Source organism: Solenopsis invicta, chromosome 9 (genome assembly GCF_016802725.1).
Source record: "Solenopsis invicta isolate M01_SB chromosome 9, UNIL_Sinv_3.0, whole genome shotgun sequence".
Classification (NCBI taxonomy): Eukaryota; Metazoa; Arthropoda; class Insecta; order Hymenoptera; family Formicidae; genus Solenopsis; species Solenopsis invicta.
The window spans coordinates 14,190,313-14,260,122 of record NC_052672.1 but is presented as its reverse complement, the minus strand read 5'-3'; the positions used below and the strand labels follow the sequence as shown (position 1 = coordinate 14,260,122).

Here is a 69,810-nt window from a genome sequence, read left to right as displayed (position 1 = left end):
TTCTGATAGCCCACAGAAGAGTTGTAACTTTTATAACGATGTATCGAATTGTTGAAGTGAAAAAGGGAAGACTTATATCAGTCAAATTTCGAAATTTTTGAGTAAAATTTTTTTTGCGAATTTCTTTAATATCTCTGTGTTCTGGTAGCCCCGAGAAGAGTTCTGACTTTTATCATAATCGATCGAATCGCTAAAGTGAAAAACGAAAAAGTTATATCAATCAAAGTCCGAAATTTTTGAGTAAAATTGGTTTTTTTCCGAATTTTTCCAATATCTCTGTGTTCTGATAGCCCACAGAAGAGTAGTAACTTTTATCACGATGTATCGAATTGTTGAAGTGAAAAAGGGAAGTTATATCAGTCAAATTTCGAAATTTTTGAGTAAAATTTTTTTTTTGAATTTCTTTAATATCTCTGTGTTCTGGTAGCCCCGAGAAGAGTTCTAACTTTTATCATAATCGATCGAATCGCTAAAGTGAAAAACGAAAAAGTTATATCAATCAAAGTCCGAAATATTTAAGTAAAACTTTTTTGCGAATTTCTCAAATATCTCTGTGATTTTATAGTCCACAGAAGAGTTCTAACTTTTATCATAATAGATCGAATTGCTAAAGTGCAAGACGAAAGAGTTATATCAGTCAAAGTCCGAAATTTTTGAGTAAAATTGGTTTTTTTCCGAATTTCTCCAATATCTCTGTGTTCTGATAGCCCACAGAAGAGTTGTAACTTTTATCACGATGTATCGAATTGTTGAAGTGAAAAAGGGAAGACTTATATCTGTCAAATTTCGAAATTTTTGAGTAAAATTTTTTTTGCGAATTTCTTTAATATTGCTGTTTTCTGATAGCCCCGAGAAGAGTTCTAACTTTTATCATAATTGATCGAATCGCTAAAGTGCCAGACGAAAGTGTTATATCAGTCAAAGTTCGAAATTTTTGAGTAAAATTGGTTTTTTTCCGAATTTCTCCAATATCTCTGTGTTCTGATAGCCCACAGAAGAGTTGTAACTTTTATCACGATGTATCGAATTGTTGAAGTGAAAAAGGGAAGACTTATATCAGTCAAATTTCGAAATTTTTGAGTAAAATTTTTTTTGCGAATTTCTTTAATATCTCTGTGTTCTGGTAGCCCAGAGAAGAGTTTTAACTTTTATCATAATCGATCGAATCGCTAAAGTGAAAAACGAAAAAGTTATATCAATCAAAGTCCGAAATATTTAAGTAAAACTTTTTTGCGAATTTCTCAAATATCTCTGTGATTTTATAGTCCACAGAAGAGTTCTAACTTTTATCATAATAGATCGAATTGCTAAAGTGCAAGACGAAAGAGTTATATCAGTCAAAGTCCGAAATTTTTGAGTAAAATTGGTTTTTTTCCGAATTTCTCCAATATCTCTGTGTTCTGATAGCCCACAGAAGAGTTGTAACTTTTATCACGATGTATCGAATTGTTGAAGTGAAAAAGGGAAGACTTATATCTGTCAAATTTCGAAATTTTTGAGTAAAATTTTTTTTGCGAATTTCTTTAATATCTCTGTGTTCTGGTAGCCCCGAGAAGAGTTCTGACTTTTATCATAATCGATCGAATCGCTAAAGTGAAAAACGAAAAAGTTATATCAATCAAAGTCCGAAATTTTTGAGTAAAATTGGTTTTTTTCCGAATTTTTCCAATATCTCTGTGTTCTGATAGCCCACAGAAGAGTAGTAAATTTTATCACGATGTATCGAATTGTTGAAGTGAAAAAGGGAAGACTTATATCAGTCAAATTTCGAAATTTTTGAGTAAAATTTTTTTTTTGAATTTCTTTAATATCTCTGTGTTCTGGTAGCCCCGAGAAGAGTTCTAACTTTTATCATAATAGATCGAATCGCTAAAGTGCAAGACGAAAGAGTTATATCAGTCAAAGTCCGAAATTTTTGAGTAAAATTGGTTTTTTTCCGAATTTCTCCAATATCTCTGTGTTCTGATAGACCACAGAAGAGTTGTAACTTTTATCACGATGTATCGAATTGTTGAAGTGAAAAAGGGAAGACTTATATCAGTCAAATTCGAAATTTTTGAGTAAAATTTTTTTTGCGAATTTCTTTAATATCGCTGTCTTCTGATAGCCCCGAGAAGAGTTCTAACTTTTATCATAATTGATCGAATCGCTAAAGTGCCAGACGAAAGTGTTATATCAGTCAAAGTTCGAAATTTTTGAGTAAAATTGGTTTTTTTCCGAATTTCTCCAATATCTCTGTGTTCTGATAGCCCACAGAAGAGTTGTAACTTTTATCACGATGTATCGAATTGTTGAAGTGAAAAAGGGAAGACTTATATCAGTCAAATTTCGAAATTTTTGAGAAAAATTTTTTTTGCGATTTTCTTTAATATCTCTGTTTTCTGATAGACCCGAGAAGAGTTCTAGTTTTTATCATAATAGATCGAATCGCTAAAGTGCAAGACGAAAGAGTTATATCAGTCAAAGTTCGAAATTTTTGAGTAAAATTGGTTTTTTTCCGAATTTTTCCAATATCTCTGTGTTCTGATAGCCCACAGAAGAGTAGTAACTTTTATCACGATGTATCGAATTGTTGAAGTGAAAAAGGGAAGACTTATATCAGTCAATTTTCGAAATTTTTGAGTAAAATTTTTTTTGCGAATTTCTTTAATATCTCTGTGTTCTGGTAGCCCCGAGAAGAGTTCTGACTTTTATCATAATCGATCGAATCGCTAAAGTGAAAAACGAAAAAGTTATATCAATCAAAGTCCGAAATTTTTGAGTAAAATTGGTTTTTTTCCGAATTTTTCCAATATCTCTGTGTTCTGATAGCGCACAGAAGAGTAGTAACTTTTATCACGATGTATCGAATTGTTGAAGTGAAAAAGGGAAGACTTATATCAGTCAAATTTCGAAATTTTTGAGTAAAATTTTTTTTTGAATTTCTTTAATATCTCTGTGTTCTGGTATCCCCGAGAAGAGTTCTAACTTTTATCATAATCGATCGAATCGCTAAAGTGAAAAACGAAAAAGTTATATCAATCAAAGTCCGAAATATTTAAGTAAAACTTTTTTGCGAATTTCTCAAATATCTCTGTGATTTTATAGTCCACAGAAGAGTTCTAACTTTTATCATAATAGATCGAATTGCGAAAGTGCAAGACGAAAGAGTTATATCAGTCAAAGTCCGAAATTTTTGAGTAAAATTGGTTTTTTTCCGAATTTCTCCAATATCTCTGTGTTCTGATAGCCCACAGAAGAGTTGTAACTTTTATCACGATGTATCGAATTGTTGAAGTGAAAAAGGGAAGACTTAAATCTGTAAAATTTCGAAATTTTTGAGTAAAATTTTTTTTGCGAATTTCTTTAATATTGCTGTTTTCTAATAGCCCCGAGAAGAGTTCTAACTTTTATCATAATTGATCGAATCGCTAAAGTGCCAGACGAAAGTGTTATATCAGTCAAAGTTCGTAATTTTTGAGTAAAATTGGTTTTTTTCCGAATTTCTCCAATATCTCTGTGTTCTGATAGCCCACAGAAGAGTTGTAACTTTTATCACGATGTATCGAATTGTTGAAGTGAAAAAGGGAAGACTTATATCAGTCAAATTTCGAAATTTTTGAGTAAAATTTTTTTTGCGAATTTCTTTAATATCTCTGTGTTCTGGTAGCCCCGAGAAGAGTTCTGACTTTTATCATAATCGATCGAATCGCTAAAGTGAAAAACGAAAAAGTTATATCAATCAAAGTCCGAAATTTTTGAGTAAAATTGGTTTTTTTCCGAATTTTTTCAATATCTCTGTGTTCTGATAGCCCACAGAAGAGTAGTAACTTTTATCACGATGTATCGAATTGTTGAAGTGAAAAAGGGAAGACTTATATCAGTCAAATTTCGAAATTTTTGAGTTAAATTTTTTTTTTGAATTTCTTTAATATCTCTGTGTTCTGGTAGCCCCGAGAAGAGTTCTAACTTTTATCATAATCGATCGAATCGCTAAAGTGAAAAACGAAAAAGTTATATCAATCAAAGTCCGAAATATTTAAGTAAAACTTTTTTGCGAATTTCTCAAATATCTCTGTGATTTCATAGTCCACAGAAGATTTCTAACTTTTATCATAATAGATCGAATCGCTAAAGTGCAAGACGAAAGAGTTATATCAGTCAAAGTCCGAAATTTTTGAGTAAAATTGGTTTTTTTCCGAATTTCTCCAATATCTCTGTGTTCTGATAGACCACAGAAGAGTTGTAACTTTTATCACGATGTATCGAATTGTTGAAGTGAAAAAGGGAAGACTTATATCAGTCAAATTCGAAATTTTTGAGTAAAATTTTTTTTGCGAATTTCTTTAATATCGCTGTCTTCTGATAGCCCCGAGAAGAGTTCTAACTTTTATCATAATTGATCGAATCGCTAAAGTGCCAGACGAAAGTGTTATATCAGTCAAAGTTCGAAATTTTTGAGTAAAATTGGTTTTTTTCCGAATTTCTCCAATATCTCTGTGTTCTGATAGCCCACAGAAGAGTTGTAACTTTTATAACGATGTATCGAATTGTTGAAGTGAAAAAGGGAAGACTTATATCAGTCAAATTTCGAAATTTTTGAGAAAAATTTTTTTTGCGATTTTCTTTAATATCTCTGTTTTCTGATAGACCCGAGAAGAGTTCTAATTTTTATCATAATAGATCGAATCGCTAAAGTGCAAGACGAAAGAGTTATATCAGTCAAAGTTCGAAATTTTTGAGTAAAATTGGTTTTTTTCCGAATTTTTCCAATATCTCTGTGTTCTGATAGCCCACAGAAGAGTAGTAACTTTTATCACGATGTATCGAATTGTTGAAGTGAAAAAGGGAAGACTTATATCAGTCAATTTTCGAAATTTTTGAGTAAAATTTTTTTTGCGAATTTCTTTAATATCTCTGTGTTCTGGTAGCCCCGAGAAGAGTTCTGACTTTTATCATAATCGATCGAATCGCTAAAGTGAAAAACGAAAAAGTTATATCAATCAAAGTCCGAAATTTTTGAGTAAAATTGGTTTTTTTCCGAATTTTTCCAATATCTCTGTGTTCTGATAGCCCACAGAAGAGTAGTAACTTTTATCACGATGTATCGAATTGTTGAAGTGAAAAAGGGAAGACTTATATCAGTCAAATTTCGAAATTTTTGAGTAAAATTTTTTTTTTGAATTTCTTTAATGTCTCTGTGTTCTGGTAGCCCCGAGAAGAGTTCTAACTTTTATCATAATCGATCGAATCGCTAAAGTGAAAAACGAAAAAGTTATATCAATCAAAGTCCGAAATATTTAAGTAAAACTTTTTTGCGAATTTCTCAAATATCTCTGTGATTTTATAGTCCACAGAAGAGTTCTAACTTTTATCATAATAGATCGAATTGCTAAAGTGCAAGACGAAAGAGTTATATCAGTCAAAGTCCGAAATTTTTGAGTAAAATTGGTTTTTTTCCGAATTTCTCCAATATCTCTGTGTTCTGATAGCCCACAGAAGAGTTGTAACTTTTATCACGATGTATCGAATTGTTGAAGTGAAAAAGGGAAGACTTATATCTGTCAAATTTCGAAATTTTTGAGTAAAATTTTTTTTGCGAATTTCTTTAATATTGCTGTTTTCTGATAGCCCCGAGAAGAGTTCTAACTTTTATCATAATTGATCGAATCGCTAAAGTGCCAGACGAAAGTGTTATATCAGTCAAAGTTCGAAATTTTTGAGTAAAATTGGTTTTTTTCCGAATTTCTCCAATATCTCTGTGTTCTGATAGCCCACAGAAGAGTTGTAACTTTTATAACGATGTATCGAATTGTTGAAGTGAAAAAGGGAAGACTTATATCAGTCAAATTTCGAAATTTTTGAGTAAAATTTTTTTTGCGAATTTCTTTAATATCTCTGTGTTCTGGTAGCCCCGAGAAGAGTTCTGACTTTTATCATAATCGATCGAATCGCTAAAGTGAAAAACGAAAAAGTTATATCAATCAAAGTCCGAAATTTTTGAGTAAAATTGGTTTTTTTCCGAATTTTTCCAATATCTCTGTGTTCTGATAGCCCACAGAAGAGTAGTAACTTTTATCACGATGTATCGAATTGTTGAAGTGAAAAAGGGAAGACTTATATCAGTCAAATTTCGAAATTTTTGAGTAAAATTTTTTTTTTGAATTTCTTTAATATCTCTGTGTTCTGGTAGCCCCGAGAAGAGTTCTAACTTTTATCATAATCGATCGAATCGCTAAAGTGAAAAACGAAAAAGTTATATCAATCAAAGTCCGAAATATTTAAGTAAAACTTTTTTGCGAATTTCTCAAATATCTCTGTGATTTTATAGTCCACAGAAGAGTTCTAACTTTTATCATAATAGATCGAATTGCTAAAGTGCAAGACGAAAGAGTTATATCAGTCAAAGTCCGAAATTTTTGAGTAAAATTGGTTTTTTTCCGAATTTCTCCAATATCTCTGTGTTCTGATAGCCCACAGAAGAGTTGTAACTTTTATCACGATGTATCGAATTGTTGAAGTGAAAAAGGGAAGACTTATATCTGTCAAATTTCGAAATTTTTGAGTAAAATTTTTTTTGCGAATTTCTTTAATATTGCTGTTTTCTGATAGCCCCGAGAAGAGTTCTAACTTTTATCATAATTGATCGAATCGCTAAAGTGCCAGACGAAAGTGTTATATCAGTCAAAGTTCGAAATTTTTGAGTAAAATTGGTTTTTTTCCGAATTTCTCCAATATCTCTGTGTTCTGATAGCCCACAGAAGAGTTGTAACTTTTATCACGATGTATCGAATTGTTGAAGTGAAAAAGGGAAGACTTATATCAGTCAAATTTCGAAATTTTTGAGTAAAATTTTTTTTGCGAATTTCTTTAATATCTCTGTGTTCTGGTAGCCCAGAGAAGAGTTTTAACTTTTATCATAATCGATCGAATCGCTAAAGTGAAAAACGAAAAAGTTATATCAATCAAAGTCCGAAATATTTAAGTAAAACTTTTTTGCGAATTTCTCAAATATCTCTGTGATTTTATAGTCCACAGAAGAGTTCTAACTTTTATCATAATAGATCGAATTGCTAAAGTGCAAGACGAAAGAGTTATATCAGTCAAAGTCCGAAATTTTTGAGTAAAATTGGTTTTTTTCCGAATTTCTCCAATATCTCTGTGTTCTGATAGCCCACAGAAGAGTTGTAACTTTTATCACGATGTATCGAATTGTTGAAGTGAAAAAGGGAAGACTTATATCTGTCAAATTTCGAAATTTTTGAGTAAAATTTTTTTTGCGAATTTCTTTAATATCTCTGTGTTCTGGTAGCCCCGAGAAGAGTTCTGACTTTTATCATAATCGATCGAATCGCTAAAGTGAAAAACGAAAAAGTTATATCAATCAAAGTCCGAAATTTTTGAGTAAAATTGGTTCTTTTCCGAATTTTTCCAATATCTCTGTGTTCTGATAGCCCACAGAAGAGTAGTAAATTTTATCACGATGTATCGAATTGTTGAAGTGAAAAAGGGAAGACTTATATCAGTCAAATTTCGAAATTTTTGAGTAAAATTTTTTTTTTGAATTTCTTTAATATCTCTGTGTTCTGGTAGCCCCGAGAAGAGTTCTAACTTTTATCATAATAGATCGAATCGCTAAAGTGCAAGACGAAAGAGTTATATCAGTCAAAGTCCGAAATTTTTGAGTAAAATTGGTTTTTTTCCGAATTTCTCCAATATCTCTGTGTTCTGATAGACCACAGAAGAGTTGTAACTTTTATCACGATGTATCGAATTGTTGAAGTGAAAAAGGGAAGACTTATATCAGTCAAATTCGAAATTTTTGAGTAAAATTTTTTTTGCGAATTTCTTTAATATCGCTGTCTTCTGATAGCCCCGAGAAGAGTTCTAACTTTTATCATAATTGATCGAATCGCTAAAGTGCCAGACGAAAGTGTTATATCAGTCAAAGTTCGAAATTTTTGAGTAAAATTGGTTTTTTTCCGAATTTCTCCAATATCTCTGTGTTCTGATAGCCCACAGAAGAGTTGTAACTTTTATCACGATGTATCGAATTGTTGAAGTGAAAAAGGGAAGACTTATATCAGTCAAATTTCGAAATTTTTGAGAAAAATTTTTTTTGCGATTTTCTTTAATATCTCTGTTTTCTGATAGACCCGAGAAGAGTTCTAGTTTTTATCATAATAGATCGAATCGCTAAAGTGCAAGACGAAAGAGTTATATCAGTCAAAGTTCGAAATTTTTGAGTAAAATTGGTTTTTTTCCGAATTTTTCCAATATCTCTGTGTTCTGATAGCCCACAGAAGAGTAGTAACTTTTATCACGATGTATCGAATTGTTGAAGTGAAAAAGGGAAGACTTATATCAGTCAATTTTCGAAATTTTTGAGTAAAATTTTTTTTGCGAATTTCTTTAATATCTCTGTGTTCTGGTAGCCCCGAGAAGAGTTCTGACTTTTATCATAATCGATCGAATCGCTAAAGTGAAAAACGAAAAAGTTATATCAATCAAAGTCCGAAATTTTTGAGTAAAATTGGTTTTTTTCCGAATTTTTCCAATATCTCTGTGTTCTGATAGCGCACAGAAGAGTAGTAACTTTTATCACGATGTATCGAATTGTTGAAGTGAAAAAGGGAAGACTTATATCAGTCAAATTTCGAAATTTTTGAATAAAATTTTTTTTTTGAATTTCTTTAATATCTCTGTGTTCTGGTAGCCCCGAGAAGAGTTCTAACTTTTATCATAATCGATCGAATCGCTAAAGTGAAAAACAAAAAAGTTATATCAATCAAAGTCCGAAATATTTAAGTAAAACTTTTTTGCGAATTTCTCAAATATCTCTGTGATTTTATAGTCCACAGAAGAGTTCTAACTTTTATCATAATAGATCGAATTGCTATAGTGCAAGACGAAAGAGTTATATCAGTCAAAGTCCGAAATTTTTGAGTAAAATTGGTTTTTTTCCGAATTTCTCCAATATCTCTGTGTTCTGATAGCCCACAGAAGAGTTGTAACTTTTATCACGATGTATCGAATTGTTGAAGTGAAAAAGGGAAGACTTAAATCTGTAAAATTTCGAAATTTTTGAGTAAAATTTTTTTTGCGAATTTCTTTAATATTGCTGTTTTCTGATAGCCCCGAGAAGAGTTCTAACTTTTATCATAATTGATCGAATCGCTAAAGTGCCAGACGAAAGTGTTATATCAGTCAAAGTTCGTAATTTTTGAGTAAAATTGGTTTTTTTCCGAATTTCTCCAATATCTCTGTGTTCTGATAGCCCACAGAAGAGTTGTAACTTTTATCACGATGTATCGAATTGTTGAAGTGAAAAAGGGAAGACTTATATCAGTCAAATTTCGAAATTTTTGAGTAAAATTTTTTTTGCGAATTTCTTTAATATCTCTGTGTTCTGGTAGCCCGGAGAAGAGTTCTGACTTTTATCATAATCGATCGAATCGCTAAAGTGAAAAACGAAAAAGTTATATCAATCAAAGTCCGAAATTTTTGAGTAAAATTGGTTTTTTTCCGAATTTTTCCAATATCTCTGTGTTCTGATAGCCCACAGAAGAGTAGTAACTTTTATCACGATGTATCGAATTGTTGAAGTGAAAAAGGGAAGACTTATATCAGTCAAATTTCGAAATATTTGAGTAAAATTTTTTTTTTGAATTTCTTTAATATCTCTGTGTTCTGGTATCCCCGAGAAGAGTTCTAACTTTTATCATAATCGATCGAATCGCTAAAGTGAAAAACGAAAAAGTTGTATCAATCAAAGTCCGAAATATTTAAGTAAAACTTTTTTGCGAATTTCTCAAATATCTCTGTGATTTCATAGTCCACAGAAGATTTCTAACTTTTATCATAATAGATCGAATCGCTAAAGTGCAAGACGAAAGAGTTATATCAGTCAAAGTCCGAAATTTTTGAGTAAAATTTGTTTTTTTCCGAATTTCTCCAATATCTCTGTGTTCTGATAGCCCACAGAAGAGTTGTAACTTTTATCACGATGTATCGAATTGTTGAAGTGAAAAAGGGAAGACTTATATCTGTCAAATTTCGAAATTTTTGAGTAAAATTTTTTTTGCGAATTTCTTTAATATTGCTGTTTTCTGATAGCCCCGAGAAGAGTTCTAACTTTTATCATAATTGATCGAATCGCTAAAGTGCCAGACGAAAGTGTTATATCAGTCAAAGTTCGAAATTTTTGAGTAAAATTGGTTCTTTTCCGAATTTTTCCAATATCTCTGTGTTCTGATAGCCCACAGAAGAGTAGTAACTTTTATCACGATGTATCGAATTGTTGAAGTGAAAAAGGGAAGACTTATATCAGTCAAATTTCGAAACTTTGAGTAAATTTTTTTTGCGAATTTCTTTAATATCTCTGTGTTCTGATAGCCCCGCGAAGAGTTCTAACTTTTATCATTATGGATCAAATCGTTAAAGTGAAAAACGAAAGAGTTATATTAATTAAAGTACTAAATTTTTGTGTAAAACTTTTTTTGCGAATTTCTCAAATATCTCTGTGTTTTTATAACCCCCAGAAGAGTTCTAACTTTTATCATAATAGATCGAATCGCTAAAGTGCCAGACGAAAGAGTTATATCAGTCAAAGTCCGAAATTTTTGAGTAAAATTGGTTTTTGTCCGAATTTCTCCAATATCTCTGTGTTCTGATAGCCCACAGAAGAGTTGTAACTTTTATCACGATGTATCGAATTGTTGAAGTGAAAAAGGGAAGACTTATATCAGTCAAATTTCAAAATTTTTGACAAAAATTTTTATGCGTATTTCTTTAATATCGCTGTTTTCTGATAGCCCCGAGAAGAGTTCTAACTTTTATAATAATTGATCGAATCTCTAAAGTGCCAGACGAAAGTGTTATATCAGTCAAAGTTCGAACTTTTTGAGTAAAATTGGTTTTTTTCCGAATTTCTCCAATATCTCTGTGTTCTGATAGCCCACAGAAGAGTAGTAACTTTTATCACGATGTATCGAATTGTTGAAGTGAAAAAGGGAAGACTTATATCAGTCAAATTTCGAAATATTTGAGTAAAATTTTTTTTTTGAATTTCTTTAATATCTCTGTGTTCTGGTAGCCCCGAGAAGAGTTCTAACTTTTATCATAATCGATCGAATCGCTAAAGTGAAAAACGAAAAAGTTGTATCAATCAAAGTCCGAAATATTTAAGTAAAACTTTTTTGCGAATTTCTCAAATATCTCTGTGATTTCATAGTCCACAGAAGATTTCTAACTTTTATCATAATAGATCGAATCGCTAAAGTGCAAGACGAAAGAGTTATATCAGTCAAAGTCCGAAATTTTTGAGTAAAATTTGTTTTTTTCCGAATTTCTCCAATATCTCTGTGTTCTGATAGCCCACAGAAGAGTTGTAACTTTTATCACGATGTATCGAATTGTTGAAGTGAAAAAGGGAAGACTTATATCTGTCAAATTTCGAAATTTTTGAGTAAAATTTTTTTTGCGAATTTCTTTAATATTGCTGTTTTCTGATAGCCCCGAGAAGAGTTCTAACTTTTATCATAATTGATCGAATCGCTAAAGTGCCAGACGAAAGTGTTATATCAGTCAAAGTTCGAAATTTTTGAGTAAAATTGGTTCTTTTCCGAATTTTTCCAATATCTCTGTGTTCTGATAGCCCACAGAAGAGTAGTAACTTTTATCACGATGTATCGAATTGTTGAAGTGAAAAAGGGAAGACTTATATCAGTCAAATTTCGAAATTTTTGAGTAAATTTTTTTTGCGAATTTCTTTAATATCTCTGTGTTCTGATAGCCCCGCGAAGAGTTCTAACTTTTATCATTATGGATCAAATCGTTAAAGTGAAAAACGAAAGAGTTATATTAATCAAAGTACTAAATTTTTGTGTAAAACTTTTTTTGCGAATTTCTCAAATATCTCTGTGTTTTTATAACCCCCAGAAGAGTTCTAACTTTTATCATAATAGATCGAATCGCTAAAGTGCCAGACGAAAGAGTTATATCAGTCAAAGTCCGAAATTTTTGAGTAAAATTGGTTTTTGTCCGAATTTCTCCAATATCTCTGTGTTCTGATAGCCCACAGAAGAGTTGTAACTTTTATCACGATGTATCGAATTGTTGAAGTGAAAAAGGGAAGACTTATATCAGTCAAATTTCAAAATTTTTGACAAAAATTTTTTGTGCGAATTTCTTTAATATCGCTGTTTTCTGATAGCCCCGAGAAGAGTTCTAACTTTTATAATAATTGATCGAATCTCTAAAGTGCCAGACAAAAGTGTTATATCAGTCAAAGTTCGAACTTTTTGAGTAAAATTGGTTTTTTTCCGAATTTCTCCAATATCTCTGTGTTCTGATAGCCCACAGAAGAGTTGTAACTTTTATCACGATGTATCGAATTGTTGAAGTGAAAAAGGGAAGACTTATATCAGTCAAATTTCGAAATTTTTGAGTAAAATTTTTTTTGCGAATTTCTTTAATATCTCTGTGTTCTGGTAGCCCCGAGAAGAGTTCTGACTGTTATCATAATCGATCGAATCGCTAAAGTCAAAAACGAAAAAGTTATATCAATCAAAGTCCGAAATTTTTGAGTAAAATTGGTTTTTTTCCGAATTTTTCCAATATCTCTGTGTTCTGATAGCTCACAGAAGAGTAGTAACTTTTATCACGATGTATCGAATTGTTGAAGTGAAAAAGGGAAGACTTATATCAGTCAAATTTCGAAATTTTGAGTAAAATTTTTTTTGCGAATTTCTTTAATATATCTGTGTTCTGGTAGCCCCGAGAAGAGTTCTAACTTTTATCATAATCGATCGAATCGCTAAAGTGAAAAACGAAAAAGTTATATCAATCAAAGTCCGAAATATTTAAGTAAAACTTTTTTGCGAATTTCTCAAATATCTCTGTGATTTTATAGTCCACAGAAGAGTTATAACTTTTATCATAATAGATCGAATCGCTAAAGTGCAAGACGTAAGAGTTATATCAGTCAAAGTTCGAAATTTTTTAGTAAAATTGGTTTTTTTCCGAATTTCTCCAATATCTCTGTGTTCTGATAGCCCACAGAAGAGTTGTAACTTTTATCACGATGTATCGAATTGTTGAAGTGAAAAAGGGTAGACTTATATCAGTCAAATTTCGAAATTTTTGAGTAAAATTTTTTTTGCGAATTTCTTTAATATCGCTCTCTTCTGATAGCCCCGAGAAGAGTTCTAACTTTTATCATAATTGATCGAATCGCTAAAGTGCCAGACGAAAGTGTTATATCAGTCAAAGTTCGAAATTTTTGAATAAAATTGGTTTTTTTCCGAATTTCTCCAATATCTCTGTGTTCTGATAGCCCACAGAAGAGTAGTAACTTTTATCACGATGTATCGAATTGTTGAAGTGAAAAAGGGAAGACTTATATCAGTCAAATTTCGAAATTTTTGAGAAAAATTTTTTTTGCGATTTTCTTTAATATCTCCGTTTTCTGATAGACCCGAGAAGAGTTCTAACTTTTATCATAATAGATCGAATCGATAAAGTGCAAGACGAAAGAGTTATATCAGTCAAAGTTCGAAATTTTTGAGTAAAATTGGTTTTTTTCCGAATTTTTCCAATATCTCTGTGTTCTGATAGCCCACAGAAGAGTAGTAACTTTTATCACGATGTATCGAAATGTTGAAGTGAAAAAGGGAAGACTTATATCAGTCAAATTTCGAAATTTTTGAGTAAAATTTTTTTTGCGAATTTCTTTAATATCGCTGTTTTCTGATAGCCCCGAAAAGAGTTCTAACTTTTATCATAATCGATCGAATCGCTAAAGTGAAAAACGAAAAAGTTATATCAATCAAAGTCCGAAATTTTTGAGTAAAATTGGTTTTTTTCCGAATTTTTCCAATATCTCTGTGTTCTGATAGCCCACAGAAGAGTAGTAACTTTTATCACGATGTATCGAATTGTTGAAGTGAAAAAGGGAAGACTTATATCAGTCAAATTTCGATATTTTTGAGTAAAATTTTTTTTGCGAATTTCTTTAATATCTCTGTGTTCTGATAGCCCCGAGAAGAGTTCTAACTTTTATCATTATGGATCAAATCGTTAAAGTGAAAAACGAAGGAGTTATATTAATCAAAGTACGAAATTTTTGTGTAAAACTTTTTTTGCGAATTTCTCAAATATCTCTGTGTTTTTATAACCCCCAGAAGAGTTCTAACTTTTATCATAATCGATCGAATTGCTAAAGTGAAAAACGAAAAGTTATATCAATCAAAGTACGAAATATTTAAGTAAAACTTTTTTGCGAATTTCTTTAATATCGCTGTTTTCTGATAGCCCCGAGAAGAGTTCTAACTTTTATCATAATAGATCGAATCGCTAAAGTGCCAGACGAAAGTGTTATATCAGTCAAAGTTCGTAATTTTTGAGTAAAATTGGTTTTTCCCGAATTTCTCCAATATCTCTGTGTTCTGATAGCCCACAGAAGAGTTGTAACTTTTATCACGATGTATCGAATTGTTGAAGTGAAAAAGGGAAGACTTGTATCAGTCAAATTTCGAAATTTTTGAGTAAAATTTTTTTTGCGAATTTCTTTAATATCTCTGTGTTCTGATAGCCCCGAAAAGAGTTCTAACTTTTATCATTATGGATCAAATCGTTAAAGTGAAAAACGAAGGAGTTATATCAATCAAAGTCCGAAATATTTAAGTAAAACTTTTTTCCGAATTTCTCAAATATCTCTGTGATTTTATAGTCCACAGAAGAGTTCTAACTTCTATCATAATAGATCGAATCGCTAAAGTGCAAGACGAAAGAGTTATGTCAGTCAAAGTCCGAAATTTTTGAGTAAAATTGGTTTTTTTCCGAATTTCTCCAATATCTCTGTGTTCTGATAGTCCACAGAAGAGTTGTAACTTTTATCACGATGTATCGAATTGTTGAAGTGAAAAAGGGAAGACTTATATCAGTCAAATTTCGAAATTTTTGAGTAAAATTTTTTTTGCGAATGTCTTTAATGTCGCTGTTTTCTGATAGCCCCGAGAAGAGTTCTAACTTTTATCATAATTGATCGAATCGCTAAAGTGCCAGACGAAAGTGTTATATCAGTCAAAGTTCGAAATTTTTGAGTAAAATTGGTTTTTTTCCGAATTTCTCCAATATCTCTGTGTTCTGATAGCCCACAGAAGAGTTGTAACTTTTATCACGATGTATCGAATTGTTGAAGTGAAAAAGGGAAGACTTATATCAGTCAAATTTCGAAATTTTTGAGTAAAATTTTTTTTGCGAATTTCTTTAATATCTCTGTGTTCTGGTAGCCCAGAGAAGAGTTTTAACTTTTATCATAATCGATCGAATCGCTAAAGTGAAAAACGAAAAAGTTATATCAATCAAAGTCCGAAATATTTAAGTAAAACTTTTTTGCGAATTTCTCAAATATCTCTGTGATTTTATAGTCCACAGAAGAGTTATAACTTTTATCATAATAGATCGAATCGCTAAAGTGCAAGACGAAAGAGTTATATCAGTCAAAGTTCGAAATTTTTTAGTAAAATTGGTTTTTTTCCGAATTTCTCCAATATCTCTTTGTTCTGATAGCCCACAGAAGAGTTGTAACTTTTATCACGATGTATCGAATTGTTGAAGTGAAAAAGGGAAGACTTATAACAGTCAAATTTCGAAATTTTTGAGAAAAATTTTTTTTGCGATTTTCTTTAATATCTCTGTTTTCTGATAGACCCGAGAAGAGTTCTAACTTTTATCATAATAGATCGAATCGCTAAAGTGCAAGACGAAAGAGTTATATTCATCAAAGTACGAAATTTTTGTGTAAAACTTTTTTTGCGAATTTCTCAAATATCTCTGTGTTTTTATAACCCCCAGAAGAATTCTAACTTTTATCATAATAGATCGAATCGCTAAAGTGCCAGACGAAAGAATTATATCAGTCAAAGTCCGAAATTTTTGAGTAAAATTTTTTTTGCGAATTTCTTTAATTTCTCTGTGTTCTGATAGCCCCGATAAGAGTTCTAACTTTTATCATTATGGATCAAATCGTTAAAGTGAAAAACGAAAGAGTTATATTAATCAAAGTACGAAATTTTTGAGTAAAATTTTTTTGCGAATTTCTCCAACATCTCTGTGTTCTGATAGCCCCGAGAAGAGTTCTAACTTTTATCATTATGGATCAAATCGTTAAAGTGAAAAACGAAAGAGTTATATTAATCAAGGTACGAAATTTTTGAGTAAAACTTTTTTGCGAATTTCTCCAACATCTCTGTGTTCTGATAGCCCCGAGAAGAGTTCTAACTTTTATCATAATCGTTCGAATCGCTAAAGTGAAAGACGAAAAGTTATATCAGTCAAAGTTCGAAATTTTTGATTAAAATTGGTTTCTTTCCGAATTTCTCCAATATCTTTGTGTTCTGATAGCCCACATAAGAGTTCTAACTTTTATCACGATGTATCGAATTGTTGAAGTGAAAAAGGGAAGACTTATATCAGTCAAATTTCGAAATTTTTGAGAAAAATTTATTGCGAATTTCTTTAATATCTCTGTTTTCTGATAGCCCCGAGAAGAGTTCTAACTTTTATCATTATGGATCAAATCGTTAAAGTGAAAAACGAAAGTGTTATATCAATCAAAGTACGAAATTTTTTAGTAAAACTTTTTTGCGAATTTCTCAAATATCTCTGTGTTTTTATAGCCCCCAGAAGAGTTCTAACTTTTATCATAATCGTTCAAATCGCTAAAGTGAAAGACGAAAAAGTTATATCAGTCAAAGTACGAAATTTTTGAGTAAAACTTTTTTGCGAATTTCTCTAACATCTCTATGTTCTGATAGCCCCGAGAAGAGTTCTAACCTTTATCATAATTGATCGAATCGCTAAAGTGCCAGACGAAAGTGTTATATCAGTCAAAGTTCGAAATTTTTGAGTAAAATTGGTTTCTTTCCGAATTTCCCCAATATCTCTGTGTTCTGATAGCCCACAGAAGAGTTGTAACTTTTATCACGATGTATCGAATTGTTGAAGTGAAAAAGGGAAGACTTATATCAGTCAAATTTCGAAATTTTTGAGTATAATTTTTTTTGCCATATTCTCCAATATTTCTGTGTTCTAATAGCCACCAGAAGAATTCTAACTTTTATCATAATGGATCGAATCGCTAAAGTGAAAAACAAAAGACTTATATCAGTCAAAGTTCGAAATTTTTGAGTAAAATTTTTTTTGCCATATTTTCCAATATTTCTGTGTTCTGATAGCCCCCAGAGAAGTTTTAACTTTTATCACGGTTGATCGAATCGCTAAAGTGAAAAACGAAAGACTTATATCAATCAAAGTTCGAAATTTTTGAGTAAAATTTTTTGTGAATTTCTCCATTATTTCTGTGTTCTGATAGCCCCCAGAAAAGTTTTAACTTTTATCACGGTTGATCGAATCGCTAAAGTGAAAAACGAAAGACTTATATCAGTCAAAGTTCGAAATTTTTGAGTAAAACTTTTTTTGTGAATTTCTCTAATATTTCAGCTTTCTGATAGCCCCCAGAAAAGTTCTAACTTTTATCATGATGGATCGAATCGCTAAAGTGAAAAACGAAAGACTTATATCAGTCAAAGTTCGAAATTTTTGAGTAAAATTTTTTTTGCCATATTCTCCAATATTTCTGTGTTCTGATAGCCGCCAGAAGAATTCTAACTTTTATCATGATGGATCGAATTGCTAAAGTGAAAAACAAAAGTCTTATATCAGTCAAAATTCGAAATTTTTGAGTAAAATTTTTTTTGCCATACTCTCCAATATTTCTGTGTTCTGATAGCCCCCAGAAGAGTTCTAACTTTTATCACGATTTATCGAATCGCTAAAGTGAAATCGAAAGATTTATATCAGTCGAAGTTCCAAATTTTTGAGTAAGTGATTTTTTGCGACTTTCTCCAATATCTCTGTGTTTTGATATCCCCCAGAATAGTTCTAACTTTTATCATAATGGATCGAATCGCAAAAGTGAAAAACGATAGTGTTATATCAAAGTTCCAAATTTTTGAGTAAAATTTTTTTTGTGGATTTCTCCTATATTTCTGTGTACTGATAGCCCCCGAAGAGTTCTAACTTTTATGATAATGGACCGAATCGCTAAAGTGAAAAACAAAAGACTTATATCAGTCAAAGTTCGAAATCTTTGATTAAAACTTTTTTTGTGAATTTCTACAATATCCCTGCGTTCTGATAGCCACCCGAAGAGTTCTAACTTTTATGATAATGGATCGAATCGCTAAATTGAAAAACGAAAGACTTATATCAGTCAAAGTTTGACATATTTGAGTAAAATTTTTTTTGCAATATTTTCCAATATTTCTGTGTTCTGATAGCCCCCAGAAAAGTTTTAACTTTTATCACGGTTGATCGAATCGCTGAATTGAAAAACGAAAGACTTATATCAGTCAAAGTTCGAAATTTTTGAGTAAAACTTTTTTTGTGAATTTCTCCAATATTTCTGCGTTCTGATAGCCCCCAGAAGAGTTCTAACTTTTATCATGATGGATCGAATCGCTAAAGTGAAAAACAAAAGACTTATATCAGTCAAAGTTCGAAATTATTGAATAAAATTTTTTTTGTGAATTTCTCCAATATTTCTACGTTCTGATAGCCCCCAGAAGAGTTCTAACTTTTATGATAATGGATCGAATCGCTAAAGTGAAAAACGAAAGTGTTATATCAGTCAAAGTACGAAATTTTTGAGTAAAACTATTTTTGCGAATTTCTCTAATATCTTGTAACGGTTCGACTTTTCTCGCGATCACGGATTAGCTCGCCGGTGCCAGGGTCGAGAAAAGAAGGAACTCCGATTTGAAAAGAAATTAACAAAATATTTATTTAAATCAATTTCTCCTCACACTCCGTGATACAAAAAAAATAAGATTTATTAGGAAGAGAGGAAGTTAACACCTTCGGAACTCGTGTTCCCCGGAACGTTTGATCACACACGGAAAGAACCTAAAACTAATTATAACGTACTCGCATAGAGAACACATAGAAAACTTAAAACTAAATTAAGCGCTCGCGGCGTCGATTGAGACGCGGATCTTACAAACTAACGCTCGGAAAATATTACAAGTAACGCGACTTAATGCTAACGCAACTTAATAGCTATCGCTCGCCTGAGGAAGGGGTCATGATACGCTCGCTTTGTTAGGAGAGCGCTTGTTCGGACGGAACGTTCGGGACAGATGATACCCAAGGAAAAAATCTGGCGAGGAAGTTGTAACTCCGGGTAAACGCGTCGTCGCCGACCGAGTGAAATTATTCTAAATCTGCTCTGAAAATAAAACAAAAATTAAAAATCGAAATTATAGGACAGGTAACAGGTAAAGAAACGGGTAACCAAGTAAGCCCGGTATCAGGAGGCCGTAAACGGCCTGTGTCAGGAAGCCGAGAACGCCCGGCACAGGAGTACGGATAACCGAGAACGCCCGGTGTCAGGAAGGCCGTAACCGGCCTATGTCAGGAAGCCGAGAACGCCCGGCACAGGTGTGCGGATAACCGAGAACGCCCGGTGTCAGGGGTTTTCAGGAAACCGAGTACACCCGGTATAAGGAAGCCAAGGAGCTCCGAGTATACCCGGAGTGTCGGTACCGGTGATTTGGAACCGACTGGTTCCTCCTTCCTGGTGTGGCTCCGTATTTATACCCTCCAGCCGCCCACGCAGTCGGAACCACGTGTTTACCCCACTTTTCGGCGTGTACCTACGCGCACGTGCCCGCGCGATGCTACGTGTGACTTCATGCGACCGGGCGCAAGAGCGAGCGAGATGGAAGACGGAACCGACGTCACGTGGCCGCGCGTGCGAGTGAGCGAGACGGAGAGTTCTGACGTCACGTGATCGTGTGTGCGAGTAAAAAGGACGGAACGATATATTATAATCCGGCGTGCGAGCGAGAAAGAGATATAACTTACCTTCGTAACGATGCTATCGTTACAATCTCTGTTCTGATAGCCCACCGAAGAGTTCTAACTTTTATCATAATGGATCTGTTGGGTTTAAGTGTTTGTAGAAGGCGATGATAAGTAGTTCTTTGTTAGTTCGTGAGACTATCTAGCGTACTGTTTTGTCTCTATGCACTATGTGTACGGTCGTTCTTCTTCTTCTTCTTTGTCTAATCGTAATCGTGAAAAATCAAAATTTTATACGTGCAAGTCCATAGCAGGTAATATTCTTTTCATTACTAAGTTGCAATATTTTTAGTTTAGTTTGCGAGAAATGAATTACTTGTATTCTTGTTGCAGGCTCTAGCCCATTGAGTGTACATTGAGTATAATTTTAATAAAAGTTCAAGTTGCATTTCTATCTCAATTGGTCCGATTCAAGATTCCCTGATTTTTGCACGGTTCCCTGCACATCAATTGTATCTCACTATAACGACAGATGGCGATGATGGCGATGATGGTGATGATGGCGATGATGGCGATGATGGAGATGACGGCGATTATGGCGATTATGGCGATGATGGCGATGATGATGGCGATGATTGCGATGATGGAGATGATGGCGATTATGGCGATTGTGGCGATGATGGCGATTATGGCGATGTTGGCGATGATGGCGATGATGGCGATGATGATCGGGCAATCGTATTGTCACTATTATGCCGGCAATGGCAATGATAGAAATGGTAACAATAGTGGGAATGATGGCAACTGTGGCGTTAGTGATAGTCCACCGAATTTCTGCAAAATTAAAAAGAACTTGAAAAAAGATTCACTTCTGACATCTATTCTTGTCAAAAAATTGACCAAGTTGGACTATCTTTCACCGTTTTTCCGCTGAAGATTATTCATGTCATTATAGTGACAAAATATCGGTCACGACGTATGCAAGACTTACGAGTACGAGCGTTGAATGGGTATCGGAAAATCTCGAGCAAGCCTACCAAAAACAAGTTATGTATTATAATCAGCGTCGGCGTGGTACAGTTTTTGTAGTGGGAGCTCGTTTTGAAGAAATACCACGTCCTATCAAAGTATTACGGCAAAATTGTTACCGAAATTTTATGGACCATTCCGCGTTTTAATAGTCCTTTCGCTTGTCGTATACGAAATGTCAGAAGTTAATTTTTTCCAAGTTTTTTTTTAATTTTGAAAAAATTCATCATTTTTCGTCAAGTTTTTGTCAAAAAATCGACTAAAAGTCTCTGGTCGATTTTCTCACCATTTGTCCGCACTTACTGTTCCGCTTAATCCCAAGCAGAACAGTAAGTGAAAATGACATCAAATCTTAATTGATCGAAAAGTAACTTTTAATGATCATTTTGATATTATTTTGATGTAGTGGTGACTCCCTGTTCTGCTTGGAATAGGAGTGAGATTGTCTCTCATTCACAGCATTCCCATTATTGCCATCATTACCACTATTGCCATCATTTTCATCATTGCCATCATAACATTCATTCCATTATTTCCATCCCATTTCCGTCATTTCTACAATTGCCATCATTCTCATTATTGCCATCATTGACATCTTTGCCATCGTCGCCATCCCATTGCCATCATTGCATTCATTTCAACATTGCCATCCCATTGCCATCATTGCATTCATTTCAACATTTCAACAATGCACATGATTGACATCAGTGCCATTAGTCAGCTTATAGCCTGACAATCTTAGGGCAATGTTCTCGATAATTTTAATGATGACAATGAAATGGCAATATGGAAATGGAATGGCACATTATGGAATAAATGCTTGGTAACGTTATATAGTAAAAAAGATGACAATGATAGCAGTAGCAGAAATGGTGGCATTTGTGACAATGATAGCAATGATGGCAATTGTGATAATGACGGCAATCGTGGCAATGATGGCATTGATGGCAATGGCTTAGTTTAGACCGGTTGTTTGATACGCGTACTAAGTACAATATACGTACTAAATTAATTTAATTCGATGGTGTAAACGATGACGTATAGTCTGGTACGATACAAATCAAATAGACGTATCGTATCAAAATAGTACGCATTTTCAGCACACATGTAACGGTGTAAACATTTCCGTATTATGTAATAGGCGATTTAGGTTTCTCAAGTTTTCTTCAGTTAATAGTTAATAATGTCTTCGTCTTGTGAGAATAAATCTGCGATAATTAATATAATGTGTAAAAAAAGACAAAATGGGAAGAAGAGGAGACGCGTGTTTTTTTAGAATTATGCACGGAAAAACAAATATTATCAATAATGGATGGAAAAAGACATAAACATGTTGAAATTTTCCGGCTACTTGTTTCAGAAATGGAACAAAGAGGTTACAATAAAACTGCAGAGCAGATAAAGCTAAAATTAAAAAATTTAAAACTTGCATACTTTAAATGCTAAAGAGATAATAATGTTAGTGGAGCTGCAACTAAACGTTGTCCATTCTATGATGAAATGGAAATATTATATGGCTGCAGACCAAATACAGCAGCAAGTTCATGTCATTCAGGAATCGATAATTGCATTCCATAATTGCATTCTTTCCATCATTGCCATCCAATGGGATGGCCTACTTTTCATCTTTTCCATCATTGTCATTATTGCCATCGTTGCCATCATTGTCATCCCATTTTCATCATTGCCATTATTATTACGCCATTGCCGCCACTGCCGACATTGCCACCATTTTTATTATTGCCATCATTGCCATTTTTTTGATAACATTTCCATCATTGCATTCATTTCATTATATGCGATTCTATTTCCAGATTGCCATTCCATTGCCATCATTAACATCGAGAACATTGTCATAATTGCCATCATTTCCACCATTGCCGTCATTGCCGTCAGGCTATATATGTATATTGTCATTGTCATCATTTCCATTATTGCCATTCCATTAACATCGTTGCATTTATTCCATTATTTCCATCCCATTGCCATCCCATTTCCATCATTTCCACAATTGCCATCGATTAATATCGAGAAGAATTTGATTAAAATCCATTACTTTACTGATTAACACTTTAATACCTTATGTCGTATATTATTATATAATTCTTTATTAATTTTTTTTTGTAAAGTTTTGATTAATCTTTACGTGATATTTCGTAAAAACTGTTGAAAGGTTGTATTAAAATCAGATCAATAATCTTCACGTTTGTAAGTTAGAGAATAAAAATAATACTCAAGTATCCATATATTTCATTGATTTTTATTACATTATTATTATTATTATTATTATTATTATTATTATGATTATTTGTTGTGCCATATTAATCGCGCGTATTGTCATTTGTAAATCATGTAAAAGAGTGGGCGCTTTCTAGTCTCTCTACGTCCCTGCGCAGAAATCGTTCGAAATCCTCTTTCTGAATTTTACGGCCTAAACGTAGCACGGAAAACGTGAAGGGTCGAAAGGGGAGTGAAGAGGAGGGTATCCATAGAGATAACATCGCCGCTTGCTCCATGTCTATCACCGCGATGCTTTCTCTCTCTAACTGAAGGCCTAAACAATTAAAGGACAATCACGTTAAAAGAGAAAGAGAGAAAGAGTGAGAGAGAGAGAGAGAGAGTTGCGTCAAGATTTAAAAAAATTAAAAAAGCTAATTTTTTCAAAAGCATAATTTGAAGACATTTAAATAATAAAGAATTATGTAAAAATAAAAAGATGGTATATTTATTCGTGGAAAGACATTTATTTCTTCTTCATCATATGATGCGATATTAATTACAATTATTTTTTAAGTACTGCGTAAAATGAATGTTTCTTTATTAAAGAACAAATTCTCTCTGTTACTATTAAACATCTTTTTTAAGTAAAAATATGATTGTGCAAAATATGGGCATAAACGTATTGATATGTATTAATATTAATGTTAATGTAAATAATTCAGACTATAATAAATAAAAAATTACGCGAAAATAGACGTAATTAATCATTTATGCACATTCTCGACCCCTGTCCTGGATGCAACACACGCGATACGCGTCAGATTTTATTTACAGCAAAATGGATGTTAGCACGGACAACCCTACATCCATTTCTCGAGAGATGGATGTAGGTTGTTGTCTGTGCTAATATCCACACTGTTTTTAACGGCGGGTTGCAAAATGGATGTGACACGTAGTTCCCATTCTGACCAGAATAGATGTGCGTCACTAGTGTACGGGAGTTTCGAAGCGTTATAGGAAAAAGGCCACCGTGGCCGCTCTCAGGTTCCTCTCTGCCTATGCTATGATTGCATATGGCCGCATGAGAGGAGATTCCTCTGTTCCTCTGTAACGAAAACAAATTGTGACAACTGTAAACCTGGTGCGTGATGATGTGATCACTTGATTCGAGGAACAGCAATAATTTGTTAGAGATATGCGCGCTAGGAAGAACACAAGGAAAGCATGCCTGTAGAGAATAACCGATCAGCTAAGTAATCATTTCTGATCGTTCTCTCGATGATGTAGCTGCCGTTATCTAGGCGTACAACACAACGGATAGCGTTTTCGTTAAACTTTTTGTTAAATATGGCGCAAATCCAGACGTCGACTATGGACGGGCTGCCGAAGCACTTTGTTAACGCAATGCGCACGCTGTTCGATATAATGGACGATCAAAACACCGGCTTCGTGAAGTTCGTCGATATCGAGGGTCGGTGGCAGGATGATGGAACGCAGGGCTTACCCAAGGGTGTACTGGACAGCCTGAAAAAAGTCACGCCGCCGAACGGGCTATTGTCGTTCGAGAGATTCTGTGCCGGCCTGAAGATCTGTCTGCTGCAAATACAGGCGGAGGTAGACGCGAAGAAACACGACGGCCAACCCAACAGGCCGCCGTCCGCGCCGATACTCATCCCTGACAATCAGAATAAGGCGGCTTGGACTTCGCCCAACACCGCTGCTATAAGACCGAACAACGCCATATCCCAGCAACGCACCCTCAGTATGCCGCAGTTGCTGGCTAATCGTAAAGACATGAATGCACAGTTGGAACTGATGGATGGGAGAAACATTGGAGAACCGAAGATCACCAAGGTATATGGTCCACCGAAACCACCTCGGACTGGTGCTGCCCTGGAAGGCAGAACGATGGGTCTGGAGCGTAACTTTGACAAGTCCGAGATCAGAACTGCATTGCAAAATTGGCAGATGGGTCTCATGATGAGCGATGAAAAAGAGAAGCGTCATTTGCAGGCTGTAAATTACAGACCAGACGCCAGGACATTGTTGAGACCGGCCAGAGTTCTGGGCGACGGTAAAGCGGTCGATATACAGAGCAATCAACTCGGGCTTCAATCCAAGAAACCATTGAATCGTCGCAGAGAACCCAGGCGGCACACGTTGCAGAATGGTATTGATTACAATATGGTAAAGATGTTCTTCTCTAGGACTCCCGACTAACCTTTGGTGATTGGTTCTGGGTATGCACTAACTGAATTTTAATAGCGATACATATCTCTTAAGCATGAAAGACATGTATCCTACAATTATTTTTTAATTGATATAAACCTTAATTGTATAATAAAACTCAGTATTTTTTGACATTTCAAAATGTTTTTAAAACATGTAATACTTTCAGATGAAACGGATGAAGCAGATTGAGCAGGAGAAGGATGTCTTGCTACAAGGTTTAGCTGCTGTTGATAAAGCTAGAGAATGGTACTTGAAACAAGTATCAGCCACTCAAGAGAAGATTAAACACCTTGGACGAATGGGTTCCCATGTGGTATAGAAAAGATACTTTTTATCTTATGTCACATATACTGTGAACAAAATATGCACAGCTGTATTTTACATAGGAACAATGGACTGAAGCCCAACAAGAGCGCTTAGAGCTGCAACGCGCGCGTGTTTTGGAAGTAAATCGACATCTAGCTGCTTTGATAAGCAGCTGGGAACGTGGAGGACTTCCACTTCATATGAATCTTGCATTCCTGAGTACTCCAACCTCTGCTCAGCTTCAGCAGGATATGCTCTCGAGGCTTAAACAACAAAATCACAAATTAACTGAGGTAATATATAATAATAAAAATGTATAAGAAACGGCGAATTAATTTAATCTAAATTCTTATGTGACATCTAAACAGGAAGTTAGCAAAAAGAGCCAACGAATAGCGTTACTTGAGCAAGAAAAAGACAGTTTGGTTAGAGAATTGTACAATAGACAATCTGGTCTGGTTCAATCCCGAAGAGCAACAATGATCCACGAACAACATGATCAAACATTCATGTAAGGTACTAACACTTTAAATTAAGTATTATCAACTTGATTAAAATTAATAACCTTTGATTTTATTTGAAAATATTTTTTTCAGAATATGAGAATTCCAGGCTTTAGAAAATGTGCCACATAGTGATATAATTGAGTTAAATTTTAAATAGCATAAAAAGAATAAAGAAATTGATATACGGAAAGGTGATGATCTATTAATATCGCCATTGTTGTACAAATCGATAAATAATGCCGGACATTTCAACTGGAATATTATACAGCAATAAGTGAAAATCGTGTTTTGAATGTTCCAGAATGCCATGATGCCATATAGAAAATATTTAACATATTTTAAAAGTATGAAATATTTGATATGGTGTTAAAATAATTGTCACTGCCTCAATAATTTGATATTTTACATTAAGGATGTAAAAAATATTCAATGAAGTATATGCAAAAATATACAATGAAGTATATGCAATTAGGTACAATTTAGACATAGTAATGGATAAATAAAATGTCTTAACGTCTCTACAATTTATCTAAAAGAACGAAACCTGTTTTAATAAATTATTTTAATTATGTAATAAACGTAATAAATTTATTTCCTTTTATATGCATTCTATTAAACTCTCTGCAGACATCGTGATAATTTGAAGACTCAGATGATTTTTTGATTTTGATTTATTCTGTAGATAGTAAATAAAAAGGATCGGCTTTCCTCTTTACAAAAAGTTAATAAAGAATTATCAGGATGTCAACTTTCGTCAGATTATATTTTGTACGAAAACAGATCTTCAAATTTTTACAAGTATTTTAATTCGTCAATTGATCAATTGCATTATAAATACGTAAATGTAGCTTTTAATGTTTCCATTTCCTCGATCTCTGCGGAAGGTTAATATTACAATCTCAAGTTGGCTAAAATTATAATCTCATATATAATGCAGTATTATTTTTATGCAGTGATGATGCACTATTGACATATCGATCTTGAGCTCATGGAAATTTTATTAAATCTTGCTTTGTCAAGAGTGGTAAGTTTTAGCGGGTGTCTTCATGACACACATTCCATTAATTTCCGGACTTGGAGCTGCCAGTGTCAAATGTTATCGAATTCTGAGAGACGATAGCACTTTACGATACGTCTTTAAATTCGTTAGTTTAGATCTTGTGCGAGCTAATCACTTATTAGCATAAAATTTCATGTATACGACTCGAAAACAAAAATTAATTTCATAAATGATTACTACTAATTATTCGATTATTTTGTCAATTAGTGATCGACAAATAATAATATCCATCAGTTTTCGTTTAAAATTGAAATAAAATAGAATTACCTCATATGTTCGATGTTGTCTTTGTTCTTTGTGTTTATGTAACATGTGCGTCTGTGTTAAAAAGAAACAAAGGATTGAACAAATCGTTGCCCGTTTATTAGAATTTATGAAGAAAATTAATTAAATGTAAGAAATTATTTAATGTTTTTCGAAAGTGTGTATAAAAATTGATTTTTTATTTCTTTGAATCAAAATAAATAAAACGCGATTTATTATATATATTTTTATTATTTCTGTGCCAAAGAATAATGGCATATTCAACTGTTGCCCATTAAATTATCAATTTAACAAATATCGGCGAAAAATTCTTCGTATCACGACAGCTACCTTTTGTTTCGAGGCTAAAGAGACGCAGTCTTTTTTCATGACAAAAATAGATACACTGTGTTGCAAAGGCTGATAATTTCGTGGCATATATACAGTCGCACAGTGATAGCAGACAAAAGCTGAATTCGTGAAATTGTATCAAAAAATAAGAAAATACATATATAATTTTAAATCGCGAGAAATCATTATACGAATAACAATACATTTATCTGATATTTTTAAAAATTTTACACTTTAATTATGATTTATTATAATCATTATAATTTATAATCATACAAGAAATAAATTTTATTACACATTCTTTAAATAGCTAAAAAATTCTGTATAATCTAAAAAATAAAAAATAAAAAAAAACAAGAATAAATCTAAAGTTTACAAGAAAAGTTTAACGAATTATTAATAACTCGTCTTTTCTTATATAATCTTCAATTGTACTAGCGCGTATAAGGCAAATAGATAGTTTCATAATTGTTAATAAACTGTATTTGATTAATGTTGCATAAAAATTAAAGAAATGCATGATTCGTGTCTCCATCGTTACTGCGGATGTCGGCGAACACCGAGATGCACCCCACGCATAGTTCTTCAGCGATTGGACGGCTTCCGCACGATCGTAACTAGTTTAGCGGTTCACGACAGTTAGCTGCCACGAGTCGGAGGGTTCGGTCGACTCGACCGCTGCATCGTCCCCGAACGGCACGGCGAGCGCTTCTCCCGTTGCAGCGTCGACGAGAGAACGCGCGTGCGAAGACAGACAGCACTGATCCCGTGTCCCCCGTGTCGACCTTTGACACTGGGTCGGCGACAAAAGCTTACAAAGAAAACGTTGAGCGGTCGACGATCTCCCTTTCGACGAGCTCCTCTCTTGGATTATCAACATCCACGATATCCTTCGCGGGGTTTTTTGACGTCTCTTGTCTCAACTCATCCGGGAACATCATGCTACCGAGATTGACTCTGGCGGTTGCTCTACTCCTTTTAATAATGGGTACGTTATTATTATAATATAACGAGTTCAAACAATGAATTATAGATTTCGCATAGATAAACAGACACTATCATTAAGCGTTTAATCAAAGTATAAGTAACGTTGCAAAAATTTTTAGAAACAACTAATTAGTACATAAACGTCAGATTATAGTTAACAATATATATGATCAATGAAAAACTAATATTCATTAGATTCTAAACACATCAAAGACATTTTCTGATTTAAAATTCAATTTCATCTGGTCTGTCTCACTCAATCTATAATTTTCCTTTCTTGTTACTGTGTTCTATTCTCTGCAATATAAAACGTGTGATTTTTTCGTGTTATTTAATCTTTTTCTTTTAGACAATAAATTCTAAACACTAATTCTAAATTAGTTTGTGATGTTTTAGAATAAATAAATTTATATTACTAAAAGCAGATTTTTAATATTTAAAAGACTTAAATATTTTTTGGAATTATCACCGTCTTCTCAGCAAATCTAATCTCCCATAGAATAAATAGCAGCAATATACGTATGAAACGCTTTCAATTTATTTTCTGAGTAATCAAATGATAAACCCATCTCATACCGATAATGAACGGCACTCTTAATGATGAGCATCCCACACACGCCTCTTCTACTGATTACACCGCTACAACGAGCCGTATAATCAGTAATTAATAATTACCCTTGAATGAATCAAATAAAGACGTATGTGAACGCAACGTTTGTTAAAGCAATTATAAATTACTGGATGTCATTGCAACACCCATTGTGAATGTCACGCATTAGGTCGAGAGTAAATGAATCTAAAAATCGATTAACCCACGCATGGTTATCCTCTATCTCGTGAAACGCTTATCAATTTAGACAAGTGGGAAGTGCAGCCGGCCACATCCGGTCGCAAACATTTGCCTTCATTAGAGCGCTACTATCTCTCTCCTCGGGGTAAATAAACCGTAGATATTTCCACTACATCTGTGGTACATTTACCTAAAAATAATGTAGATATTTAATAAATATAGAACCCAATTAAGACCCACATCTATCAATTCTGATAATATGCATTAAAATAGATATGCGTGGTAACATGTAGTAAAAAAATATTTCACAAGACATTATTCATTATTATTTCTTTATAGTTCTCCACTATTATTTCGGGACTAAATTTTTTTTATGCAGTTTCTTGAATTAATATATTAGATGATTTTAGTGGAGAGGGAGAAAATGTCTTTTTATTATTTATCGCATCCTTTTTGTATCATATTTAAAATTATATTTTTGTACATTACTAAATTTGAAGTTAAAATTTGGCAAAATTAATTTATAAAATTGGAAAAAAATTTTTCTCATATAGCTTAATTTATTAATAATTCCTTATCTTTATGCGTTAAATGAAAATTATGTGTTTGATACTTTTATTTATACAAAGAAAAATTGATTTCAGTTAAACAAAAATATCTATTTGTTAGAAAAGTATCAAAAGTATTTTGTACAAATTATGATTTTTGCTTAAACAACTCTACAGCGTTGTGCTTGTTCAACGCTATTGAATTTAATTAACGCCAAACTTTTTTTACTAGGAGTTATATCGTCGAAGGGATGCGAGTTGGATCAGATGCGATATGGATGCCGCATCTATAATGCGCAATGCAGTTGCGGTTACGGCTGTAAATCCGAATACAGATACGATAACAATGACGATTGCAAATTAGCGCTGAAAGGTAATAACAAATGATATATGTGCTCTTACTTGATCTGTTAAATCCATAGAATAACAGACACATTGACGTATTTTAAACGCTCCTTGAAAATTTTAACATATCTCATTGCAGGAAGACGTAGCGATATATGCTCTCGATCGAAACCGTGCCTGAATGAAGGTTCATGCTCCCAAATATCATCGGATCCTGGATTTAAATGTCGTTGTGAAGGCACTGGATTCTACGGCACTTATTGCGAAACACGTTAGTACCTTTAATGACAGCAGATAATTCGACTTAATTTTTAACATTATGACTTTTTATACACTAAGTTTTCGCAGATTTAAAAAATCAGCTTAGTAGAATAGTTAGATTGAATAGAATTAAAAAGCAAAGGATATTTTGGTAGAAGAAAGAATGGTATATTGTTAAATATCAAAAAGTTTTCGCATTTCTCGAATTTTTTTTCAACATAGAAAATATATTACGATAATGCCAAATGAGATAAAATTAATATAAATAATTGTATGTTACAGCTTGTCCACGACCAAACAATACATCTTTCCGAGGACAATTCCCTTACGAGTGTGTCGTGATCTAACTCGAATTTTTTCTCTTACTTTCATCTGAAATTCAAACTTGTAATAATATGATACATACATACAAGAAAAGAAACGCATTTCATAAAACATAATATTTACACATCTTTGTACATACATAATAAATATTAAAACAGACGATACGCCGTATTATTTCTCATTTTGCATTTCCATTCATAATACTCTTGGGACATTTTGTAATCGCGATTTCTTGAAAATAACTCGATAAGTATTGAAGTTACATCACAACATAATTCGCGGTTTTGAAACAGTTTTGACGTTTTATAGAAAGTAGATATATTTCGATGCTTCCATTGTTTATTCATCAATAATTTTACAATATGTATGCACATGATGTGTTGGATCCATGAGTTTCGGGACAAGCGCTTGGTTTGTATCGTGCTTGTGTTATGTACTTTTCCTTATTTTATGTTATTTTTTTTCATATTTCTACAATAATGCCACATGTATCTCGCTTACCGTTTCAGATGGCAAAACTTATAAAACGTGACTTCTTACTCTTTACATAGGTATTTTTTTTTGTAATTTCCATTGTATGTCCACAGAATTAGTAATACTAATTTGATTTTACAACACTGCATTAGAGGAACTTAACGACATATATATATATATTTATGTATATATATAATATCTAAGATAAACAGTCGGCCAGTCATAACTCTTCCTTTTCCTTTTTACAAATTTATAGACATCTTGTTAACAGAGTGACTCAATATCATAATTTATTACAACAAAACACACACACTGTTCGTAATAAAATTATTCAGCAAATTCTGATAAAGAATCTGTAGTGTGGGATGTTTTTCGTCAAACTTTTTTGTATCAATATTATGTAAACGTCTATTTGCGTGCAATTCTTTTTCCTTTCCTTTTACCCATTGTACATTTATATCACACATGATGTACATGATAGGTAAAGCAACTTTCGAAATAAATCATATAAAAAGATAATAAAGATTGTATATCAACATATATAAGAATATTTTTTATAAAGACGGATATATCTCAGATACAAACAAGTAGCTAGCAGCCCTGTAAGTATTCTGGGACGTCTTTTGGTATTTTACTTCCAAGTAATGAAATGATATATTTACCGAACTTTCACAAAAATAGAAACGTACTAATAAAAAATTTCGCCAAATCTTATGAACTATATTCATTACGTTCATAAAAGTAACCTCGAATAGATAGCTTAGCAATAAATTCATGAAGATGTGGGAAATTAACTAAAGAGAGAAAACAATTACGTATTACAGTAAATTCTAACATTATCTGAATGCAAGATAAATCGCCTTCTTTTTTTTATTTTCTTTCCTCCCGTTTTTTTTCTTTTATGAGGTGATAAAATGAGTCGTTGTTTATTTTTTTTTCTTTTTTACTTTTATATTATTTTCGGCCCTTGGTCACTATCCATTTTTTCAAATTATTATCATTATAATTATTGTTGTCACATTAGTCTGAATTTGGCAAACGTTTATGACCATGCTTACAATAGTAATCTCTGTATCGAAGTATATGGACTAAAAACAAATTGTAGATTACAATTTGGATAATTAATAGCCCAGTTTCATTAGCTGCCCAGAAGCATTATTCTTCTATGGCACCAGGAATACGCTGACATCTTTCCTGGTTAAACCCGCGCGTGCCATCGGGCCCTCTTGGTTGTCTGACCACAGTCAATTTTGGGCCCGTATCTTCCAAAGATATAGTACGTAATCGGCTTATTAATCGCTCGGGTCGTTGCTGGACTGCATCGCTGTGAGCAATAAAAGTTTACAAGTTAAATTACAATGTTCCAATTCATGTAAAAACAAAAATTAAAAAATTAATTTACCTTAATCGAGTTACGCTGCACGCTGATGATTTGCCAGTACGTTGATTAGTAACCAAAACAAATTCCACTTGATCTCCTGGCTGCAGCATAACGTGATCTTGAACTTCACTTGCGTGAAAGAATAATTTTTTGCCCTCATCAACTTCGTAAGCAAGAAAACCGAAAGGGCCCTTCATCGCGTCCACGGTCGCCCTCCTTTTTTTCCTGACGGCTACGATGTTACAAGCGTGACCGGCTGAATCGACCTGTAATTGCACAGGATCGCCAGCCTGTAATAGCTCCCGTTTGTTAGAAAGTCCCATGATTCCAAATTCATATTCCGGCGTTTCCTCATTCTCATTAGTTGGATTAATCTTGATCAAACCAGCATACTCTGCTTGCTCGGGGTTTGCACTTCTTAATGGTCGTATTACAGTGCCCTCGAGTACTTCACTGACAGCTGTTGGCCTAGGAATACTTCCACGAGGCACCAGCTTAACATGATCGGCTGCTACACAACCTCCAGAACCTCTGCCATTACTCATATTACTAATTGTACATTCGATATCAGCTCCTAATTCCAATGTACTAGCGTCTCCTTCAAAATTACTGTGAATAAAATGTTATATGTACATATGTATACGCATCGTTCATTGTAAAAATTAAAATACATCTCTCTCTCTCTCACCTGTAGTGAAAAAATATTTCTCTATCATGATTTACTGTCTCAATAAAGCCAAACCCATCTTTAAGGGCGGCAATAAAACCTTGACACACTTGTCCATTTGATTTTTTGTTAACATTTTGAATTTTTTCACCAGCGGCATTTACTAAAAATATGTCTTCAGCAACAAGTTCTTTATTTCGTTTCACTTGAACAACATTGAACATTACCTATAAAATCAAAAATATTTATAGCAAAATATAAAGCATGTTCTCTAAAAAGTAGAATATGGATCAATCTTCCTATATAATAATTTACCTTATCACCCAATTTTGGAATATGTTTAGGATCGCAATCTTTGGAGAAGAAAATAATGCTTTTCTGCTGGCCATAATTAATAAGGCCAGGTTCCATCAAATTTGTGTCCTGTGCTACAGTACCTAATATATCCTTCTCTATAATAGTTTGAAATGTTACGGTACCCGTTGGTAAATGTTTCAGTCTAATAGCACTTTGTCGAGTATTAGAGAATGATGATGACGGGTCCTTATGAAAAAAAAAAAAGAATAAAATTAAAAATATAATTAAGATAAAAGAATAAACTGTAATAACAAAACTTTTTTTTTAAACACTGAAATATGTTATCACGTTAATATATACTCACTTGAACAACTGTAAATTCAACTTCATCCCCTACACTAATTTCTCTATCAACATCAAGAACTTCGTTAAAATGAAAGAAAAGTCTAGGTTCTCTTTCTACACAACGAATAAAGCCAAATCCATCCTTGAGAGACTGTATTACACCTTGCTCTCGCTTTTCCCCAGATACAGTGAAAGATTCTGGCAATAACATTATTTGTGTAGCTCTTTTCAGTTGATCTCTAGTATCTGTTGCAATACGAAATTGGACCCAGTCCCCATGCCTATTAAAGCAATCAAATTACAATATATTACATCTATGTATATAAACATTATAAAAAATGCGTTATTGCATTTAAGTAACAAATGCATAGTAATTTATATACACAAAAATAAAATTAAAAAAATACATTTATTAATTCGCACAGATTACCTAAGAGTGAAATCTCCCTTTTGATCTTTATCACCAAAAGGTGCTTCAAGAGGTTCAGAATTACTGTCTCTATATCGAATACGACCATTTAACGGATCATTTTGATGACGAGCAGCATTGCCTCTCTCCAACGGTTTTAACACTTGTCCTTTCACTACTTCATTGCTTACTTCCTCAAATACAATTGAGCCAGGTGGTAACTTTGTAATGTTGCAAGCTACTTCTTTCCCCTGCAACCGCGTTAAATTTTAGAGATTAATTGTTATTTATGTAGATCTTTCTTCGAGAAACGCTTACAGTTTTTATCTTACATTGCGCGTTTGTATTATAAACTCCACATCATCTCCTAGCCTAAGTTCTTCTTTCATAGATTTAGCCTCGCTAAAGTGGAAGAATATCTCTTTGACTACATCAGCACGCTCGATAAAACCAAAATTTTCTTTCATTGAGCATACCACTCCACGATAACGAACTGGATGTGCTGGATTTTCCAGCCTTACATTACATGCACCCAGGTTTCCTCTGTAATGTTTACATGTATGTAAAAAAAAATTACTACTTACTAAAGGTTTTTCTATTTATTAACAAACACTACGTATTGTACCGTTGATTAGTAGCAATTTGAAATGACACTTTATCACCAGCACGTAAGGTGACATTTCCTTCGACATCATCTTTGGTATATGGCAGAAAAAAACATTCTCCACGGTTTTCGTAACTGATACGACCCTGTGAATCGCCACTCGCTTGTAACTCTGTTGTTACATTACCGATGCATCGTTGATCTCCTAATGCCTAAAAGAAATTATATTCACACATTTATTTCTTGCAAATCCTTTTTTGTTATACATCACTTCTCTTATCATTATTATTATTGTTATTGTTTTACTAACCACTGGGGCGATTTTGCTAACGGTACTTGCAATGGGCTTGCCTGTTCGTCGATCGTAGGTCATTTCAAACTCTACAGGATCTCCAATCTTCAAATGTTCAATATTACCACTAAATTGGCTAAAATGAAAAAACAATCTCGCCTGTCTTTCACAGCATTGTATGAATCCGTAAGAATGCTGTTGAGTAGAAACCAAGTATAAATTAGTCATTTAGATATTTATAAATAATTAAGTTTATTATAAATAATCAAGTTTCATAGCACCTTCCTAGTACTCACCAATAACTTCTCAATTATACCAGTTTCCCGTGTTCCTTGATTTGCAGATTGATCCTGATAGGTAGAATTATTAGTGGCAGATTCGTTCGTATAACTAGCATTTGTTTCCATACCCGGGAATTCTAACGGAAATCTTGCACCATTGCGTGGTGACGATTGCGTGCCGGGATAACTTCCGTAGTTAATAGAATTTTTACCACAATCGGGATGTGAACCCATGTAATGATCACCGCTATAATTGGTACCATTTCGATAGTTGTTTGACGTCGGTTGATGAGATCCCGTTATGGCTTTAGGAGTTGGTACAGCCATAGACTTATAATCAAGTATTGCTGGGTCAGAGTTCATGATTGGCGGCTGGAACGATTTCCACTGAGGATTGTTGATGACGTTGTCTGACATTGTCTTCTGAATTTGCGCAGTGTTATGTGTAATATTACGTATAATTTAGCTCTTCTTCTTTTGAAACAATTACTTAATTTCTTTTATGTTTACACTTCTGTTCCACCCCACAATATATATATATATATACTTATATTTAGAAATTTTTAGTCTTTTTCAATTATTTAAGTGTTTAACATAGATATCACAGAACGGTTCTTGGTACCTTATATCTTTGTTCACTATTATAATGTTACAAGAACTTAATGAAGAGGAAGAGTGGCTCCTTGAAATGCTGCAGAAATGCAGGCTTCTTCGTGTGACCAGAAAGTGGAAGTAAGGTCTCTTCAAAATTATTTTAACGCGTTTATCGTGAATTATTTATCAGAGAGTACCACGGTGGCTCGACACGAACTTGGCACTCCTTAAACGCAGATAAAGATGTTCTAGCAACCAAGCGGAGCAGCACAATCTCAGCCGCAATCACAATCACGGTTACTGTATTGGCTTACCTATCTCTTGCTCACAAGGCTTGTTGTGTATATAATATACAAATGAACGATGCAGTTAATGCTGATTTATGACTTAATACAAGTACAAAATCTTAGCACACCATACACTGTCAATACTTTCCATACTATGTTTGAATATTATAACAATTGCTTGATAAATACTCAATTTAGCGTGCACTAGAATAACTGTGTTTTCTTTTAAACATCAGTCATCCCTTTACAAAAGGAGTAAATCAAAAACATAGGAGATTTTAAAAGATAAATGTTGACTTGAAAATCCTCAGATGTCTTCAATGCGTGCTGAGTCTGATTGTGTTCTTCCAATATTTCTATAGTAACGTTTCCTTTCTTCAGCTTTTAAATGTGAAATTTACAGTGAACCTTAGTTTCAGAAGTGTCCTAAACTAACAATGACACAAGCTGTAAAAAAAAAAAATTACAAAAGTTAAGAAATACCACTTGATAATATAATAATATAGATAAGCGTAAGATATATTCAGTATATTATCATTTAAAAATTGCGAGCTCTGTATCCAAATATCAAAATATATATATGACATTGATTTTTATTTTTTTATTATATTAGTAATTAATTTTTATCTATAAACGTGTATCTTGTCACAAATTAAATTAAGTCTATATAAAATACTTTATAAAAATCTCAAAACTTTAGTACATAAAATAGAGGCAAATAATATTCAAATAATACAAGTATACAAATAATATTCTTCAAAATAAAACAAAAAATACAGAAAAATTAATCATATACAGTATTACCAAAAATTATCAATGGCAGAAAATACCAAGAATTTTATATTCTGCCACAGCTCTAGATGTATATTTAAAACAAAAATCAATTTAAAAAATCATCGAAGATACACACGCAAAAATTCGATACACGCGCGAATTTTCGACTTTTCAACGCGTTTCAAGCGCACGTGATCGGGCCTACATACGTAGGTTGCTACATCCCTGTGGAGGTATAAAAGAACTTTCCGAAATCGAGAGAAAACGACCGAGGCAAACTAACAATGCATTTATTTATGGCGCTGCCGCGGGAAGACAAGCACGATCCTGTCCAATTATTTGATAATTTGACATTGACCACGGAGAAGATACCCAAAACCCAGTGTGTTCGTTACGCGGCCTGGTAAAATTGCGTCTGACGCGAAGGCGTCGCACGATGCGAGATGTTCCGCGCTGGTGCATGAGTCATGACCCTCGGACCCGCGCTACCATCTCCACCTCGAGCCTCATCTCGCTCGCGCTATCGCTGCTGACCACATATTACTGGATGCGATTATGCGTCCTGAAACGTTCGCGTAAAATTCGAAAGGGATGGCGATCGCAGGGTGATGAGCGTGACCCTCCTTAAGAATTGTGGATGCGCGTCAATCCTTACGCGTGTGCTCGCAACCGCACTTTCGTGAATGGTTCCTAGCTGCAGCGCGACGGACAGTGGTCAAGACGTTATCATGTGCGTTTGTCGCAGTTTTATGAGGTTGATTTTTTTATGAGGTCGCGGAGCGCTTTATCTCGCCGCAGCGGTCGCCGCGAGGCCGCGGTGTGCCCCGGTCGGCCCATTCCAGCTGCCAAATCGATCGGCGATCGTCACCGGGAATCGCGCTGACCCGGACAACACGCCTTTTCGCACAAAGCTCGCAATTAAAGGGCGTCAAGAGGATTTACAAGACTCACCACGACACAGCACAGCACTGACGACATGCCGCCATGTTGAATGTCAACATTCGGCGTTCACATACATACTCAGCGGCAGCGACCACGAGTTTCCTGTGTGCGCTCGCACGCACGCGCGCTCCGATTTCCGCATGACCGCGATAGAAACGGGCCTTCACGAATTCTTTCGATTTTTCTCGCAGTATCGCATGCTTTTAGACGAAATGTTTTCATATATTCGAGAATTTTACAAAATTGACATTTGACGAAGAAACCACGTTATAAATTTTTTTCAACTTTTTTTTGTTTTAATTGCTTCCATCAATGACATTTCTAGTTGCCACTATATAAAGAACGAATTTTTGTATTGAATATTTTTTTAAGAAAAAAAAAATACAATTAAATTTCAATTAATTTAATAATTAAGGACCGATCTTACCCTCTCCGATTAGCTTGATCAAATTAAATTTAATAATAGCCAATTTAAAATTGATCGTATTGTTTTATTTCTCTTGTTCATTTTTTACGAATTTATTAAAATAAATTATATTTTAAATTAATAAAATGTAGCACTTCAAATTTTCTAATTAAAATAATTAAAAAATTAGATTAAGGATAATCAGTTTTAAATTTTGCAACTGGTAATTCATGAATTTAATTGACCGATTAAGTTAATTGACACCAGCCTTTGACAGAATTACTAAAAATAAAATTTTTAATCAGATAATCCATCATTCTAAATTTAATCTTCATGTTAATAAAAAATTTAATAATCTTATGTTGCAAAAATCATACAGACATTACTTAATAAATTAATCATCAATCAACTTTGTGATTTCAAACACATCGGAGTTTGATTACAAATACTATGATGCTCATTTTACCAATGTAGATTAACTTTTATCTCAATTGAACTTATTTTTTATCCTTTTCTAGTCTTAAAGTTAGCTCAATAGGTGAAATGTTAGCAGATTGATAAAAATGCAGCAGATTTGGTCAGAACATATCAGATCATGTCCATATTCAGTTGTATTCTAATATACACTACTAGTGTAACATGAACTTAGATAAATCAGTGTAATATACACAGCCTTTGTGATACAACCAGAAGAGCCTAGAAGAGAACTCAGGCCATTATTGACTATGTTCAGCAGACTCAACATGTTGAGATATTCTTCTAGATCATTAAATCAGACCTTCAGATCTAGAAGAATACACCAATAATAGCGAGAGCTCACTCAACAGTTGTTGAGTTTGTTGAAAATGCCCATTGGTAGAAACCGAGCAGAATCTGCACACGCGAATCATAACATCTAATGGAAAACTAACAGCAAAGACCAACCTGTAATCTTTTCATTATTTAAAAAATGTGCATAATACATCCTTGAAGTTGATCTACATTAGTGGAAATGGACATAATGGACCGATCTAAGAAATGTCAATTTCTTCTCATAAAGTCTATATATAATGAAAGAGATGTCGCTATATGTTCAATATTAAATTGATTCTTTTTCAAATATATTTTATAATGTATTTTAAATATATTATATGTATATATATATATATATATATATATATATATATATATATATATATAAATTGTCACATACACACATAATATACATATTCAAATCTGAATTGGTCAGCAACGGCAGATTTCTTGCTCAAACGTTTTTATTCCGAGAACGATTAGTATAACAAAGTTGAGAGGGAGAACGAGAAGTCACCAAGAGCTCCACTCGGTCTCGAGGAATCGAAAATGTATCTCAATCTTGTTTGACATAAGGTGCCTCCCCTACCATTGCAGTTCTCTTATCATTAGTATACAAAGTGACATATCTTCTCGAGCTCAACTACTCGTATAATTTACAGTAAAACGGTCAGTTTAGTAATAGATAATAATTTGTGCAGAGTTCGCGCTTATTGTTAAGTGTTCAGCTTTGCGGGAGCTTCACTGCTGGACGTCCTCGTGTAGATGTTGAAGTGATTTAGTCTACGCCAGCGTAAATCTTCAGGATCGGGTGTCGGTGGGGCAGTGACACATTCGAGACTCAGCTGCAAGGCTCGTCTCAACTCATCATCTTCATCCGTCGCATCGTTCGCTGAGTCTGTTAAATGCGTCTTTATACCATCATCAGTATGAAGATCTAATCTCAACTTTAGTGTTTTGTCTACGTCGTCTTCGTCGTTTTGCAAACTCATTTGTAAAGCTCTAGCTAATTGCACATTTTCATCCTCCTCTTCATCACTCTTCTCTTCCCTGCCCTCGACTCTTATGGGAATTATCCTTTCACGAGGTTCATCCGTGGATAATCCAGGTTTGTGCAAGAGCGAGGATACGTCTCTGGTTGCACTTGAAGATTGTGGGACCTTTACCTCTCCCATCGCGAGCGCAGTTTTCAAGATTTCGTCTTCCAACTTGGTGCCTAAGCGATTGCCTTTGGATGTGGTCTTTGATTCCAAGTTTGAATTGCTTTTCATCGCAACTATTGGATTTTTTAGAAGAACATCTTCGGCGGGACATTGCGGAAGGGTACCAATAACGATAAAAATTGAATAACCTATAAAAAAAACATTGGAGATTGACATACCTCTCAATCGGCATGTTTTTTGTTATCATCTCGCTATATGTGCTTACCTTCTTGTAACAATTGAGCTAGGTACATTGTGAGGTATGTGTCTGATATAAGCTGGGGTCCGCTAAGCATTGAATTTAAATTAAACCACTGGCTTCCGAGTTTTCTTATCGTAAACCAATGTCCCTTATAATTACAAATATATGCTCTCATCCGCCTGAAAATTACATCGCCACTTCACGCATTATTTTATAAAATTATTATAAATAAAATTACTCATTTTATCGTCTTTGAAGAGCATGAGAGTATAAGTAATACAAATGTATAGTACAAATAAATGTAAGTAGAAATTAATTAGCCAACCTAATGTGAAATAATTGAGAAAGCTGGATAAAAAAAGTTATATTTCATTATATGAAAAATATTTTAGATTAAAATTATTTTATATTTTTAAACTTTATATAATCATGTGTTATTTCTAAAATCTTAATGAGACATAATTCTTTGATACATTAGCTACAATACAAAAATATAAAATATAACTGTACATATAAAACTGATTAAACTTGTGAAGAAAGAGTGCTTCATAAGAAGGTCAGATAATCATGTTCTACTATACATATATAAATATTACTTAATTCATATGTAATTGGTATGTGTGATTTACTGTAATTGTTCTAACAATGAAATTTATGGAAACAGTGCTTTTCTACAAGCACAATAGAACAAAAGGTCTCAAGACAACAATGCAAAGATGGGTCCGGACAAATTATCAATAACCTACGAAGGATCATTCTGTGCCAGTAATGCTGTCGGTTCCGTGCTGTTATATGGAATCAGTTCTAAACCCCAAACTTTCAAAGCACTGCTAATAACTTGAACTGAAAAGTATCCACTGTCGTCCATGTTTCCTGATGGTTGCTAAACATAAGCAATTTGTTGTTGTTACACACAGTATTTATTTTCAGTGCTCTTGGCAGTAATAATAGCAATGTCAAGCGTTCATTAAGGGAATTTTTATTTTCAAAGGAGATAAAATGTCTTTCTGTAATCTGATGTGGTGCCTTTAACGTTGAAAGCGTTTTGCAAATTATAATACGCCGAGCTGCTCCGACGTCGTGTTTACCTCAAGGAACAGTTTGTAGTCCTCGCTGTCAACGCCTGACTCGGCCATCCGAATTCTCTCCTCCTCGTCCATCTGGTGGCCGAAGTTCGCCAGGTCGACGGCGTTGAAGTACGGGCCTTGTAATAACGCGTTTAGGCAGTGCTGAGCGCACAGGTATCCTTCTTGCTGCGGAAAAAAAACATGAGATGCGCGGTGATCTGTCTAAACGGAGGCGGATGACGAGTTAATTGTCACGCGCGACGACGACAAGTCATTTACCTTTTCGTGAAATATGCTCTCCATTGCACAAATTCACCCGGCGATACCGAGGATAACGCGAACCCTGTGCCCGTGTCAGACGCGTAATAATAACCGTAAATGTAACGTTGCTCCGCCAATCTCGGGCGCGCGAGAGAACGTCATCCGCAAAAATATTTTCAGGCTACGGGCTACGGCCATGAACAAGCGATTACCATTGCGTCGCGTCGTTGATTTAGGTTGCCGGAAGTACCGAATCCGAAGGTTTCGTGCGTGAAAACTCGCCTATACTCGTAATGGCCAATGTGAAGGCGTTCCTCCAAAATGTGTCCAATGCGGGATGCGCATGCGAGGCTGCGCGGCTCGACATCCGGTCAGCCGTTTCCGGATCGAGCGCGCGCACGTTTTTAAAGAGCGGATCATGCGTTTGCACTTTGACGTCTACGAGGCATCGATTCCTCGTTCTCAGTCATTGCAGCGAACTGTAAATTATTGAAGGAGTCTCTACAGCGTGTCGATATCGCGCGCTGCGCCCCATTGACTTTCGAGGCGAGCCGAAGATTCGCGCAGATTCCGCACGTATCACGCGATCCTCATTCTCTTCACTGCCGCGCGTTCTCCTGGTCCTTCACCTTCTCGTGGACGTCCTGTCATCGGACAGATCACACAGATTCCGTCGTCGACGGCCAATCGTGGCAAATTCGCTCGCCCGGTTACAGCTCTCTGTTCTTCACACATCCTTGTAAAAGTACCGTTGCGCGTACGTGCACTCCGTCAGTGTGTGTACGTGTGACGACGATCGTGCGCTCTGTGCTTCGCAACAACTCGGCCGTGTCGCGCGAATGCAGCAGTCGCCGATGACGCTGCGGGAGCCCTGAACGAGACTGCCACCGTCCGTTTTCCCCACAATCGTCCTCCCTCGTTGCACCGACTGTTCCGCGTAAGAATGCGAGACCGCGGGCGAACGTGAGACATCGAGAGACGCTGCTCCACTGAGGAAGTACGGCGACAGAGAGGACGAGTGCCCGCTCCCGCGAACAGGCCGCGGTTATGTTTCTCGATGGAGAGCGCTTTACCGACAATGGCAGCAACGTCCCCATCGAAGGTACGTCAGTTTCCATTTTTTTTTCTGCGATCTACTCGCGCGCGCGTGATCCCGGGGACACGAGCGAAACAACGATTGCTAGCAACCCGCGTAATCTGGGAAGAAATCGAAAAACTGAAGGAAAGAAAGAGAGAAGTGGGGGGAGGGGGGTATTTCCTCGATTCCCGACTTGCAACAAAACTGAACGATCGAGCGTGATTCTGACGGACATTGCGAGACAAAATGGAAAATGTACGAACTCTGTGACAACCTGTTTACGCTTGCTGATCGTCAACGGGTTGCGATCGGCAGTAACGAACAATATTGTTAAGCGTATCCGTTATTGATGTAGTCGGTCCCGATTTAAGGACTAATTATTCAGTGAAGAATTTTACAAATGCAATTATATTTATCCTTAAACAACGCATGTCATTTAACGATTTTTTAAATTTTGCTACTGTTTATCACAAGTGCACGCCTCGTGAATGTTTCATTTTTTGTTTTTTTTCCATCCTCTATATAATTTATATTGTTTAAAGTTTGTTGAATAGAAATCTTCTATAAAGATCTATAAAAAAACTAAGCCATTCAATGAGATATATATATTATGAATAATATACATAATGCTGTTTTTATAGATAATATGTTAATATCTGTATTAAAAGTTGATAATTTTATTCTTTACATACGTATATACCATATATATAACATGTGTTAAATAGGGATCTTCCATAAAGATAAGATAGTTTCTCCATTAATATTTTTATATTTAGCATGAACAAACTGAAGAAATTATCTACTGATATTAACATCTGCAAAAACTGATATGTTTCACAATACTTCATTGAACAAAATAGTTTCTTTTATAATTTGATAACAATGAAAAAATGGTACATTAAATAAATTTATTTCCATAGAGGAGACTGCAGAAGGAGTTGATGTCTTTAATACGCGAGCCTCCACCAGGTGTGCACGTAGATGGAGAACTGGCTGGGCAGAATTTGACACAGTGGATCATCCACATGGAAGGTGCTAAAGGCACCCTATACGAAGGGGAACAATTTCAGCTCCAATTTAAGTTCAGTTCTAAATATCCGTTTGACTCACCAGAAGTGACTTTCATTGGTGGAAATATACCTATACATCCACATGTCTACAGCAATGGTCATATTTGTTTATCCATATTAACAGAGGATTGGTCTCCTGCTTTGAGTGTGCAAAGCATCTGCCTGAGTATCATTTCCATGCTAAGCAGCTGTAAAGAGAAGGTGTGAGATACAGCCATTAGATGTATGAACATATCAGAATCTTAATCCATAAATAATGCAAAAATTTTCTCTGTAGAAGAGACCACCTGACAATACATTTTATGTGAAAACTTGCAACAAGAATCCAAAAAAGACAAAATGGTGGTATCATGGTAAGAAGCTTTATATATAAATTGTGTAACTTTCAGGATCTCTCCCTGTTTTTCATATTTTATTAAGTTTTGTTGGATAACATTTGTAATTCACTATATTCTAATTTAGATGTGTGTGTATATATATTAAAAAAAAAAAAATATATATATATATATAGAAAGGTAATTTTTTACAATGAGTAAATTGTTTTTTTTAGATGACAGTGTCTAATATTGAAGATGGTGCAAAAATCTTTGTCAGCTTGTCAACATTGGATTGTTGGACCAAGTGGGATAACATCCAAATGGAACCTGATGCATTAAATCAATAGAATTTTACAATATTATATAGTCAATATAACAAGAAATTAGACACTTTTAAAAAAAGACACAAGGCTACAATTTACTTATTATAATTATAGAATTAATGTAAACTGTACGAGTTGTTTAATCATAAATTATTGCAATGTTGCTGATAGTAAAGCGTATTTATAGTTACATTGAATTATTATCAGATCAGTAAATCAATACTAAAACGAGAGGTATTATTTATTAATATAGATAAAGTTTTCTCTCTTGTTACTCCAAATTTAAGGAGATTGCTGATGTATGTTAATAAAATCATTGAATAAATTTAGAAATCATAAAATTATATGGTAAATATCTGCATATATTATATAATTGCTATATTCTAACGATTTAGTTTCTGCTGTTTTTACCAAAAATCAAATATTAATTTATAATGAGCGAATAAATTGTATAAAAACAAATTTTACTTAAAATTCAGTGATAAAGACTACTTTATTATGCATTAACTTCCTTTTACAATAATGTGATTAAAAATAACATAGTTTTGCTTTTTAAATAAGCTTTTTTTTATTAAACTGTTGTTTTTAATACATTCCCATTGCATTTATTTGTTTCTTTTAGGCTTCTTGAGGCTATATCACTTAGATTATATCAAAACTGTGTATTTAATAAAGTACATATATTTAAACAATTACAGTGAGAATTGATATATAATAACTCATATATATTAAACTTTTTATCGATAGCACTTACAAAAAATAAAGTTGATTTTTATTTAAATACATATGAAGAAACATTTATTGTCATAATACGTAAAATCCTTCAAAAAATTTGGAAGCTCTGTAAAAGTTCAATATATATACAAACAAAATTCGTTAGCTATTATTCAACATAAAATAGGATGTTATTCAAAGTAATATATAATATGTGAGATTAATTAATGGCATTGCAATATTATTAATAAAATTGGCATACAGTCTAATGTTTCTAAATTTTTGTGTCACATAATCTCTCATTACTTATATTAGGTGGTAAAACTTTGTACATTTAAAAATGTAAATGTTAAACGTGATATTAAATTTCTTAATAACATTTGGACGTGATAACAATTTCTTATAATCTTTCTCCAGTCATTAATTTATTGCGTTTTATGCATTAATATTTGGCGTTTACTACCTACATGTATGTACGAAACAAATTTAAGATGACAAAAGTTTTAAAATATAATTGTGCGTATGTATATGTAGTATCAAATTAAAATTAAAGCATAATAATGACAATAATTTATTAGAAAAATATTTCATACAATTAATGCTTTATATTATAAATATTATATTACAAATATTAATAGCGATATTTTTTATTGAAATACCATTATAATTTATTTTCTAAAAATTGCTGATTAGTTAAAAATAACTTAAGAAATCTATTTTTGTATATTACTTTTGAATATGTAATCTTCTATGATGAATTATTTTTAATATAAATATTCCTTAATAATCGAGTAATTAAAAAAACACAAAAGAATTAAAAGATAAAAGCTTAATTTGTGATTAATTAAAAAGAAATATTCAATTCTATTCTTATCTTAATTTTAAGCTTGCAATTTGTATCATACAGGGTGTCTAAAAAAAGGGTCACATATTTTGATAGCAGGTAGTATTGATCAAAACAAAAAGAAAAGGTCTAATTAACATGGGTCCTAAAACTAATATCTTCAAAGATACAAGCTATTTTGTTATTCGAGCCCTTTGTCATTTTCTTATTAGTCGTGTCATCTTTAGAATGTCTCCTGATTTACATTTGCAATAGATATTACAAGTCAAACGACATTGCGTAGGCCTTGACGAATGTGAGGAGCCCTAGTAAACAAAAGACTACTGTTTACTACTGTTGCTATACGAGAGTTCGTCAGTACGAGATTAATCGTCTCAGTCAGCATTAAAATTTTTTGTTTTTGTAAAAAAAAAGGAGTTTTTATTTTGTTATCATATGTACATACATTTAGTTTCTTTATTTCAGTTTTTTTAATAGAAGATTAATGATTACATTTCATATTAAAATAAAAATTATTTCTTTATCTCTTTTTGTTTATTTTTTAAGGCACCTAGAAAAAAGATATCCCCATTGTACCCCACTCTTCCCTACTCCTTTGTTCATTACATTCTAAAGAGTACCCGACTAATAAGAAAATGACAAAGAGCTCAAATAATAAAATAGCTTGTATCTTTGAAGATATTAGTTTCAGGACCCATGTTAATTAGACCTTTTCTTTTTGTTTTGATTAATACTACTTGCTATCAAAATATGTGACCCCTTTTTTTAGACACCCTGTATAATTACAAATTAATATTGATATTATCAATTCAGATTTAATAGATTACATTTGTATTGTAATATATTAAATATGACAAAGAAGAAAATGACAGATTATCATTATTTTTCGAGTAATTTCTTATTAATGTTAAAGAGAAGATTGATGTTAAATATTTTAATTAACACAATTAGTTTCATACGCTTTCTTGTACATTTTTGAACTTCTTTTTACAATTTTATTATAAACTATTGTAAATTTTTAGTTTTATCGAGTCTTCGGTAAATGTCGAAATTAATACAACTACTCCCGAGATCTACGTTCTAAGAAATTACTTTTCCTGTGCTCTCCAATTACTTTCGCAATTAACTATTCTCAGAAGCCATTCTGTGCGGGAGGTAAATCCTAGTTGTATTTGTATATCCATATGTAACAATCTTCAATTTAAATTAATAAAATAATTTAATAAAATATCTATAGATATGAATAGCATTTATCAATAAAGGTGCACGAATATAGTGCTTTTAAGCAATCCATGATAAAAAAAACCCGATAGAAAACGATAGAAAGTGTCAGAAACCTGATTCAAAACGATAGAATTCTATTGTTTTGAATCAGGTTTCTGATACTTTCTATCGTTTTCTATCGGTCTTTTTAATCAGGGATGGTTACGTGTATGTGTGAAATACATACGATATCAAAGTATAAATAAGTTTTAATCGCGACTCCACAGTTTCCAGACCGAAATCACCATAAGCCTTGCAATCATTATACAAATAACTATTTTATAACCAAGTAGAATGAACACATGTTATTTATTTATGATTTCAAAATTTTTCTCAGTTTTTAAAATCAATTTTTCCTTCCAAAAAGAAGGAGTTTAATCTACACTTTCGATTTCCTTGCTGATCATATTATAATTTTGTCGCATCTTTATGCATGTAATTTTGTACAATTGAATTTTTGCGACAACGCGTTTGAACTCTATGCTCATATCACCAGTTATTATATAAATTAAGTTTCTTATTAAGTGTAATAGCATTAAGGAAGACATTCTGATTAAAGAATTATCATCTTATATAGATCTGCATTCGCGTATTTATCATATACGTATACATTCTTATTAGTGTTGCAAAATCGTTATCATTTCGTTTGTAATACTTTCATTTATTTTGTCGATTCGCCACACTCATGTTGATTATTCATGTAGTCAGTATTTTATTGTATATAAATAAATAAATTCTTGTAGAATCAATATTATTTTATATTATTATTGAATATGTATAATACTTTTCGTAAAATATATTGAATTAATACATATCGACATCTGAATATGTTAAATGCGTTCAATTCGCAATCTCGCTTTATTCAGAGTTGATTTTAGTACATTATCTGATTCATATGCTGCTGAAATTTTTCAGACATTGAAAGATAGTTTCTCAAAATGTTTTTCTAAATTTGTTTAAAGTATTAAAATACATAATGATGTATAATTAAATATAAGTTTGTTTTTAGATAGAAAGATTTTTTGTACTCTTATTACATCTCCAAATTAAAAAAAAATACATCGGCTTCTAATTTAAGACAATTGTGTATAATATATTATATGCTCTTCATATAATTAGCACAAAATGTTAATTTTTTTAAAATTGTATTTTTGTATTTCTAATTGCAAAAAAATTATACAATACAATTAATGTAGATGCTTTGATGGGCTATTAATGTTAGAAATCACCAGTCATCGAAATAAAGTTGCAAGTCTATATCCGACTTCAAGAAAAAGACTAAAAATTGTGTAAAGCGTTATCGCATATACATGCTGCATACCGCAGCTGCATCGTTAACAGTTGTGGTAGAGAGAAAGAGGGAAAGAGTGGGGCCAACGATTTCTGAACGCATCCGACAACGTGACAACAGTCTCTTCTATGTTAGATTGAACAGTGATAACACCGCCATTACGAGTATTTAATTTGATTCCATCGGCAGTTTGTCAGTGAGTGTTTGCAAATTGCAAATCGTTTTTTTGCAATAGAAACTATAAGTGACGTGTATATTAAAAAAAAAATATATATATAATATATATATATTTCCTTGGATTGTGTTGCATTTACTGTGGCTTTGTAATTAATACGCAGTACGATCTGCAGCAGTGACGTAGATTGAATGAGGCACATGATGACCGCGATGTCATCCACGTATCAGCACAGGAATCAGAGGCGTTACCATCTAAATTAGACAAGAGAATATTTGTGCGAAAGGTGCGAAAAGAAATATCGGTGTACGCAATTTTCGTTTCCTGTTTTTCCTTTTTTTTTCTTCTATTAGTTTGATTCGTCTCTCGTCACGAGCAAGAAACGAGAGAGCTTTCCACCTCCAAAACGCGTTGTCCTTCAGCAGTTACGTGGCGTCATCGCTGAAGTCAGTATCTGTCTGACAGTGTCGTAGGATCAACGGAGATAACTGATAGTAGATCGTTCTTGTTCGGATTATACTTTGTTTCGGTACAACATTCTCCAACAGCAGGTGGAGTCAACAACGTGTCGAGGGCTAGCTCGAATGAAGTTTTCCTTTCCGTGAAGCATCTTCCACGGTAACGGCACTATGTCATAGATTGATGGTTGACAAAGTGTTGGCAAAGTGACCGTCGCCAGCACGAACAATGATTTATACAAGGTAATCTTTAGTATGAGTCAATCGATCCTTAATTTAGCGACTAATGAGGATTGTTGCCGACCAGTTGCAAAGATTTAGGATACTGACAAGTGACGTTTCCTGATTGAGCTCACTGATTGTTCTTTACTTATAAATCCTTGGTTTTATCTACAAGTTCCTGATTTAAATAAAACGTATAAAACGTTTGTATTTTTAATCACGATGATTAGTCTTACAATTGACGTGTAATTTACTATAATAAGACACGAAAACAGATGAAGCATCTGCGATTGAAGATATAAATACTTTTACTTTTGAACAAGAATCGCCATACCCAATTAGAAATTTGCTACTGTGATTATAGATAAGCAGGATGCGATTGATCAACTAGATTAGATGCAACTTATTTCGCAATAAAACAATTTCGATGGAAGATACGATACTGTGACGTCCACGCTCCTTCAGTGATTAGTATAATCGATGTCCATAATTTGTTTACGAAAAAATCAATTCGTTGTAGATGATGTTTCGTATGCTTCTTACAGAAGATACTTATCGTTTTTCTTTTGCACATATTATATACTTTATCTGAAATATATTCCATTGTGATTGGCGCGTGAATCTCTAGAAACAGAATTTAAAAGTAATATTATTAACTTTACTGAAACATTTATTAAAACATGCATTAATCGTGACGTTTATTTTTAAAATAATGATGTACAGTAAAAAGTTCCAGACGAAAAGAACCCATTATATTAACAGCACCCAATATATTAACGGTGTCCAGCGTGTTTGCCTTCAGAGGAATACCCATGACTCATCGAAATTGTATGACTCTTAGATATAAAGAATTTGTTTACTGAACTAAAGAATTTGTTTACTAAACTAAAGAATTTGTCAACAATACTGGACATCTTTAATATATACATCTAACTTTTCGATTCACGATAATTAAAGTATAAATATTTGTAATATATAAAATGCATAAGTGCGATCTCTATCTTGCATGCAGTATAATGTTGGAATTTTGAATAAATTTGTTAGTTGTATTAGAGAGTATTTATCAAATTTTACTTTTAATCTGCTTATTTACGCTTCTTATTTTATTGCTGTTTATATCGCCGAAATTACTTCCCGATCTGCAATGATTTGATCTGATTTTCTTGATTCTCTACACAATTACGTTGTCGTTTTGTCAACATAATTTTTCTGATTGAAGCATCCTATATTGTTGTAAAACAAGGTTCCAACAGTGGCACATCCGGCAACGTCGATTAGAAACAAGTTTATATTCCTCAATAATTTAATAATACTAAAATGCCCGGTTTCACTAACATTAGACAATTTTAAACACAATTCAATTTATTCTTTTTCAAATCTTACAACGAGAACTAAAAAATTTTATTTTTCTTAAATAAATTTTTAAACCTAAAGAAATCTGGCAAAAAATTTTGTTTGAATATCCTTTGAATGACGGAATTTATGAAAAATTTATTTTTAAGATAAAAACCATACCTTTTCGTAAACTTTTAAATTCATCCTACATTAACGAAAAATAATTGCATTTCCAAATGTGATTCTTATCTAAAGACAGAAAGAAAAGACAAAATTACATCGCACACACATTTATATTTTAATGAAAGTGAAAGGATCGTACGAATGACCTTACGAATTTATTTAAAAATCCCGTAGTTGTTTCTCGACAAGTACATTCTGCTGCATGCAGCTTACTGCATTTTAAAACATATCCGATGCAAAGATGATTTTTTCGTATAGCACATGGGTATGGTGACACTGGTACAACAGCAGCAGCAAACGCTCAATAGTAATCACCAGTGTCCGAAGGAGCCGGATCGCAACAGCAATAACGGTGTTGTTGTGACTACCGAGAATCACGCCGTCGAAGAGTTTCACGGCGAAGCTGCGTGTTCAGCGAAGGAGACCAGAGTCGTTGTTCCAAGTAATGGTAGCATTGGAAATTCCTCTACGCAGTGCAGTGACATAGACGATGACGATGAGGAAGAGGAAACGGACGTCGAGGAAGGAGGCGGTGGCGGCTGGATCACTAATCTGCCGGAATCGTCGACCATCGTTCAGCAGCATCAAGCAATCGCTACCACAAACGGTGGTATCGTCCTTCCTAATGCCGACCCGTCGAATTTCGGCGACATCTGCGTGAAGAACTCGACGAACGTGCATCTGGGTAACAAGACCTTCTACAAGGGTCCAGTTACCATAAAGCAGTTCGTTTGCACGAATCCCGCTCTGGTCCAGGATGTGGATAAACTCGACGCCAGCAAAACCTCCGACATCAATGTCTTGGACTTGTCGACGAGTAAGGACGATGGAGCCTCCAACAGACCCATTTTTTCGCAAAATACTGATTTAGATAAAGGTAATGATCAATCATGCTGTGCAATAGATTGTTTAGGCATCTATTGTTCTTGTTCCACTTGTCGTTTTTAAACACAGATATGTTCAAGTACAAAACGTCAGGTAGCTAAAAAGAACAGATCTTTCAGTAAGTTTCTGGTTTTAGAATGGAGGATACAGATTTTATACAAGATATTATCAGGGTTGAGTAATTAATATATTTTTTTACCGAGTTAAAATTGGCTTATAAAAATATGTTACGTTAAAAGTTGCATTAAGATTAAATTAAATTAAAAGTTAATTTTGAAAAATATTATATTTATATTAAATTGAATGTTGTAATTTTTAAAAATTATATTACTTAAAATAACAAAAATTACAATGTGGATCATCAAATAAATTTAATATATTTTATTTGTAAGTTTATATGATATAACAAAGAAATGTACAAAGAAATATTATCTTTTATGAAAATGTATTTTTTTTTTACATAAATTTTTAACTTAGCAACAATTTAATAAGTTAAAATTTATGTGTTTTAAAAATAATTAGTCAAAGTTAAAAATGAATTCATTTAAAATTAATAATAAATTAAAAGTTATTAACTTTTTAATTATTATTACTCAATCGTGAAAATTATAAATCGTGATTCAGTATAAATATACTTTAAATAAATTTATTAATATTATCATTACTCTAATATCTTACTTTCATATGAATACTTTCAAGCTTATAATTTGAAGCAAATGTTATGAGTATCTAAATAATATTAAATCGGAAAAATTAATATATATTCAAATGTTGAATTTATCAGTAGAACGTACGATTATTTACATTTTATTTGATTTTAATAGTAACCTGAACACATAATCGACAATTTCATCTGATAAATTCGAAAACGTCACTGAATCCAATTCTCTTCATTTTATATATAAGCATTTAATACTCTGTAATATCACTTAAATGATAATGTTGAGATAATGGAAAAGTAGCAAGTATAAAAATAATATATGTTTTAATTGGCCATTACTAGATAAATTCGATAAAAATAATATATGATCTTACTGTTTAAAATATGTGACATATTATATATTGATTGAATATGATCTCTCTTGTGGCTTTGATAATTTCTCCAGAGCAAAAGATATAACAATGTTATCAAATCCACCCAGGCTGCAACAATTTTTTAAAATCATTTCATTAATAAAAAAATTAAATATCACCAGTTCTTTTGACTAATAATCTTGACATAACTATGCCAGAATATAAAGCGATTTATAATGTAAATTGCAAATTGTAATTGTAAATTTGATCAATATTTCAGATTTAAATTCATTTTTACACTTTTAATTGCACCTCTCAAGATTTAAAGTTACTCACATAATAAAACGTTACAGCAAAATTATATAAATTTGTGATTACTTATGATGCTGGCAATTTGTTGTATATTTGTCTTCAAATGATTTCAAATTGAATTAAGCAACACACAAGCAATAATGTATGCATGTATTGCTAGCGATTTTAATGGCAAGATAGCAGTGTCATATATTGTATGGTCTCATAGTTATTTTGGAAACAACATTAACAGTACAAATTTTGATGATAATTTCAAAATTATAGACAAGTTGCTACCCAAAGTTGTCATATCGTAATGGCATCAATTTGCTAATAAATGTGATTTAGTTGTTGCAATTTTGTGGTAGCAATACATGATACAAGCAATATGATACTAGCAACTATACAAAAACGTTGCTATCTATGTAAATATATATACAAAAGCTATTTTTACTTCATAGCATATATACATATAGGGTACTATTTTGGCAAATTGGCGAGGTATTGCATGTCGCAAATTGTTTATTAGACTGTGAATAAAATAACGGAAAAGTAGTGTAATCGAACAAGAATTAAAACGTTAAACACGACCTGCTTAATGCAATTATATACCTGTCGTTATGCATAGGCGCTTTCCGATGTAAAAATCGCGCATCAAACGCTATTACGTAGTTTGTAAATCAGAATTAATCATTCTAATACAAGCTTTTTCTAATTATTCTAGTGACGCAATGGCTCTGGACATGGAGATGCGCGGCTTTATCGTGCGTTTTAGTTTTAATACTTTTAGCTGCTGTAGTGATCACAAGTATATATTTCACTCATCACTCGAACACGCCGCTCTTCCCGGAAATTCCAGACTCATCGATTGAGGGTAATTGTCCATCTGGAAAATTGTTTGTTTTACAAGCGCAATACGAAACAAATGTTATCTTATCGCGATTGCAAAATTTAAATCTATACCCTGCACTTCATATTCGTATTTATTACATTTATTCATCTGTAAAAAGTGTACCCCTTCAAGTTTTGCTTTTCACAAATTCCATATTGTACATTGCAAAATACTTTGCATTCTCATACAGAGAGTAATGTTTCATTATTAAAATTAGTGTATGATTAAAATTGCCGCATGCAGCATTGAACTAAAATTCCTAATTTATTAATTTGTCCGCACAGGACATTAAAAAAATTTTTTTATGTATACTTTATTTCCATAATTTTTTCAGGTGTAATAACATCTTCGGTACGTTTTGTCGAGAGGAACGAATGGGGTGCGGAGCCACCCGCACAACCTCTAACAAAACTGAAGCTGCCAGTACCATACGTAATTATCAGTCACACCGCGCAAGAACCATGTGTCAAGCATTCAGAGTGTACATACCGCGTGAGAATTGCTCAGACCTATCATATTGAATCTAAAAATTGGTCAGATATCGGTTATAATTTCCTTGTCGGAGGCGATGGTCGTGCATATGTTGGCAGAAGCTGGGACCATGTTGGTGCCCATTCCTATAACTTCAATTCTAGAAGTATTGGCATTTCCTTTATTGGTACATTCAATAAAGTTGTACCGCCAAAAACGCAATTACATGCCGCACAAAAGATCATTGAGATCGGCGTAAAAAACGAGAAAATCTCACCTGACTATAAACTGTTAGGTCACCGACAAGTTTCGCCAGGGACTCTCAGTCCTGGAGATGCTTTATATAATGAAATTAAGAAGTGGCCTCATTGGTCACCCTATCCTTGACTCGACAACTTTAATTTAAATATGTAAATGAAATATACAATTTCTGAAAATATTCACATCCCTTTTGTTTCTTTAAATCTGTAGTTGCCATCTGTCTGCATTTGCTTTAGACATTCACAGTACTTGTGAGAGTTGTAAGTCTCATTTATCCATGTTTAATATTTGATAAACCGGAATGAAAAGATGCTTAAAACACTGTGAACATGAGACAGAAATGAGTTTTTTAATTGGTAAATTGATCAATGCTTTTATAGAGCAAAGTTGCATTTGCATATAATACGATTGTGAATCAATCAATGAATTAAAAAACTCATATATTCCAATAGTTTAAATAACAGTTGACTGAAAATATTGTGAGCCTCTTACTGATGTAAAATCATTTCATACTCGAATAAAGTGGCAAAATTGAAAAGATCTAATTTATATAGATTTTGTAAATAAATTTAATTAGAGTCAGCTGATAAGTAAGAAATATATAAAATATAGTATAAAAAAATATTGAATTTAAAAGATATAAAAAAAACATTGCACAGGTCAAACTTTATAATAATATTGGTAATATAAATTTGTTATAATTGAAAATTATTATGGAAATAAATATTAAACAGAAAAAAGTTAAAAAAGTAAGTTTTTAAAATTAACCATACACATTCATCAATATATTGAAACGCGAGATTATTCACGAAACACAAGTTTAATTGTTCATGTAAAGAATTAAAGGTGCCAATGTGACAATTACCTATGTAAGTGATTATATTTTACAATATGCTAGAGTTAATAATCACATAATTAAGAGACACTAAAAATCTAGATTTCTGGTTTTTTCCCCAAGCTTGGACATTTTGTATATATTATTCAAAAATGTAATATTTGTTGTACATTTAGTGAATCTATAATTTTTTAAATAAACATACATATATCCAATTTCTGTCTTTTCTCCACTGGTTATTATTTTATCGTCACTTTCACTCACTAGTAATTTGATTAAAAAATATATATAAATGTATTGGTATTCAGCAAAGGGCATATTTTAATTAAATCAATTACCTCATTAATTAAAATTCCTGTAACTAATGTATCAAATATATATATTAAGATATAATTAACATATCCCTGCCGTAAATTTACTTTAGAACACTATAGAAATGTCTATAGTTCTGAATGTGTTTTTTGAAACAGGTATTGCATATATGGAATGGGATTCTCCTTATACAACTTTTATAATTTTTAATAAGGTAATACATATGTTCATTACCTTATTAAAAATTATAAAAGTCATGTAAGGAGAACCATATATTTTTCTATAGAAAAAATATCTATAGTTCTGAATGTGTTTTTTGAAACAGGCATTGCATATACGGAATGGGGTTCTCCTTATATGACTTTTATAATTTTTAATAAGGTAATGAACATACGTATTACCTTATTAAAAATTATAAAAGTTGTATAAGGAGAACTTCATTCCGTATATGCAATACCTGTTTCAAAAAACACATTGAGAACTATAGACATTTCTATAGTGTTCTAAAGTAAATTTGCGGCAGGAATTTGATATGAAATAAAATAGTGGAGTCTATGTAAATCTTGTTCAAATATTCATCATTGGGAAAATTATTTTGTTCTGCTATCGACGAATTAACAACAGAAGTGTGTATAATCGTTATTAATAATTCGCTATTATTGAGCAAATTACAAAGTATATCGTAATATTTTACAATGTAATTGTATACAATACAATACCATGTGAGTAATGTTTCACGAGTCCTACTGTAATTAAATGTAATTGAACGTGCGTAATTGAGCGTGCGACGTTCGTGAGAGGCAATAAATAGGTACACTACTGCATTACGTGATTACGTGATGAAACGTACGTATTTCGACAAACATGCTTATTTACACACAGTTCCAAAGATAAATAAATATACAATTCCTTTGCATTTTAGCCTTTAGCTCTTCTCCTTTTCCTTTCAACAGTTGATTCTCCATCTTATCTCGTGCCTCGAATGCAAAAAGTGTAGCATGGTGCAGCTACAAGAGGCTGATTGAGTATGATCCTTTAAATTAATAATGTAGTCTTTTAATTTATTTAAATTAAAAAATTAGGTTAGAATCACTAACTTTTTGAGTTTTGCAATTTATAAAATAAATTGACCAATTAAACTAATCGGGATCAGAAAGTGACATGTAGGATCATAGTACTTTCGAGAGCAGCGGGGTTTAATTGGGTTTAACCCAAAGTTGACGCCATATGCTGGAATCATCCAATGAGAACCTAAGATAAAGTATGTGACGACATTAACCCGCCATGAACAGGAAGAACACGCCAGTCGAAAGCACTATTAAAATAGAATTCGACCAATCAGAATACGAGAGACGAAGATCTCTTCGTTCTAATTGGTCGCTTCCTCTGTAATTCCTTTTCACGGATACGACGCTCTTGTATACGCGACGCGCGTCAGGAAAAGCGACGCTACGGCCAATCGGCTCTCGTCACGTATCGTCGTTTCCGGAAGGAAAACGAAAGCGATCTCGTAGGTTCCGATCGCGCGTCACCTTTCACGTTTTCCCGCGAAGCCACGCACGTGTTCCTTCGAAGCGTTAGATGCGTGTAGTCGCACTAGTCGCTGGTGTAGATCCGAAAATCTTGATCTCGACGGTCGACAAAACACAAAAAAGCAAGTCGAACGGTTTTTCAAGACGAACTTCTTTTTTTCTCTTGTGCGAATTGACGAGAGTGCAGCAGTTCCGAGTGGGAAAAAAATCTTTCTAGACAGTTCCCGGTTTTTCTTACGCGACATCACGTGGACGACGACGAGGGGAAGGGGGATATAGCCATGCGGCGGGTATCGACGCGTCCGACGACGGGGGTGTGTGAGCGGCGCGTCGATTGCGCATTTCGAAGATGGCCATTTTGGCGGGTGACGTGTTGCGTGCGCGCCGCCGAGCGGCCATAACACGATTCCTGTGGCGTGAACGGCGTGCACGCACAGCTCCGAAGTCCGGAATCGAGATTATGAGAAGTGTGTGTACGCGATCGTCGTGGGCATCCAGTGGATCGAGCCGGTGTAGCGGTATGCTGGAGAAACGTGATCGGCGGACGTACCGCCTGACGGTAAACCGTGAACTCGCCGCCTGCAATTTTCTGCCGCGTTAGAAGAGGGGGTGGGGGGCAAGGCACTATGGGAGCAATTTGCGACAGGCGCATGCGCAGATCAGTTTACAGTTGGAGCTTGGAAGAAAATGGCGTCAGCTAAGTTTCTGGAGGAAGCTCTTAGCACGGATGTTGACGAATCCGCAGTGAACGCGATAGTGGGCTCCCTTGAGACGCAGCTTGTGACGTCCACACCGACTGTCGCCGGTCATCAAGTGAGTTCCGCATCGGTCAGCCAGCAGAATCACCAGGTGAACAGCGCTATTTCCAACGGGGGCACCATCACCGCGGTGCAGCCACAGAAACATGGGGTTTCGAACGGCGGCAGTGCCACTACCGTGAATAGTCTAATGACTCAGGAGGCCACCAAGTCGATCACTACCAGCACTCTGCTGCCCGTGAACGTGGTTACCTCCAATACAGTGGCGCCACAGGTCATCACCACGCAGCACCAGCAGCCGCCGCCACAGCCACAGCAGCAGCAGCAGCAACATGCACAGCCGCCTGGAATATCTCCTGCTACCTATATCAATCAAGTAACGACTAATCAGGTGTCCAGCAATCAGACTACTCATATACCAAGCTTGACCAAGACGCACGAACCAGTGAAGCTCATCTACCCCACGGTCGGGCAAGTTATAGCCACCACGGGGGTAGCAAATGCAAATAATAAGCTCTCCTTTCCCGCTCAAACTGTCGGGCAGTTAGCGAATGGTACTTTAGGTATAACGTCACAGGCAGTGCTGCAGACTACATCGAACGTTGTTACCAATGTCTGCTCTGTCAGTCAGGCAGCCAGCCAAACAGTGACCACAGTGAATAAGCCGACGGGGGCAGCTTTAGTGATCAAGACTAGTGCAACACCTGGAATGGTTTCAGTTCCAATGTCTGTTCCAGTCTCGGTGGCTGGCAATGCAGTTAGCACAGCATTGCAGGCCAAAGCTGGGGTTACTTCAACAATAGTACCCAGTAATGTTCAAATCCTAAATGTAAATGCGATACGTCCTGCTACGCCAGTAGCCGGACAGCAAGCTAATAAGCAAGTTACACCGAGAGTAATGATTGGGCAACACCAATTAGTTGGAGCAAGAGCTGGAGGTCCAGGGGTAAGGTGTTCCATTTTCACAACATTCATTGTTACAATAAGTGATATGGTTCCTTTTTTCAAGATTATATATCTATATAGTATATTGAAAGACGTAAAATTTTTTAAATTATATTATTTTTTATTAGCTGCTAATTTTTAAATTATATTATCTAAAATTTTAAATTCTATTGTGAAAATATATAATTTTGATGCTTGTTTTTTTTTTCTACTATTTACTGTTAACACATGTTATAATTATATATATCTATAACATTTGCTTGTCCAATGATAACTTTATTTGTAATTAAAGCAAATAAAATATTAAAGAATATGATAATACAACTAATGGTTATTATCTTTTCAATTTTTAGATAACGTTACAGACAATTCACAGCCTTCAAGCTGGTGCTCAAGGTCATCTGTTATTAAAAACAGAAAATGGGCAGTATCAGTTATTGAGGGTGGGTCCAGCTCCAACTGCTGCTCCCACTGGTACTGCAGTTACACCGAATAGTATAACTGGCAACACAGTAGTTGCTGCACCATCTCCGGGCACTACCTATCGCCTAACTTCAGTGCCAACTGTAAGTAGGCTGAATACTCAGTTCACTGGCCCACCACTCGCCCTAAGAAAATCTGTTCAGGTGACGCACTTTTATACCTCTTACAAGACTCGTTGTAGTGCTATAGTAGATACTTATTAGTTTGTGATTTTGTTTTCTGTGGAATGATGTTATCAGTAAGCCAATCTTTTTTATGTTTACATTTTACATTTTATCTATTACTTTAAAATTTTGACAAAACTTATATAAACTGTTTATTTATTGATTGTTTGCGAATATTTAATGCATTATTATATTAAGGCATTATAATTTTTAATTACAATTTTGAAAAGTATTTATTTTGAATGCAAAAAAAGTTTTACAAATAATTTTTTTATTTATCTTATCATAGTATCTATTTATTTTAATTTACATTTGGTCCACATTTTAAAAATTTAATATAATTGATAACATCTCATTATTAGTTCACTTTTTGGGATGCATTTCTCTGGTAGTATGTCTTAAGTTTTATGAAGTGCAGTAAATGCATTAAAATTCAATGTCTTTGTCAAATTTAATTGCATGAATTATTGGTTAAAGGTGTTACGTAGGAGCTGCTATGCTAGATGAAAAATAAATTATTTTAAGAAATATAAAATTAAGGATATTTATACATATTTTTTATATTTATCAATTTTCTAATTTATTTTGAGAAATAATAACAGTAAAAAGATAAAAAAAATCTATTTCTTTTTATTTTTCTCTCTCTCTCTCTCTCTTTACTATTATATATTTTGAATAATGATTATATAATAATATAATTTCATTAAAAATTGGCATATTGCACAATTACTTTTAATACATTTTTTATACATTTTATACATTTTTCTGACAGTTGATTTAAATTAGATACATGTTAATATAATATTCTATACACTCGAAATAAAACAATCAATGAATATTGATTATTGGTATATGTTATGTCAATAATATATTTTATAATAATGTATCTATAATTACAAAAAAATGTAAAATATGAGTCTGTACAAGGTACAAGTGCGTCTAAAGAATACATTGTGAATGAATAAGTTATATATATATATATATATATAATTATAAGTATAAATATTATGTTTAATATAAAAAAGTCAAATTATTTATTAATATAAGTTTTTGATATGTATGAAATCAATATATATTAAAAACTAAATATGATTATGATCATCTGCAATAGCCAGCGGGTTAAAACTTTTTCATAGGACTATTATTTCTGAACTTTGGTATATGCATGTCGGAAAAATAGATGCAATTTGTAATTTATCATGAATGTAGTAATATAGAAATTTCAAAAATTTTTTAGTTGCATGCAGTAAAAATAATAATAAAAATAGATGATTTATACATTTTTGCCTTAAACTTCTGAAATTTTCAGAAAATATCCTTATTCCTTATTTATATTCGTGATTTTTATGTAAAATGTGTAATATATAGATGTATAAAATCAGTGAGTTTTACTTGATGTCATTTCAAAATTCATCATTTATGTCAATTAAATTGTTATTAAGAAGAAGTAGGACAACTGTTAAATATGTAAATATATGTCATAAAAATTCTTAATATACTTTTGTAAAATTTACTTAAAATATAATGATTATTTTATAATTAAAAGTTTATTTGATTTACATTTTATTTTATTATTTCTGCATGTAAGTTTCATTATTTATTTAACATATGTATGAATGTATCAAAGTTTAAAATATTTGAATTATAATTTTAACATTTTAATGGCACTAATGTATCATAAAAAATATACTGCTACAGACTGTTGCTCCTACTATTACTACATCTACTACAACCCCAGGAACAGTAACTACTGCTCCCTCAACTACTTCCGCACCAACGGCTACCACTGTTCAAACAGCACAAACAGCTACATCGGTATGTTTCATATTTATTAAGTTTGAAAACTCTGTATCCTTATTTAAAATTGAGATGTATCTTCTGCTCCATAAGGCATACTTAAGCGTTATGAGACGTTTGTACGAGATAATCCGCAAAAAAACAGCCGAATTTATGAAAAGATAATTCATGTATTTTGCATCACGATAATGTACTATCTTACATATCAATGCTTATACATACGTTAACTTTTTGGTCAAAAACTTAACAGATATCATTCCTCAATTCACCAGATTTGTGATTTCCTTATTTTTAAAATTTAAATTGCTACTTTGTGAAAAGTATTTTGAATTTACAGAGACTGTAAGAAAAAAATCGCCGTGAGCACCAAAAATCGACTAACAAACAACTGCTGTAAACAAATTAATTGATATTGATATGTCTTAAAATTTTGCATAAAAATCAAGTACGATTATCCTAATTTAGCGGCAAAAAGAAATTTTGAATTTGTTTTAATCACTTTATTTAAATAGATAATTCCGGTTACTTTTTGCGCAGAAGATATATCCACGTGAAATTTTATATAAAAATAAATTTTATAGAATAAAATAATTTAATTTTAGGCCTTTAAATAATAGCATCTCTTTTTTTCTAGCGTCAAACTACCGATAATACCAAAGAAAAGTGCCGTAAATTCTTAGCAAACTTATTAGAGTTATCTAGTCGAGAGCCTAAAGCAGTGGAACGTAATGTCCGAACTTTGATACAAGAATTGATTGATACTAGAGTCGAACCAGAAGAATTCTGCGACAGACTTGAAAAATTATTAAACGCTTCACCACAACCATGTCTCATTGGTTTTCTAAAGAAAAGCTTACCTCTTTTACGGCAATCGCTTGTTACGAAGGAATTAGTCATAGAAGGAATAAAACCTCCTCCAGCCAACGTTGTTTTTTCTATTGCATCTGCTGTTGTTCCAACGGTAATATAAACTATCACTTTTATGAATTTTATTGTGTATATACGATAGATAAAAAGTACATGTTAATTTTTCGTAACACTTAAAAAAAATCAATCTAGATGATAGAAATCATTTAGAAATATTTACCAAAAATTAATTGTGATAGATAAAGCTTAAACATAAAAAAAAACATTTTCTAAGATATTAATCTATTATATTTTACTGCTTTATTTTCTACAATTATCTATCTTTAAGATTATTTAAATATAATTAATTTTTTTAATTATAATACAAAAATATGGGATTATTATAACTTTTTAACCCTCAATTATATGTTATTGTAGCAAACTCAATATAGACCTACAGTAGCAGTGGCAGCAACCGTTCCTGTAACAGCAGTTACTGCAACAGCAACAACACAAGTGAGAGTAATGACTCCGCTTCCAACAGCAGTAACGACAGCAGCAGCAGTAATTACAACAACAGTTCCACGACCTGCTCAATCTATTCCACAGAGACTGGTAAGATTCTTATTTATCTTAAAAAAATATTTAATAGGTGTTACATCTACACACGCAAGCAATTATTGATTCTGTTGTATCGAAGGGAATAAATGATATTCATTGTATTTTTGTTTTTTTTTGTAATATAATATAACTTTTATTATCTATAGTTATTTTACAAATAACTTATACTACCGAATAGATTCATTGTTGAAGCAATTGTTACTGATATATGTAGGGCCGACAAAGAAATCGCCGATCGGCACACGTGCGAAATCGGCGACTTTGAAGCGGCAACAATAAAGGTAGCCGGTTGGCGTGTCAAGTTGCGAGTTGTCGCGCGAGTGAATTAATTTCACAAATTATCTTAATCCCGCAGACATTTTCCGCCAAAGCGTCGGCCGCCCTCTGATGCGCGAAGGACCGCGGTTCTTTCGACTTCGCTGCGAAAGATCGCCGTCTTTTTTGATTTCGTCGAAAAACCGATATATAAACCACGAACGGAGCGCGCTAGAGATCTCAGTCTTTTGCTGATTGTAACAGCGTAGTCCTTTCCTACATATATATCTACGAATTTTCTTGGTTAATATTTAATATTTATATACTTAGAAATAAAAGATTTTTTTATAAAATTAAAAGTTAATTGTTTTAATAGCATATACTATAAGTTTATTTTTTGTAAGTGTACAATAAGAATTACATTGTTTTAGGTTCGACCAGTAACGACGGTGGTTCGGAGCCCTTCAGCAGCATATGCTGTGAAATCAACAGTAGCAGCAACTGGAATTCGTCCTACTGCCCCTGTTGTGCAAAAACCACCTATAGTCGCAACTACGGTTGTAAAACCAATTACTACTACGCAAGGCAAAACACTCAATACAACCACTACTGTTAATAAAGCCGTAGTGCCTTCTCTTGTTCAAAAACCAGCTGCTAAGGAGAAAGAGAAAAAAACATTTTCATCAGCAGGATATACGTAAGTTTTTTTACTTGACAGTAAAAAAAACAGTATAAATATTTAATTATTGTGAATAAATTAATAAACGAAGAAATGAATGAAGAAATATCTGTCTAAAGATAATACATATAAATATGTAATAACATAATTTATTTTATGTAGGGCGGATGATGATATAAATGATGTAGCAGCTATGGGTGGTGTTAATCTTGCAGAGGAATCTCAAAGAATACTCGGTTCCACAGAATTTGTTGGTACCCAAATACGGTCCTGTAAAGATGAAGTATTTTTGCACATGACACCATTACAACAAAGAATTAAACAAATTGGTAATTTTCTTTTTTTTTAATAATTTTTAAATAAATATGGAATAACATGAATTAATTTTAAAACAACGTATAATTTCAGCATCCAGTCACGGACTGGAAGAACCTAATCAGGAAGTAGCAGCGTTAATTTCGCACGCTGTTCAAGAAAGGTTAAAGAATTTAGTAGAAAAGTTAGCAGTCATTACAGAACATAGGATAGATCTCATAAAGGTAAGATTTGAGAGAAATATATTATTTTAAATTTATTTTTCTGTTTATTTATATAGATACAAATTGTTCAATACTAATTTTGAAATTATTTTCTTTAAATTAGTAGGTATTGTACTTTTTTTTTTGTTTTTATAATATTCTATTTGGTTACTTACAGGTTGATCCTAGATATGAAGTAACCCAAGATGTAAGAGGGCAATTGAAATTTTTGGAAGATCTAGATAGACTCGAACGTCGGAAACATGAGGAACAAGAACGAGAATTACTTTTACGTGCTGCCAAGAGTCGTGCAAAAACAGAAGATCCCGAGCAAGCAAAATTAAAAGCTAAGGCCAAAGAGGTAATATAAAAATATCTTTAATCTTGGATTTGTATGATAAACTATGTTTATATAAATCCCGATTCATCCATAATTATTTCTTTTCATTTTACCTCTTTATAATTTATTAAAAATGAATAAAACATTTTTAGATGCAACGTATAGAGATGGAAGAGTTAAGGAAGAAGGAAGCAAATTTAACAGCTTTACAAGCAATTGGCCCTCGTAAGAAGCCTAAACTCGATACAGCAGAATCGACCAATGGTACTCCCGGTACGAATACATCAGTGAGCGGATTAAATAGGCAAATGCCAATGAGACCACGTTTGAAGAGAGTGAACTTCAGAGATTTGGTATTTCTTCTCGAACAAGAGAAAGAAACGTGTAGAAGCACAACACTGTATAAATCGTACTTGAAGTGATGCACTGTGAAGGGCAGGAACTTTAGTGATCCGCCCGAAATCTGGCGCTCTATCTACATGGTCTTATATGAACTGGCTTCGATGGATCGTGTGACGTTATTCTACGTTGCAATGTATAGTAAGTTATTGCAAATTATTACATATTATTGCAATGAAACTTATTGGGAATTGGCTTGGAATTCTGCGTACATTCGAGGTAAAATTGTTTCCATCATGTCGATACTAAGCTTCCCTATTGTAAATGACTGAACATTTTTTAACTGTAGCATACGTTTTTTAAATGTAATATAATAGATCATTCTTTATTTTTCAACACAAAATCGTTGAAAGGAGTAATGTGTATGAGCACATGTCTCGTGATTAGTCTTTATAGTCCTTTCGTGAAAGAAAGAGAGAGAAAATGTTGTGAGTATGTGTATGTGGGTGCGTGCGCGCGCGCGCGCGCGCGTGTGTGTGCTTGTGCGTATGTGTGTGTATGGGATCATATAGAAATATTGTTATATGGTGAATGTGTATAATATATTAAATGAATGAGTGTACATTGTCATTACGTATAGGCTCGCTGCATTGTAATACTTGACCTATACTTTTGGACACTGTAGCACTAGTGTAAAATATAAGCAGGTTTTGTTATAATAGTAAATCGTATTTTTGCAAACTATAATGTAATAATAATAATAATAATAATAATATTAATAATATTAATAATAATAATACCGCGAGCACATTGTCCAAAAAGTATGGAATAATTTGTACAATATCTTACACATAATTACTAAATAGTGATAATTTCAATGTTGGTACAACAGAATATAGCTACTCTCCACCGGAAGTTGGAATTGTTATCAGTATATTATGTTGTATATTGCAATCAACATTTTCAGTGTTTATAAAAAAATTAGCTGTTACGTTTTTTATTAAAGAAATATTTACAAAACTAAGAATAACCAATATTTTTTTGTGATTGATGTTAATTTAATTATTTATATTTCCTTCTCGGAATTTTGGTGCGAATTCTGCTAATCTTAGCGAATATTTGCAGAAATACTTTGCATAATCAATTAAAACAAATTCAAAGCGAGTACCTGATTTACACGTAAAAAAATAGCCACAAATGTACGTGGTGCCTGAGATCATAGAAAACAACATGCTTAAATTTATTTTCATTGATTCTTTTATTATGTCGGTTTATATTATATCATTTATATATCCGTATGTCTCTTTTTCGACGCGATCGGGAAAATGTAAATGAGTGATAATTGATAATGTTATATGTATAACGCATATATTTAATGCGTTATACATATAAAACATAATTAATCTTTGTAACTTATATGGTATCATTTACAATCTAACGTGAAATTATTTGTGCAATTTAAGCACATTTTTAGTATATATTTTTCTTTCATGTCAATTGTGATTTATACCTCTCATATTAATCTTTCATATTCTAATATATAATACTTTTATTAAAATATTTTACTTCATGTTACATTAATTAGCAGTTTTGATATAACTTTTATGTCATCACAAGATTTACATTATTAATCACAGTAAAAAGAAATCTTACATACTTTTGAGTGCTGCCAATCTTTGAAATGCCTGTTACGAAGTAGCAATATATGTCGCCTTTATTACTAATTCACACTTAAATATTCATAAGTTTATTTAGCGCAGAATGTGATATTCTATGCCGAATAACTTATATCAACATTTAATATTTGTTACTTCAGCAATTTCTGTGCTTCCAGCTTTGAACAGAAAAATGCAAATGATAATTCTATTATAATATATTCCGACGTATGGGTGACGTCTCTTTCAAGTGTCAATAATTCAGGAAGAAGAGTGGACGCGTGTAACAGTCATAATTGTTAAATGCTGTTACACGTGATTGCTTCAATTGGTCGATGGTTTCACGTAAAAGGCTAAACGAATATAATGCGTAAGAAGGATATGTTCAGATATATGAATTGTAACGTATTATAGCACAAAATTTATGTAATTGGAAAACTGATATCGTTATATAGAATTTCATACGTCTGAAGCGTTAATATGGAAGAGATAATGGAAGACGACATAATTTACGTACGTATATGTATGTGTATAAATATTTCAATTTATTATTTTTTCTGTCATTGCAATTGATTTGATTATTTTTGAAAAGGCTATTGCGATTTGAAAGCATTTACATGTGCTGAAATTTCAACCAAAAATAATGTCCATCTGACCTATCTAATTGATATCTAAACAATCTGTCGTGACAGAAATAATGGCAATGTGTATATCTTGTATAAATAAGTCGTTTTTAATATCTGCCTGCTTTTATTTGAAAAGCGTTTGAAATCATTATGTACCAATTTTTGCTGAGCACATCGCATATAAAGAATCACTTAGCTATATAATTGTTCCTCTTTGCAATTATTATACCGTTTTTTATAAACTTGAAGTAAAACATGCATAAATCGTATAACGTTTTCTTTACTGCCAGTAGGTGGAGTATTAATACATTTCAAAATAGAAAAGAATATATAAAAAAATTACAGTACATTACAATTTTGGTACATTATGATATTTTTATAAATTGTACTGGGTAAACAGTAAGCGTGAGATAATAAAATATAAAAACAAATCTCGTCGAAATGCAAACCACATTTCTTCATTTTTTTGTGAGCTATTTTTAGTTTCACAATAAATTAAAACAACCATTAAAAACTGAATTTTCCTTTTTCTATTTTTTTTATTACAGAAACATTATGTTGAATATTTTCTGAAATGTGAATAAATGTCTTATAAAAATAAGAATAAAACTAGGATTTTGACTATACTAAGAATCTTACCTAATTTTCGTCAAATCAAGTTTTAATTTCTTTTTAATACAATTTGTTTAAATATTTTATAGTTTTTTTCAGTCATATACTGGGTTTATAGATCTACACAATTGTGGATTTTGCTACTATGATATAAATAACATTATTTAGCACAGGTATTATACATATATCTGTATTCTTTTTGAAGAAATCTGTCTTGGAACATTACGCATCTCTTAAGTTTAGATAATGAACAATTTATTTTTGATGTAAATATAATTGCGTTAATTTGTTACAAGATAAACTTCAAAGTATTTTATTAACTCTTCTCTGAGAATAGATAAAGCCACTCCTACAAAATATCTTTTCTTCAGAAAAATGATATTTTATAATCGAAACAGGAGAAAGCAACGTATATTAAATGATATTGACAATTATTTACTGTAATATAGAATGAAAAAGTACTAATTTTACTTCAAAATTTTATTATATATCATATATTTTTGAAACAAGATAAGGATTACAAATTAAAAGATAAGAATTATAAATTTTAAAAAATTAGAAGAATGGATTTTTTTAAGTGATGTAAAAATTTTGCATTCATATATGATTTTTTCCTAGTATTTATACACATGAAGCAATTTTCATTTTAACTTACACAAATATGATCTACATTTGCACTATCAATTTAAGCTGTGAGAACTCTTTGTAACTGAAGCTGAGTTAGTTTTCATTTCTAATAAGAACAAACGAGAGTAAGATGAAAGGAGCGCATAATGGAATAAAATGTGAAATATATTGCAAAATATCAACTGCAGATTTTTTAGGTTGACAATGACGGCGGGAGTTGCGGTCCAAAGATATCTTCGAATTTCATATCTAGAAAGCTTGTCTTTCTCGTAGCTGATGGCCTTGTGTATATCGGAGAACTCAGTATTAAGGTGGCCAGAGCGATCCAGAAATGGAATATAATCAGCTCGACGAGGGAGAGTGAGAGAACGAGGGACGAGACGCGGAGAGGGGCAAAGGAAGAGGGAGAGAGAGAGAGAGAAGAACGTTTCGCCGGGTGGATTCGAGGGATGACA

General features: G+C 33.1%; 7 protein-coding genes and 2 long non-coding RNA genes across 21 annotated transcripts; 5 read left to right on the top strand and 4 right to left on the bottom strand.

The window, feature by feature from the left end:
* Positions 1-24,134: 24,134 nt before the first annotated feature.
* On the top strand, positions 24,135-26,712 carry LOC105193423 (suppressor APC domain-containing protein 2). Of its 2 annotated transcripts, none has more exons than XM_011157854.3 (5): positions 24,135-25,281; positions 25,493-25,639; positions 25,713-25,925; positions 26,001-26,143; positions 26,229-26,712. In XM_011157854.3, exons 1-5 carry the CDS (start codon positions 24,442-24,444, stop codon positions 26,233-26,235), a joined length of 1,350 nt encoding a protein of 449 aa, XP_011156156.1. In that variant the 5' UTR covers positions 24,135-24,441; the 3' UTR covers positions 26,236-26,712. The 2 variants fall into 2 exon arrangements, with proteins under 2 accessions (XP_011156156.1, XP_011156157.1); XM_011157855.3 differs by having other exon boundaries at positions 26,001-26,148.
* Positions 26,713-28,341: 1,629 nt separating this feature from the next.
* On the top strand, positions 28,342-31,206 carry LOC105193424 (adhesive plaque matrix protein 2). The gene is made up of 4 exons (XM_011157856.3): positions 28,342-28,780; positions 30,350-30,490; positions 30,602-30,733; positions 31,006-31,206. Exons 1-4 carry the CDS (start codon positions 28,732-28,734, stop codon positions 31,068-31,070), a joined length of 387 nt encoding a protein of 128 aa, XP_011156158.1. The 5' UTR covers positions 28,342-28,731; the 3' UTR covers positions 31,071-31,206.
* Positions 31,207-31,368: 162 nt separating this feature from the next.
* On the bottom strand, positions 31,369-38,549 carry LOC105193425 (cold shock domain-containing protein E1). The gene is made up of 11 exons (XM_011157857.3): positions 38,404-38,549; positions 35,813-37,125; positions 35,535-35,711; positions 35,246-35,436; positions 34,953-35,163; positions 34,642-34,871; positions 34,231-34,492; positions 33,885-34,112; positions 33,591-33,796; positions 32,924-33,511; positions 31,369-32,845 (listed from the first exon to the last, which is right to left on the bottom strand). Exons 2-11 carry the CDS (start codon positions 36,212-36,214, stop codon positions 32,677-32,679), a joined length of 2,664 nt encoding a protein of 887 aa, XP_011156159.1. The 5' UTR covers positions 36,215-37,125; positions 38,404-38,549; the 3' UTR covers positions 31,369-32,676.
* A 1,489-nt stretch (positions 38,550-40,038) lies between these two features.
* On the bottom strand, positions 40,039-42,609 carry LOC105193426 (ataxin-3). Of its 2 annotated transcripts, none has more exons than XM_026135897.2 (5): positions 42,343-42,609; positions 42,085-42,249; positions 41,743-41,879; positions 41,021-41,193; positions 40,039-40,943 (listed from the first exon to the last, which is right to left on the bottom strand). In XM_026135897.2, the coding sequence occupies exons 1-5, from the start codon at positions 42,364-42,366 to the stop codon at positions 40,309-40,311; spliced, it is 1,134 nt and encodes a 377-aa protein (XP_025991682.1). In that variant the 5' UTR covers positions 42,367-42,609; the 3' UTR covers positions 40,039-40,308. The 2 variants fall into 2 exon arrangements, with proteins under 2 accessions (XP_025991682.1, XP_011156160.1); XM_011157858.3 differs by having other exon boundaries at positions 41,021-41,175.
* Positions 42,610-42,922: 313 nt separating this feature from the next.
* Positions 42,923-46,205, top strand: LOC105193427 (ubiquitin-conjugating enzyme E2 W). Of its 2 annotated transcripts, none has more exons than XM_011157859.3 (4): positions 42,923-43,426; positions 44,323-44,673; positions 44,750-44,825; positions 45,023-45,804. In XM_011157859.3, exons 1-4 carry the CDS (start codon positions 43,382-43,384, stop codon positions 45,034-45,036), a joined length of 486 nt encoding a protein of 161 aa, XP_011156161.1. In that variant the 5' UTR covers positions 42,923-43,381; the 3' UTR covers positions 45,037-45,804. The 2 variants fall into 2 exon arrangements, with proteins under 2 accessions (XP_011156161.1, XP_011156162.1); XM_011157860.3 differs by lacking the exon at positions 42,923-43,426 and adding an exon at positions 43,489-43,657 and having other exon boundaries at positions 45,023-46,205.
* A 2,730-nt stretch (positions 46,206-48,935) lies between these two features.
* Positions 48,936-51,980, bottom strand: LOC105193430. The gene is made up of 3 exons (XR_850595.3): positions 51,749-51,980; positions 51,595-51,663; positions 48,936-50,703 (listed from the first exon to the last, which is right to left on the bottom strand). It is a non-coding gene; the product is annotated as an uncharacterized LOC105193430 (long non-coding RNA).
* Positions 49,116-56,461, top strand: LOC105193431 (peptidoglycan-recognition protein LC). Of its 4 annotated transcripts, XM_011157865.3 has the most exons (5): positions 49,126-49,685; positions 49,753-50,100; positions 51,856-52,474; positions 54,512-54,661; positions 55,014-56,461. In XM_011157865.3, the coding sequence occupies exons 3-5, from the start codon at positions 51,859-51,861 to the stop codon at positions 55,535-55,537; spliced, it is 1,290 nt and encodes a 429-aa protein (XP_011156167.1). In that variant the 5' UTR covers positions 49,126-49,685; positions 49,753-50,100; positions 51,856-51,858; the 3' UTR covers positions 55,538-56,461. The 4 variants fall into 4 exon arrangements, with proteins under 4 accessions (XP_011156168.1, XP_011156167.1, XP_039309474.1 ...); XM_039453540.1 differs by having other exon boundaries at positions 49,126-50,100; XM_011157866.3 differs by lacking the exon at positions 54,512-54,661 and having other exon boundaries at positions 49,116-50,100.
* Positions 52,461-58,221, bottom strand: LOC105193429. 6 transcript variants are annotated; one of them, XR_005575559.1, is made up of 7 exons: positions 58,091-58,221; positions 57,278-57,809; positions 55,428-55,732; positions 55,169-55,310; positions 54,400-54,673; positions 53,518-53,625; positions 52,461-52,579 (listed from the first exon to the last, which is right to left on the bottom strand). It is a non-coding gene; the product is annotated as an uncharacterized LOC105193429 (long non-coding RNA). The 6 variants fall into 6 exon arrangements; XR_005575561.1 differs by having other exon boundaries at positions 57,278-57,591; positions 58,091-58,218; XR_005575560.1 differs by lacking the exon at positions 58,091-58,221 and having other exon boundaries at positions 57,278-57,591; positions 57,656-57,990.
* Positions 58,222-58,748: 527 nt separating this feature from the next.
* On the top strand, positions 58,749-68,564 carry LOC105193467 (transcription initiation factor TFIID subunit 4). 2 transcript variants are annotated; one of them, XM_026135900.2, is made up of 10 exons: positions 58,749-59,794; positions 60,147-60,359; positions 62,139-62,255; positions 62,872-63,198; positions 63,522-63,698; positions 64,391-64,656; positions 64,801-64,967; positions 65,047-65,177; positions 65,335-65,517; positions 65,649-68,564. In XM_026135900.2, the coding sequence occupies exons 1-10, from the start codon at positions 58,778-58,780 to the stop codon at positions 65,916-65,918; spliced, it is 2,868 nt and encodes a 955-aa protein (XP_025991685.1). In that variant the 5' UTR covers positions 58,749-58,777; the 3' UTR covers positions 65,919-68,564. The 2 variants fall into 2 exon arrangements, with proteins under 2 accessions (XP_025991685.1, XP_025991684.1); XM_026135899.2 differs by having other exon boundaries at positions 60,147-60,419.
* Positions 68,565-69,810: the final 1,246 nt, after the last annotated feature.

Excerpts from the sequence above, each read along its gene's own strand:
- LOC105193423 (XM_011157854.3), top strand. The coding sequence starts at position 24,442 with ATGGCGCAAATCCAGACGTCGACTATGGACGGGCTGCCGAAGCACTTT. Across the intron at positions 25,640-25,712 it reads GACGAATGGGTTCCCATGTG|GAACAATGGACTGAAGCCCA; the intron begins GTATAGAAAAGA and ends TATTTTACATAG. Across the intron at positions 25,926-26,000 it reads AAAATCACAAATTAACTGAG|GAAGTTAGCAAAAAGAGCCA; the intron begins GTAATATATAAT and ends ACATCTAAACAG.
- LOC105193424 (XM_011157856.3), top strand. The coding sequence starts at position 28,732 with ATGCTACCGAGATTGACTCTGGCGGTTGCTCTACTCCTTTTAATAATG. Across the intron at positions 28,781-30,349 it reads TCTACTCCTTTTAATAATGG|GAGTTATATCGTCGAAGGGA; the intron begins GTACGTTATTAT and ends TTTTTTTACTAG. Across the intron at positions 30,734-31,005 it reads CGGCACTTATTGCGAAACAC|CTTGTCCACGACCAAACAAT; the intron begins GTTAGTACCTTT and ends TGTATGTTACAG.
- LOC105193425 (XM_011157857.3), bottom strand. The coding sequence starts at position 36,214 with ATGTCAGACAACGTCATCAACAATCCTCAGTGGAAATCGTTCCAGCCG. Across the intron at positions 34,872-34,952 it reads TTATAATACAAACGCGCAAT|GGGAAAGAAGTAGCTTGCAA; the intron begins GTAAGATAAAAA and ends ACGCGGTTGCAG. Across the intron at positions 34,493-34,641 it reads AAGGGAGATTTCACTCTTAG|GCATGGGGACTGGGTCCAAT; the intron begins GTAATCTGTGCG and ends TTGCTTTAATAG.
- LOC105193426 (XM_026135897.2), bottom strand. The coding sequence starts at position 42,366 with ATGGAGAGCATATTTCACGAAAAG. Across the intron at positions 42,250-42,342 it reads AGAGCATATTTCACGAAAAG|CAAGAAGGATACCTGTGCGC; the intron begins GTAAATGACTTG and ends TTTTTTCCGCAG. Across the intron at positions 41,194-41,742 it reads CTGGCACAGAATGATCCTTC|TGGCGATGTAATTTTCAGGC; the intron begins GTAGGTTATTGA and ends TAATGCGTGAAG.
- LOC105193427 (XM_011157859.3), top strand. The coding sequence starts at position 43,382 with ATGGAGAGCGCTTTACCGACAATGGCAGCAACGTCCCCATCGAAG. Across the intron at positions 43,427-44,322 it reads CAGCAACGTCCCCATCGAAG|AGGAGACTGCAGAAGGAGTT; the intron begins GTACGTCAGTTT and ends TTATTTCCATAG. Across the intron at positions 44,674-44,749 it reads TAAGCAGCTGTAAAGAGAAG|AAGAGACCACCTGACAATAC; the intron begins GTGTGAGATACA and ends TTTTCTCTGTAG.
- LOC105193431 (XM_011157865.3), top strand. The coding sequence starts at position 51,859 with ATGGGTATGGTGACACTGGTACAACAGCAGCAGCAAACGCTCAATAGT. Across the intron at positions 52,475-54,511 it reads AAATACTGATTTAGATAAAG|TGACGCAATGGCTCTGGACA; the intron begins GTAATGATCAAT and ends TAATTATTCTAG. Across the intron at positions 54,662-55,013 it reads TCCAGACTCATCGATTGAGG|GTGTAATAACATCTTCGGTA; the intron begins GTAATTGTCCAT and ends TAATTTTTTCAG.
- LOC105193467 (XM_026135899.2), top strand. The coding sequence starts at position 58,778 with ATGGCGTCAGCTAAGTTTCTGGAGGAAGCTCTTAGCACGGATGTTGAC. Across the intron at positions 59,795-60,146 it reads CAAGAGCTGGAGGTCCAGGG|ATAACGTTACAGACAATTCA; the intron begins GTAAGGTGTTCC and ends TTCAATTTTTAG. Across the intron at positions 63,199-63,521 it reads CATCTGCTGTTGTTCCAACG|CAAACTCAATATAGACCTAC; the intron begins GTAATATAAACT and ends ATGTTATTGTAG.